This window comes from Centrocercus urophasianus, unplaced genomic scaffold (genome assembly GCF_019232065.1).
Source record: "Centrocercus urophasianus isolate 14NV4802_14NV808 unplaced genomic scaffold, USGS_Curo_1.0 seq_20, whole genome shotgun sequence".
NCBI classification, from domain to species: Eukaryota; Metazoa; Chordata; class Aves; order Galliformes; family Phasianidae; genus Centrocercus; species Centrocercus urophasianus.
Window position 1 is genome coordinate 12,996,939 of NW_024884756.1, and position 72,089 is coordinate 13,069,027.

The following is a 72,089-nucleotide window of genomic DNA, read 5'->3' on the forward strand; positions in this document are numbered from 1 at the left end:
CTGCAGTGAGTGCAACTGTTAGGTGTGCTGCTGCCAGGGTTCACTTGTTGCCTGCTAAGTCAAAGTGCCTGTTGTCCTCTTACCTTAGCTTTTCTCTCAGGCAGGCCAATACTACTATACTGTAATATAGTAAACTCGTGGAGTTTTATTCTATTTTTTTAGTGTGATTGGAATGAGAATACACCACACAATGCCTGAATCTTCTGGCCACCCAAAGAAGGAAGGGCCCCTATCCTGTGAGTGTTTCCCTATCAGGCTGACCCTAGGGAAGAGCAACTGCTGTCAATACAGACAGGATTACTCTCACTAAAAAAGCTTCTCACATCATGCCTCCCCCTTCCTTGTAGCAGTACCAGCACTTGTGCAGCTGTGCAAACTAAATCATTTCCTTGCTGAAGTTCATCCCACAGCCAAAGTAATGCCATTGCCAGCATGACAGAGAAGAAGGGTGGGCAGATGGAGCCCACAGTCAGGCTGCATGGCACTGCCTTTTCTTGGTGATAGTGACTGAGAGCAGGTAAAGTAGACTGTGGAAACATGGACTAAAAGACTATGTGGAAGAAAGGTCTCGTGACAGTCAAGGCAAAGTTAGAGTTTCCTCATGGCTTTCCCTTCAACAAAATACATTTCTTTTGTGTTTAAATCTTTCTGAGTCTTGACTCACCAGCACATGATATATAATATGTTTAATGTATACTGAAGGTAATTAAATCCTAAATATGTAATCTGAAGTACAGCTGGGCAGTGTGAGTGCTGACAGCTTAGGGAATAAATGAATAGAATGAATCTCTGAAATCAAAACTTATTTCTACACGGTTGCCTGGGGAGGAACTTTAGATTTACTCAACTTTGACCTCTAAGGCCTCAAGCAATTACTGCAGTAGTAAAGTCTAAGGAGATGCCACATTTACTGTAATAGAAAGGGGTGAGAATGGAATGATTGCTGTGGGAAATATCAGTTGTACTGAATTTGGACAGGGGGCTGTCTTCAATAGAGAATGGGCATGGCAAGTGAACATGATAGGAGCTTGGTCTTTTCACTGCAGCTCTCCGTGACTGTAAGGTATATCCTGCTGGACCATTTGCTATGGGAATGAGAGAGATGTGAGGAACCCTGCTATGTGCCTGTGTGAGCAGCAGACACTGCTTTGAGTGTTTTCCATAAGGTGCTTGTTCTGGAATGAATGGCTCTGGACTTCAGGAATACTCTGGCTGCATCCACACGTTGTCCAGCAGCTGTGCCTTACTGGTATGTATTTGAGTTAATAGTTCAAGTGTTAGCTATCAGCTTGATGTCTGTGGAAAGAGCAGCGAGGCTCAGCCAGAAATGATGGCAGAAAGGGGGCCATCTGTGAAACTCCAGGCATGGGCCATTGCTCCATTGGCAGGGTGAGGCAGCCAGCCCCATGCATTTGAGCAAAGACATTCCAGTAGTAGATTCATTTAGCTGTCTGGATGCAGCCACCCAGTTTTGGAGGCTGCAGGCTTTTTCCAGGTCTGTTCATGCACCTATTTCATTTACTAACAGACACTAGTCACGCAGTCCAAAATAAGATTTAGCCACAGGGAAATAGTGCAGAGGGGACTGCTTATGCAAGCTTTCTGAGCAGATGTTCCTGTAACACTGGGGTTTGGCACCCTGAGGCTTTATAAATAACTCACAAGATTCTCCTCTTCTGGGAAGAGCATATGTCTTACATTAAAGAGTGGGCCTCAGATCTTACAAGCATCACTAGCTTTTCCCCTCCCTCAACTTAAATTCACCCACACATCCATTCTTCACAGTCATAGCCTGGTCATCCTTACCATTGCCTTTGGGCCAGGTTTAGTAATCTCTGAATCTAGCATTTGTAAATAGGGCAGGGGTGCTGTTCCCGCATATGAAAAGGCAGTTGTGTGAATCTCAGTAGAATGTCTCCAAGTTCAACTTTCTCAAAATAAACAATAAATAGATCTGAGTATAGTCAATTAGGCAAAAACTCTGGTATAAATGAATGCCAAAGAAAAATTAACTTAAATGCAAATAAAGCTGAGTACCCACTGCTATTCTCATCAGGCTCAGCAGAGCAGGGCAATACAGTCCCTTACGCCTCTCCACTTTGGCGAGAGAGATATGTGTTGTCATGCAATGTATTCTTAGAAAAGCATCTGCCTTGCCTTCCTGAAGAGTTCATTTCTTGCAAGCCCTCCCCCTGTTCTGTGTGAGAGCTGCAGGTTTGCACGAAGCATTGCTGTAAAACAGCTCCACCACAGCTGAACGTCACTTGGTGTGCTGTATTCTCAGAACCAGCAGCACTGCACCCTTGCAGGGATGACGAAACACCCAGCATGACTGTGAAACACACATGAACCAAGTCTTTCCTTTCAAACCGCCCTCAGCACTGCTGGTTTTTATGAGGCTAATGAGTGGCACAGCTGAGTGCCCTGATCATATCCCCCCTGGAAGGAATGTGCCCCTTGTCTTCTCTCCTCCATACATCTTGCACCAAGCCAAGCACAGCTGAAAGTATGGTTTCCTCCTGCAGGTGACCATTGTCATTGTGGTCCAGTGCAGATACTCGCATGTCCCTGGGGTGGGGCACAGAAGGCACATTATGTCAGATGCTGCAGGAGATAGGGAGATGTGCTTCATTGTCACAGGGACCAGCCCAGAGCTGAACAGACCCAGTCTTCCATGTTTTTTCTCACTGCTCAGGCAGGGCAGCACTCTTCTCTTAATTCTGCTGCCAGGAAACGTTTTGTCATCACCATGCACTGCTTGATGCCACTGTCATTTTACCTCTGAGCTGTCAGTTATGGGGCTGAAGAAGCATCAGTACATGCAGATGTGAGAAGAGCACCCCACAGCTTCTCAGTAGTGTGGGAATTAGAGGGCAGTGTGAGAAGTATCTCCTTCCCTCCTGGGAAGGTGTCATGTTTGGCTTGCACATGTTGAAGTGAGGAAGCATGGCTTTAAACCAAGAACAGTTGAGTAGATCATGCAAAACTTGTTTCTGTGTTTTGTGCCCTTGGGCTTTGCTGTTGGCTGAGTGACTGCTATGGGGTAACTATGTTGGGGGAGCTGTGGAGAACTTCCTGGAGCCACCAGTTCCTTCATTTTGCATTCATAGAATGGACTGCTAAATAGGCTCCTGATCTTTTTCTTCTTCCTCACATCCTCTCGTGTGGGAACTGTCCTGGCAAGACCTCTGCTACTCAGCACATAAAGCTACTGCTTGCAAGAGCATTTGGTGCTTTCGGAAATGTGTCACATTCCTAGAGACCCTGGGGAGAGGACAGATGAGAGCTCAGCAGGAGCAGCATCTCCAAACTCTCTTTCCCACACAGTTCCCCTAGGCTGAGTTGCAGGCTGCCCATGTTGAACAAATAGGCACAGCCCAGTGCATGCAGCAGGAGGTTTGCCAGCAGGTTGCACAGCTTCCAGCTCCAGATCAGCCTTTCCTTGCAGTAGTGCAGCAAGGTGCTTGGCTCAAAGCTGCATTCCAAAATCTGTGGGGAGCTGCAGGTCCCTCCTGGTATGCTTTTAAGGGCAGTGGGAGCATTCTGAAACAGCTCACAGAGGGATGCCAGCAGCCGGCTATGGGTGTGTGGGTACTGGGGCAGCACATGCTGGCAGCCTCACCCACACTGAGGCCATGGAGGAGCGAAAGGATGTGGGAGTGAAATACATCATTCTGTGCAATTTTGGTGCTACTGTGAAGCCCTGAGCCTTGCCATCAGCACAGCCTGTAGAGTGAATAGGAGCACGCTGAATCTTCTGGCTGAAGAGAGAAGAAAAGCATGACCTCTCCAGCCACACATGAGCACTTCTTGCCTCGTATCCATGACTCAAAGACTTCTGTGCAAGCGTGAATCATTTTTTCTTTTTTTAATCTGGGAACAGTGATGAAGTGCTGTACAACCTCTACAAGTTCAAAGACAGGAAAACAGCTTGCAGGTTTTTTAAATGCAATTTCAGTCCTTTAAAAAAACTCTGCCTTGCACATTTCTGTCATAGTTATCAAAGCAAATAAACTTTGAGGCATAGCGTATGCATGGTGATCTATTTAAAAAGATGATGGTTCCCATTTTATTCCCAGAGCAAGAAGGGCATTGATGAGTATTATGTTTAGGATCATATTCTGTATTTCCTCTCTTATTAGATATTCCTTTTAATTCTTGTTTCATTTTGTTCCGTTTTATTTATCTCTTTATAGCTTAAGTGATACCCATGTTCAGATGCATAGTATGTTTTGTTATGCATGGAATCATAGAATCCTTAGAGTTGTAAGGGATATCTGAAGGACATCTACTCCACCTCCTCTGCAATGAACAGGGACACCAATAGTTAGATCATGTTGCCCAAGGCCTGATCCAGCCTTGTCTTCTATGTCTCCAGAGACAGGGCATCAACCACATCACTGGGCAAGCAGTTCTGGTGCCTCACCACCCTCACTGTAAAATATTTTTTCCTTATATCTAACCTAAATTTACCCTCCCTGATTTAGAAATCATTTCCCCTTGTTCTGTCACCACAGACCCTGCTAAAGAGGCTGTCCTCTTCTTTCCTGTAACTCCTCTTTAGATGCAGAAATGCTGATACCAGGTCACCTCACAGCCTTCTCTTCTCCAGGCTGAACATCCTCAGTTCTCTCAGTCCGTCCTCGTAGGAGAGGCATTCCGTTCTGTGGAACATTTTTCCAGTGGTTCTATGTCTCCTGTACTGAGGATTCCCCATCTAGAAGCAGTACTCCAAGTGAGGCCTCACCAGTACGTAGTAGAAGAGCAGGATCATCTCCCTCAGCCTGCTGATGCAGCCCAGTATACAGTTGGCTTTCTGTGGTAACTGTAAGGGCCCATTTCTGGCTCATGTCCAGCTTCAGACCCATCAGCAATCCCAGGTCTTTTGCAGCAGCACTCAATCCTTTCATCCCCCAGCATGTATTGGTAATGGGAGTTGCCTCCACCCAGGTGCAAGATCTTGCGTTTGGATTTGTTGAGGTTCACCTTGTCCCACTGCTCAAGCCTGCCTAGGTCCCTCTGGATGGCTTCTCATCCCTCTGGTTTGTTGACTGCATCCCACAGCTTGGTGTCATTCAGCAAACTTGCTGAGAGTGAGCTCAACTCTACTGTTGTCATTGATGAAGATATTAAAGAGTATTGGCCCCAACACTGACCCCTTGGGGACACCACTCATCACCAATCTCCATCCAGATGCTGAGCCATTGACCACCACTCTCTGGACTCAAGTTTTATTTTTAATTATGAGGGCTTGGGTTGAGGCTATGTATATATATTTTTTTATCCAAAAACATATCCACCTTACGTCAATTTCTATCTGTTACTTATCAAATACTCAGCCTTTACATCCAAAAGATCGCTGTTGTACAAAAGCCCACCGTCTGACGTCTAGCACTCATTCTTTCTACCATAGTTAGCAACATACTGAAGAAAAATCTCCTGTGTTATCATCCAACTATTCCAGTTTTCATCTGTTTTTCCAACATGGTCAAGCCAGACCATGAGTCCAAATGACTCCTTAATACTGGGGTGGATAACATTTCTACCTGAGATGATGAAATCTCTGAGGATTAGAATTCCCCTGTGTTCAAGGGAAAAGTTGAATGTCTGTAAAACCTAATAAAAACTGATAAACAGAGCTGAGCTGTCACTTTTGCCTTTCCTTCAGAGAGAAACTGCTACTTCAGTCAATAACTCAGATATCTAAGTGTTGTAGCTACTAGATGGCTGAGCATCCATGTACGTGAGCCCTGTACCCCTTCTACCCCGAATAATCATAGAATTGCTCAGGTTGGAAAGGACCTTAAAGATCATCAAGTCCAAACACAACCTGACCATACTACCCTAACTCTGACAACCCTTCACTAAATCATGTCCCTATGCACCACATCCAAATGGTTTTTAAATACATTCTGAGGTGGTGACTCAACCACCTCCATGCGAAATGGTCCCATGATCCTATGTGAGTTCTTGTACAACTGATACGGTTAGCTGAGCAGTCATCATAGAGAAACAGGGAGTTTTGTAAGGCTGGTTGAGCTACAAAGCACCTTGGCAGTTGTCTGCTTCTGTGAAGCTCTAGCTGAAGCCTTTTCATTCATTTTATGTTAGCAAGCACTCAAGCCAGCAAAGTTATTCTTCCCCAAGAGCTTGAATGTAGCCTCTGTAGCTTACGTTCATCTTCCTCTGTGAAGCCTTTGAAAGCTGTGAGCCCAACAGCACAAGCCTGTGAGAGGAGCTGGGTCAGGTTCCTCTTTCCAGGGGTTTGCCATGTGGGCAGAGTCCCATTGCTGGCAGTGCTGCCAATGGGGACACAGGGTCTGATCTTAGTAAGATGTGTAAGGACATCATTAACAGTCCAGCAAGGTCTGTCTAAAGTTCTTATTTGATAGAATGGCAATGAATGATTAAGACAGAAGCAGTTTCTCTGGAAGCATCATTCTAATGTCTCAAAAATTTAAAATACTTGCCTCTTTTATGTTATATAAATGCTCACAGAACTGGCTGCTGGCTGTTGTAAAGTGTGTGTTAAAAATACACACCCATTACAACAGAAGGGAATGGCTTCCCTGGTTAGACAATGAAGCATCCATTAGGAAATCTTAACTGAGGTACTGACTAGCTTTCCTGGTTTAAATTACATTTGTGTTAATGCCTTCTCTTTATGCTATAGTGATGTGTTGGTTTTTCTTTTTTGTATTTTGTTAGCATGGCAAATAGATAAACCAATGTCAGAGTAATTTAAACATCAAATTCCAAAAGGGAATGAGACACTTCTATTCTTAAAATAGCATTTTCTTTATGAAGCTGTTGATCAAGATGGATTTATCCAGAAGAGGGTGGAGGAGAGGCAAGGAACACTGCCTCCTTTGAAGATAGCTCCCTTAACCATGACAAAGAATAAAGTCTGTGCTGGAAACATTTCTCCTCTCATGTGAATTTTCTGCACCACCATGATCAGTCTGGCTTAGACAAGAGTCACTCAACACTTGAAGCAGGCCAGTTCTCGTTTTACAAGCACATGGCTGACATCCAAGTTCAGGTGAGGAAGTAAGGAAAACTCCAATAGAACCTTCTTGGTTGCATAGAAAATGTCCCACTACTTTCATCAGTGGGGTGTGGAGGTATCTCTTGGAGGAGCTGCAAGCAGTTTTCTACCCACCAATGAGAGAAGGCTGTTTCTTTTGCAACCAGCCTGGCCTTGAATATCTCCATGGATTGGAGAGCCAAAGATTCTCTGGTGTTCCAGCACCTCACCACCCACACTATAAAGATTTTCTTCCCTTTATTTAGTGTAAACCTATCCTCTTTTAGTTTAAAGTCATGACCCCTTGTCCTATCACTACACTTCCTATTAAAGAATCTAGATTTCTTGTAGATCCCCTTCAGGTACTGGAAGGACGCATGTATGACATTGTGATATCTTGCTGCTCCCTGTCCAGATCACTCTTCTTTTCCTACTGGTGATATGGTCTAGGCTGTTGATAGCCATGCAAGTGGGTAATTTATTTAGGATTTTTAGAAGAATAGCCAGCATAGAAGGTGAACCAAACAGAAAATACAGCTGAATACAAGAGATAGAAATATTTTTCCCTTGCAACTGCCTAAGGCAGGCCACTAGCTGAAGCAGATGTCTGCATCTAGGGTTATTTTCCAGAGCCTCTTTCAAATCACCAGAGAGAAATCATCTATTTACTAGACATATCTGAACTTAAATGAGATTAATCCCATTTCTTTAGGCTCTATTGTAAGCCATGACTGTTAACACACTACAGTAATTATCAATTGTAGATCTAGATAAAATGTCTGAAATGCAAGTATTATTAACCATACAACTGAAAACTTACAACAAAGTAAACAAAGTATTTAGGAAAATGCTGGAAAGAAATTCTGGTATAATTCTGGTACGCAAATAGAACCTGGGATCAATTTAGTAGGAGCAAAAGAACATAGTTAAGAGAAGATCCAGTCTCAGTGTTTAATAACAGCCAAAATTCACTCATCTTTCTTAGCTTAACCATTGAATCATAGAATCCTTAGAGTGGGAAGGGACCTTTAAAGGTCATCTGGTCCAACTCCTCTGCAATAAACAGGGACATGCACAGCTAAATCAGTTTAGAATGCAGATCCTATGAAAACAGTTATTTCAGAAAGTCATTACTTGTTATTTTGATCAAATGTTTCATGGCAACTGATTTAATACTCTATAGTAGTAAGACTAAGCATAGCAGTCTAGCTCCAAGTCCTAGCTCTGTTGCAGATTACATGGACAATAATGGGCCAGTCACAGGTTTGAAACTTGCCAATGAGAAAGAAATGCCAAATGTTTACAAGTTCATGCCATTAATTTCTGTCAAGTTACTTGAACATGTTTAATGAAAGATGGTAAGAGTGGACAACTCAGAATATAATTATCTAGCAGCCTCTTATGAATACCCTCTCCCATTCGTACCAGAAATCCACAGAAGGAATATACATACTCACAAGGAACATTGTTTGTACATTTTCAGTTTAATCAGTTCTTTGAATTTCTTTACTTTATGGGAGTACATATCAAGGTTTTACTAATTAAAATCAACAAGAGAAATCAGTCATGAACGTGCAGACAACCTGATGTGTACGTGCCTGTTGTCTGCATAATAACATTGTTAAGGCATTACATATACACACAAAAAACAAATGAACACACAGGAAAAGAGAGTAGGAACGTGCTTCTGGCACCCATGATTCCTAACAAGAATTGCTGCTCTAAACTGGGGTTTCTATGTGGAGATTAGGTACTTGCATAGATACAAAACTATGTGTATTAATCACAGATTAATAAGCCAACAGTGTGGCAGAACCAAGAAGAAAGAAATACCTTCCTAGCAGTTATAAAAATTAAAATCATGCAGGCATATGAGAGGTGCAATTCCAGTTTCTTTTGTGTCAGGGTGGGCAGAGCTATTTCTAGGGCAAAATGCTAATGGATACAAAGTGCCCAGGTGCAGAAGACAGCTGCAATAGTTATTGTTTATGATGGTAATAAAATGAAAAGGAGAAGCAAAGGGATTACTGTATTTCTCATGTAGATTTATTAAGTATTTGTGCTACTTCACTGAGGACTCTTTTCCAGTTTTTATTTTTTGCCACAACAAATCTGTTTCTTCCACCAGGGTGTTACTTTATTGTGCACCAGAGGAGGGAGATACACGCACACAAACCTTCTGAGAAACACATTTACAGGAAATAGAAAACACTAAGTGTTTCTCTGCTCCACTCTCTCTATGCGCAGAGTAAGTCCTTACTCTTTTCACACCCATCGAGTACTTTAGCTCGGAATTAAACTGATGTTAACTATTGAAAATGTTACATAATGATCATGGAATGGCCTTCACCAGGTGCTACAGTGGGTGAGTTTCCTGTGAGGAAATCATAGTGTCATGCAGTAATGACAATCACTGCTGTCTATGAAGTCCATCTTTTTAATTGCTTTGCTAGCAGATGGATTCTGCACAGGATCTCAATTTCTTACTTCACACATTCTAGTCACATAATTCAGTATGGTTTTCTGATAAATCACAGTATGGACACAGTGACACCACTGATCTCATGGCCTTTTTTTCCTGCAACGTTGGAGTTGCCCTATACTGGTAATGTAGTCCTTCAAAACCTAAAAGAACTCACTAGAACAGGAAACAGATTTTACACAGTTAAGAAGTGCCATTTTAGCTTTGACATAGTGGATAAACTTCTACTTCCCTCTAATTAAAATGAACATCCCTCCTTTCTTTCCATCCTCCTTATGTGAAAGAAAAAAAGGTTGACAGTCAGGCTCTCCATTTAAATGAAAGATTCAAGCTGTCTCCTAAAACAGCTCCTGAAAGTTTTCAAGTAAGAGCATCTGCAAACAGTTGGAAAAATGATTTCCTCTATGAAGTAAGGAAAAGATAAGATGATCCAACATTTTGGCCTCATATGGGGCTCTCTCAAAGTATATGGAAAATTCAAAGGCTTTTAAAAGAATTCAAGACCGGAAAACTTAATGTACTATTTATGTGGCATATGTAGTTCAGCCCTGATGTAATATAATTCAGCCTTATGGTTCAGGCTGAATTGGTCTTTGCTGGAATGACTTACTTAAATCACTTTCAGGTACCTGTCTCTGTGGGATAGGGATACCATATTGATTTGTGGTTTTGTTGCTTCAGTGTCTGATCCCTTGAAGATTTTCTTGTCCTTCTTTGCTTTGTAACAGAAGGTTGCTTTGAAGATGCAGATGTTCTTTGTGTGTTTCACTCTTCACAGTGAAATTTCCATGTTCTCAGCACCAAGGTTGTTGCCAAGCAGATGCCTGAGCTTCTTCTGAGGTTTCGAAGGAACTTTTCTTCACAGAGCTGTTCTATCCACATGCAGGACTCACCAAGCCACATCAAGAGGCCTCTGCTTTAGGAGCAAATTAACTTATGAGTTGCCGTATTATTTCTCTGGGGAATGAGATTTCTGCTGTAATACAGAGGCATCCCTTTCTACAGTTAGTGTTATCAGGGAGATTCAGCATTTGCTAAACAAAATCAGCACATGCTGATGCTGCAAGAAGGGTGCAGTACTTCAGCTTTTGTTCAGCATCACTACAACCAAGTATCCTCTCAGTCGATATATGCAAGCACAACTGTAACCTGGCCAATGGGCTGTAGATGACATTTGTTTTGATCCTTTGAAATATAAGGTTTTTTCTTAATAGAGTATAACTGTCGAAATCTAAATGAACCTGATCCAATCACTAAGACTTCTTCCTTGCAGAAAGGTTAATTAAGCAGCAATCCCTTCCCCTGAGCAGAGTCAGCTTTGAGAGAGTGAATAACAACATGAGTTGGAGACTACACTACATAATGCCATTGGGTTTATTACTGCTCTTTTACAGCTTGTAATAAAGAAGACTGTTGCAGTCAATGAATGAAGTGGTTACAATGCTGCAATTAAAGCCAGAGTGAGATATAAAATACAAGTTCTAGGCCTGAGTCACATACTGGCAGGAGAAGGCATTGTATCTTACAAGGAAAGGAAATGCTATCACCTCTCCCTGTGCCAAGAAATCTCTCCATCACATGAATCTGACAGTTTCCTACCAAAACTCTTCAAGAGTGTTACATGGGAACAGAGAGGAAGTTAATGAAAGTGAAAGTAGCCAGGAGGAGAGAGATTGTTTGACCACTTAGCCAGAAATCTGAGATGCTTCTCTGCAGATTGCTGGCTACAGTAAATTTAAGTTATATGTATTGTTATGAAAAAAGCCACAGATGGGTCCACTTCCAAATGTTATGCTATTTTATCCCATACAGTCACTACTGACACTTCAGTGTTGTGCCGCTAAGAGATGTGGAATGAAAATAAATTCAGCTAAGCACAGAAGGTGGTAACATTATATATGCCTCCTAGAGTAAAAGCAAAACAGGCACAGATTCCCATCACATTACAATTTTTTTATATTTTCTTGTATTCTATTTCTCGGTCAATCAGATCTCATCTGTTTTACTTTTGCCCTTTAAACTCATCAGGACACAGAAATATCAGTTTTCAGCTTGTACTGAAAAATACATCTTTGTGTGAAAAAATACATCTTTGGATATTCCTATAAGTGTATATTTGTGATCACAATGGTTGTAGTTACAGAAGAATGGAAATTATGATTTCTCAAAGCTCCTGTTAAAGGCTGTAAGATGATTGCTAACTAATGAGAGAAACGCATTTATTTCAGGACAAGTTAGTGCATCATGAAGGCTTTATATTTTCATTTGGAGTAGCTAGGTCTGTTGGAAACAAGATACCATTGCCAGATGGAGCATAAGTCTGCGTGCTTATGATCTGATGCAAAATGCATGTAGAAAGCCTCAAGAGTTCTGGGTCCCCCAGGATGAGACTAGAGAGTTAGTGGGATGAAGTTTGTAAGAAGGCAGATTTCAAATAACAAGTTTTCTCATGCATGTTTTCCCCATTAGAAAGGGCCGCACTTGCCAACCAGAGAACAGGGGTAGCTTTTAGAGAACCATAAAAGATCTTCTTGCCTTTGAGATACATTATTTTGTCTTCTGGCTTGTGTTGGTTGCCTGAAACTCGCTCTATTCTTGTTCCTTTTATCACCCTTAATACTGTGACTTTGCAGAAGCTGAATCAAACATCAGCAATCCTCTCTTTGTGCAAATGCTTCAGAGCAGCACAGTGCTTAATTGCAGCGTGAGGGATTTACTTGTGTTTTCCAGGTTGTGAAATAAGAGATATCCCTTATAGAGCAGTCTTGATACTGCCTTCTTGCCTTCTCTTTGACAATGACTTGCTTAGCCATGTAAGTAAGAGAAATGAAAAATAAACTATGATAAGACCAAATCTGTGATGGCCTGATATGCTCCAAGTAGTAAATACAAGGCCCATCAGAAAAGAAGTGTGGAAGGAAGAAAACAAGAACCTGTTCTTGTTTTGGTCCCAGTCCTTACAACTTCACTTTTGTTTTGTTAATACTTTCTCTTCCATGGCTTTCAGTGCTGAAGTTTGCTGAGGAACAGACTAAGGATGTAACACCTTCTAAACTTAACAGTCATTTTTATTACAATATATACAGACTTGTATGAATTTTTTAATTTGCTGGTCACACGTCTTTATTCTTGCTACATATTAACATGCTTCCAACTTGTGCAAGAATAAGTTGCAGATAAATGTAATCTTGGTATGCAAAGCAAGTTCCATGGTTTACAAAAGCCTGGGATGCTCCGACTATTCCCTGGCGATCTTCATAAGAAATAATACATGTGAATTAGTCTGAACCTGCTCTCAATCTGGATGCATCACCTTCATGTGCTTCCTCACTCTGAAATGAGGTATATTCCTGATCTTTCCTGAAGAGTGATGGGAACAGGTGATGGTCACAACAGTCCAGCCTTATGGACCTTTGGCTTTCTGCTGCGTTCAGTTTGCCTTGCTCCCTTACTACAGTATACTGCTGTGCTCCTTTACTTCTTCACTTCCACAGCAGCATTTTCAAATGAAACTCATTTTCATTTCCAACCTCATTTCCTGGTAATCAAATGTTGTGATTCTCTGCCCAAAAATGTAGGAGACAGCTTGGTTTATGGAAAGTCTGTGGAAGATGGACAACTCTGTGACCACAGAAAAGCTCACCATGAAAGAAAAGAAACAAAGCAACCTTATTGTTGATTAGATGGACTAGGACCTGAGAAGCAGGCAGTCCATGCAGGACACACAGACACACTCTGGCCACTGGCCATTTATGGTGGTGCAAGGCTGGGGAAGACAGGAGAAGGCCATGGGCTGTTAAAAGCATTGTTGTGCTCTGCAGCTGGTACCTGGGAAACCCAGCTGCGAAATCTGAGCTGTGGATGAAATGTAGAAGTGAAAAAGCAGCTGTAAGTAGGCTGGACATTTCCTGGCTCAAATCATTAGTTCTTCCTGTTTTTGTGGGGCCAAGACCCCCCAAGACGCACACACACATGTTGTGAGTTCCAGCTTGGTGTGGTGCAGTAGGCAGAGTTCACAAACGCTATGAAGAGTCCCAAATCTCCTTTCTGCTCTCACAGCTGCTGAGCTTCACACACAGGATGAAGACCTCCCTGTTTGTGCTTCCACCTAAATTTTCCTTTTTTAAAAAAAATTCATATTAAATATCCTCAATCAGGGATTGTGGCACATCTCTCCTTTGCTGTCATAAGGATGATTTGTGAACATCACATATACAGCTTGTAGCATGACATCGCATCAGCACAAGTGCTTTGCAGATGATGACCTAGCAGAGATGAAGATGAAGGGGCCGGACAGGCCAAGCCCCACTGACTTCAGCAGGGAGAGGAGGGACACCTGTATGCAAGCTGGCATTCACAATGAGGTTGAATCCCCAGGGATGCACAGTAACTACATTGGCAGCACTTCCAACACCTGCAACATCCATTCCACAATTTCTCAGTTTTCTGTTCCCAGTGTAAACACTGTTTGCCTTTAGCAAGTTAAACAATTTGCTCCCCTGTAGTATTCCCCCTGCTTTGGATTCTTCAGTAGTTTGCTGTGTTTTAGCAGTCTATGCATCTGAGATCCGAAGCCCAGAGGGATTACAGCATGAACTCACTCCTAAAAAATCTGAAAATGATACTCAGATGCTAGTGCTCATGCCATTCAACCAGAGGGAACACTGGGCAACTCAGTGCCTCAGATTTCATGGGTCTTTGGTTATAATATTTTTCTTGCGCTGTTATCTAGCTAGACATGTTAACTATCAGCTTGTTGACCCAGATTGCAAACCAGCATTTACATGAGGAAAGAAGACACTCCCACAGCAGGTTGCAAAGCTGTGCAACTTTCTCACCCAACTAATCACATTACCACCAGTTGGATTCCTCTCCTCAGTAAACGGACACAAGAACTTGTTTGCAAGAAGCATTCATTATGGCAGCTATCAAGAAAAAGTGAGTTTAATTTTTGCAAAGAGGTCTGTTTAGTGGGGAGAGTTAATGTCATATTTTGCACTTGGCTGAGAAGAATTAGCCAGGTCCTTGGTTTGACTGGGCTGTAGCTGGTGCAGAAAATATAAAATGCCCTTTTGCTTAATGAAAAGCTATAGCAGAACCACAGGGAAACCACTCCCTGATCTGCAGTTGAAACTGAATGTTTCAACTGAATGTCAGTATTTTCACCACTTAGTGCTAAGGAGTCTTTTCAGTAATACCTCAGGATCCCGGGGTAGAACAAATTATATAGCAAATATGGAGTCTGGAAAAAAAGAACCAAAACCTTTTTCTTTCAAATACAGTTACTCTGAATTTATTTTGATTCAGTTTCATGGTACTTCTTGTATCTCAGATTTGATCCCAGCAAGTCAGCACACAGCCAAATCAAACGTCGTAAATCTAGAGATATTTTACATCCAATGAGCGTACTGTGCTTGATGTCACTTTCACCTACTGTGGGTAATTATTATTTTTTAAATGTACGTACATACTGTTGGAGAGAAAAGACAGAAGCTTGATTGCCCTAAGAGGTTGTGGATTCCCCATCCCTGGAGGCATTCAAGTGGTACTGGGCAGCCTGGTCTAGTGATTGGTGACCCTGCACATAGCAGCGGGGTTGAAACTAGATGGTCACTGTGGCCCTTTTCAACCCAGGCCATTCTGTGATTCTATGATTCTGCTAGTATAATTGTTTGCATGTTCATACATAAAGTATTTCTCTGTAGTTCCAATCCAGGAGATGTCTTTTCTTTAAACCTTGCTTAAATAGTAATGTCTCATGCCATGCATGCAGCAAGCGGTTTTAACTGTGTGCAGAGGTTCACTCTGTCACAGACATAAACATGCAAGTACAGAAGAACCATATTTTCTACATTTTCTACACAGTTGCTCATATTTATGTCATGGGTGATGACCCAGGGCTTCCAGTTTCTGCTAGCAATCCTGAACACAATGTTCTTTTTTAAACCGATTGCACAGCAGATAGCTTTTCTTATTGCAAATCCCCACAGATCTGCAGAAAGGAAGTGAGGGGGGCAAAAATCAAATTCCATGCCGTGGGAGCCAGGCTATCTCAGTGATTTGTAAATGACCTCAATGATCTGTAGCTGCTGCGGACTCCTGGTGTTGCTCAAGTCACTCTGTCTACCACTCTCATGAACTCTCTCCCAATATAGTAAAGCTAGGGAAATCAAGGAGACTAAATTCAGTGCTGCAGATTAGTGACAGGAAGGAAACTGAATATGCATGAATTAAACAAGACCATTCGCCTTCTCTGATCTGCAGATGTTATTCTCTCAGAAATGCAACTTCTTTTTTTGCAGGTGACACCCACACATCTCCTTCACTTACTGGCGATGATAGTAAAGGAGATAAACAACTGGAGCTCATGCAGTTACACTTAATCTTTGTATGTCATCGTCACCAAGCAAAGCCACAGCAATAGGAAAACAGAGCTGTTTTGTGCTGCTCGTTTCTAACTGACATTTCCTCACAGATCAGATTGCTCATGTAACCTGTGGACTCTTTGAACTTCATTTTCTTTCACAGTATGTCAGTGCTGTCATGCAGCGCTGAGCTGCAGTACAGATATCCTCTGCTCATATCCTGGTTCTCGTTTTGCTTCTCTGCTTCAGTGGTTTGAAATCAGATTGCAGAACTTCAACAGAAATGCAGAAATTAAAAAACAAAACAAAACAAAACAAAACAAAAACAAAACACCTAATAGGGATACTGACGATAAAGCCTTCTACTGGATATGAAATATATGGGCTGTAAGCAACAGATTGTTTAGTTAAGAAAGGAAAAAAGGCAGAAATAGGGATGTTTTAAAAACCTTTTTTTGATCAAGCGTATATACATTGTTAGTTTAATTTGAATAATCTCAGGAAATAACCACAGAACCTCCATCCTTCCAAGGACTGCTTTTATTGGAAATTTATTGGAGCTTCAATCCAAACTAATGCATTTCTCTAGCTGCTGGAGACAAGCCCTGGAGTCACTTAGCTCCACTATTCCTGCGGTCTGCCATTGAGCTGTCCTGCCTTTCCAGCCTGCCGTGGTTTATTTGGCCACTGCCCTTTGAATATCATCTGCTGCTTTTGTCTCAAGATATTCCTGGGTCTCAACATTGTGCCTCAGACAGTTCATAGGACCCAGCATGGCTTTCCCCATCAGTGCTGCTAGTTCCTCATTGGTGCAGAGCAGCCCATGCTGTAGAAAGTGCTTATTAAGGCAAGAAAAACCTAGGTATTTTTAATGCTGTTATTTCCAGTATACAGCCAGGGAGAAGCAGAAGTCTTTTTTGTGCAGCACATACTGTGGCTGGTTTCTTCACTGCCGTTTCCCTGAGGGACTGTTCCAGAGTTCCACTAAAGAGGTTTTAGAGTGGTTTCTCCATTAACCCCTTTTTGCTTCTGCCATGTTTACTGCTAGGTTGCTCCATCATGGGACTGGACTTGAAATTAGCATCAACACTGTGTGCCTGCAGCAGGGAGCTGCCTATTCCCTTCCTGCCCAGTTCTGTATCTTCTTAGTTTCATGTGCTATTGTTACAAGAAAACACTGGCATTAGTTCGGCATGCTGCTAATGAGAAGAAGAGCTAGCTGGGGATACTGCTCCCAAAGTTAACATTCTGCCCCTATGCATAGGAGCTGTGCAAAGAGAGGAACAATTTCCATTCTGCAGCCAATTTTGAGTTGGCTGGGCCAAGAAGCTCAGAAAGAAATGCAAGCCTACTTCATCATTTTCACTAGCAAAGGAAAAAACAACAGCTCTCATCTTGACCACTGGTGTTTGAATATTAAAATAGCCTGAGGGCTGTCACAGGCAGCAAGCATAGCAGGAAAATGAGTTCATTCTGACTCACAACAGAATGATCTAATTTAATGGGGCACTGACCAGGCTGTCAGGCATTAACTGAGCTACTATTCACCCCCGCCTCGCCCATGCATGTTGCCTCTGTCTTTGCCCCCTTCCCTCCATGGCTGTGTACGGATGCAGTGCACAGCCACTTCCTGCATTCCCTCACCCTGCACAGATGCGTGTGCTGCTCAGCGTGGGTGCATCATGCTGCTGGGCTGTGGTGCAGTTAGGCTGCCAATGGCTGCTGCTTGTGCTCAGCCTGCAGCATCGGTGCTGAGAAGGTGCTGAGGCAGCACCATGGCCTCTTGCTGCTTGCTGGGCACAAGTTTGGGGGCCGCACCTTCCAGGTATGTGTGTCCAGGTGGGGGGGCACGGCTCCTGCAGGCAGTGCTAAGTGCCACTGTGCTGAGAGAGCTGGCTCCTTCTTAAGCAGGAGAAGAGGAGGCTGAGTGGGAGCTTCCTTATGGCCTTGGATATTTCATTTGGCAACTTTGTCTCTTCCTGTCAGGTGCCTCAGTACGTCATTTCTTAAATGTCTTTCTTTGAGAATTTTGTAAAAAGGACATTTGATCCTCCTACTAGGTTGAAACCAACCGTGATGTTTATTTCCATACAAACGTACTCTTAGAATTTGCTTGTTTTCCCCTTTGTTTCTGCTGGTTTTGCAGTGATCCTTCCTGACTGAAAAAGTAGAGTTGTTCCAGCCCATTAGAACCTTTCAAACTGATCCAGAATAGTTTCCTTGAAGGAACAAAAGAATAGTGAGGAGCAGGAATGGTGTGGCTACAAAATGTTATAATGGCTAGGAAAATGGTGACATTTGAAAATTCCTGGTCATTTATTTGGTCAAATAAATCAGACAGAGACAACTCCCAAAACCTGAGGTGACCCTGGAGAGTTTATGAGACCTGAAAAGAGAGCTGTGATTTGCTTTTATTAACATGCAGGGGAACAAAGATCCATTGCTCTGCTCCTGAAGATACAGTTAATAAGAAAAAGAAAGAATTTGAGACCATTCAACTTTATGTCTGTTTGCAAATAGGTTTGTATATAATTGGCAGCCTCCAAACGCTTTGTCTGCCAAATTGACCACACCAGGCTATCTGTGTGCCCCTGAGGCTGGAGTAGCAACATGCTGCAATGCTATGCTCTAACAAAAGCGCCTGATTTTGAACAATCCATTTGCATCAAGATAAGCAGCTAGTAATGTTTCCCTCTCACAGACCCTTACAGACTCTGACTTTGGCTACGGTTTACTGCATAATACCGTTTTTAGTGCTTTCCCACTCTTTATTGGACCGTAACAAAGCTGCCGTTATACTCATTAACCTAACCTGTTTTCTGGTTAGTGTGAGTGACTAACAAAATTGTCTTGGCCTGTGATTCATCTTGAATAAACTGTTTTCCAGTCACACAGAAAAAGCCTTGCTGAAAGTGGAAAGATTTGATCTTTAGCTCTGCAGATTGGCTTCTGTGCTCCTAGAGCTCAAATGTTTTGTCCCCAGTATCAAACATATCATCAAGAGTCAAAGTTGCTTCTGCTATTAGGGCAGGTATATAAGCACAGTGAACTCGGCAAAAGGCAAAAGGCTGCTATGCACAGGAAATGAAACGTACAGAAATTAAATGCCCTTTGGAAAGCACGTGGTGTGTGGGATTCCCATGTGGCTATTTGGCATGACTGAAAAACTGAAGATGTTGGGAAAATCAAAGAGATGGAAGACTCCAAATCCTTAAAACAGAAGATGAAAGCATATCAAATCTCTGCATGGCTCCAATCTCCTGTGGCAACTCCTTCCCCAACAGTGAAGAGGAGCATGGCATACAAGGCAGCCTTCAAAGCCAGTAAGTAGCCACGGCTGCATGTGGAAGGTTGGACAACAATGTCAGAGATTAACAAATTGGATGAGTTTCTGAAATGCTATGTCTGGCATAGAACTGAAAGTAGAAGAGATGATATGCAAAGCAGGAAGGTGATATTGTTTGACAGATGTACAGGGGTCACGTTTACAGCCGTAGAAGAAAGAAGAGGTATTTTGAAGCATCTGGTACAAGAGGAGAATATTGGAATTTGGGGGAGGATTCAAATCAGGAGGGATGCCCAAGATTTCTGGCTTCAGTAAACCTGACAATCCCTGCAGTGTAGGTTCAAAATACTTGTAACGATAGCACAGGCCTCCTCCTGGGGCTCCTAGGGGCTTGGCTGCTGGAAGTGAAGCACAGTCAGACCATTGGTTTGTGCTACACTGGAGACGTGCAGAACAGGAATCAGCGTGCAGGGGCTGGAGCTGCACAACCCGTGGTTGACCCCTTGCAGCATATGTTGATTGCTGTTCAGTTACAATGACTGCAATTCAGATGCTCATTTGACGCTGAGATCCAAACATGAAGGATAGGGGGATGAAAAATTAAATCACTGCTCAGCAGGATGATATTTGCATTTGTATTAAGCCCTGTCTGCAAGGCAGAAAACGCTATAGATCTCTCACTGCCCTCCAGGAGGGCCAGTTTCCAAGTTCAGAGCAGCAGCAGAGGGAGGATTCTCTTTACATCATCCTGTAAACAGCGGATAGACCCCAAAGACAGGGTCAGGGAGAGCCAGGACTGTCCTGGCACGTTATTCAGTGCCTGAGACCAGATGGAATAAATTAGGATGGCTCTGTTTGTCATATATGCTAATCCACGTATGCAGAGCCATTCTTAAGGCTTAACTGGCTTGATTCTCTGCAAACCATTTCTCTCAGTCCCTCACAATGGTGGATAAAAGGTATTTACTAGTATCTCATCTCCAACAAGCTGCAATCGTGTCACTGCAGTGCTTTAAAATAGTGATAGTGTTCACTTAGACATAGAGCTTAGGCTTTTCCTGTCCCAGTTCACTTCATTTTTTTTCAGTATTCATTTAGGATGTTTCCCTGTATCTCCCTTTCTTTTCAGTCAATCAATAGAACTGATATTTGTACCGCATATTCCATGTCTTACTTTCCAGTATCATGCCTTGGGAGCTATTGATACACTTTAAATATGGAGAGTACAAAAGTGTTAGAGGGAGGAAAACAAATTATACCACATTTGCTTTAGAAAGTAATAATTTCCACTGACAAGCCTCAGGCACACTGCATTTATTTAAGATTTAATTTACCATATTCACTTAATAATTTTAAAGGGAGACTGCAAAATATATAATAAAACTCTAAGGAATGTAGATCTGACACATCTGCATGTAAAAATATACATACCCAGATTAAATGAAGACCATTGACCCTCACTTATGTTTTCAGTGTACATGCGCAATCTCACCTTACATTTGCACTGGAAGATGTGATTTTTCACACTGCATCACAATCTGAGCACTTGTTAATGTTGCATTACACAACAGGGGTGCTGTGGATAGTGTTGAGCCAGGCAAGATAAAGCTGTGCCCCGGCAGAGGGCTGTGCCTGCCTGCAGCTCCCTGCAAAGAGCATGAAGGGATGTGGCGAGGCGCCGGCATCCTGCTGCCAGGGCTACTGAGGAGGGTCAATCCAGGACTGTGTAGGGTCTTGTGTGGGTTCTGCTTGGCTGCTTCCCCTCCACCCTTGCACGTGTTCCTTACTGACACGGCTGCAGTGCAAAGCCATAGGGAGGGGCAGTCTCAGAGTCTGCTGGGTCTGAGACAGCGGTCCTGTACCAAACACTCAGCACTGCTGCTGGCAGTGGGCATCTAAGCCTCTCTTACCAGTGCCACCATGAGCTTCATGGCTGGCCAAGCATGGCTCTTCTGGGAAGGCCTTTGGTGATGCCAAGGGCAGCCATACAGCCTGTGGTGTCACCCAGGGCCTCCTTGGCAGAGTTCACCCAGTTGGGGACAGCAAGCACCTGACCACAGCATCTGCTAGGAGCACAGTTTGTGGTAATGTGACTCTGCAGGAATGGCCCAGGGCCTGGTCAGCAAACTCAAAACTTCCAATTTGGAAGTGCCTAAAGCTTTACTTGGGTTAAGACATCAAAGCGAGTTGTTGCCACACTTCCACATCTCTATTTTTTTGTCATCTCCCCTCAAAGAGAGGAAGAATATTCTCATCTTGATTTGGAGGAATGTAAATGTTGAACAATCCCAATTTTATTTCTAAGTGGAAGTATGGATGTATTTTTCATTTAATTGTTTATTCAGTAATCCCTATAAAATACATCTCATCTTCTCTGTATGAAAAAGAATCTTATGCTAAAACAACCCCAGTTACAGTTTAGGATGCCTTGTTAATGTAAACATACTTAATTAATGGAATGATACAGGCCTTTGTTGAAGACTTTACCCTACTCCAGTAGGGAGCATCCCTGAAGAACGTATTTAGATAAAAAATAACCTTCAGTGAGCACGAAGTTCAAAGTGCCTAGAGCAGTCCCGGCAAGCAAATGAGCAGACGTGGGCACTGGTCACAGTGGTAGGACCTGAGGACACTCTCACACCGAAAACACTGCTTGCTTATGGGAAAAAAGGTTCAGGTGGTCTTTAGCTGCTCATAACTGAACTTTGATTCTCAAAGGAGCTCTGGTACAACATAGGTGCCAGAAGAAGTGGATGAATATTCAGGAGGACTCAACAAAGTGCCTTATTGATAGAAACAAAAATTCATCAATGAGGTAAAGCTCTGCTCCAAATATGACATTGGTGTCATCTAATGCTCACCATATGACTTCAATCATCTTGCTGTAGGCAAGCATAGGAACTGGGGTTTTTTGTGGTCACGGCAAATCTTTCTCACAGTCCAACTTGTCTTGATTTCTTCTTCAGGTGGATTGGTTTCTCACTCTGTAGAGTAGCTCAGTTATGACTTCAAATGCTCTTTACAAACCGAAAGTGAACAATCTAAGGACTTACATGCTGAATGCTTAAGTAGCTTTCTTTCAATCTTGCTTTGCCCTGACAGCCCACTTGTGCTATAGCCTAATTGCTCGGCTACGTTCTGACTGACTTTTCCAACTCTTTTGAACATTTGTCTCAAATCTCAAACTCTGCTCTGGGCTCAGAGGGAAGCGTTTTGTTCAGGTTTTTTTTTCATTTTTTCTTATTTCATAGCAACAATGTTTTCGGAGGATTAAACATGCAGGAAAAGAAATAACAGGCTAAGGCTAAGGCAGTGGTTGTTGGGAAAGGTCAGAAGTTGTGGTTCTGGTTCAGATTCCTCAAGCAGCTCAAAAAAACCCACACACGTTAGGAAGAGACCTGCTCTGAGGTCCAGTGCCATCCTTCTTTCTTACCCACTGACAAACCTCAAAACAAGTTACACCACGTTTTCAGCCATCATGGAAAACAATCCTTTTTTGTCTTTTTCCCCCCGTTTTATGTTTATCTTTTATCTTTGAATAGTGAAGTTTAGCCAATACTTGCTGTGGTGTAGGTATCCATGGTCAATTGTAACAAACACGATGAGGAAATGACAGGCTGTCCTTCCATTCCAAGAGCAGGTGACTGCCTAGAAGCACATGAGGATAGTGGTGTTATGCTGGTGGGTATCATGGCTGCCAGGAGCGATACGCAGTGTAGTCTCGTGTTGGTGCATAGGATGGGTAGCCCTTGTTCTTTTGGTGAGGTGGATGCCGGGGGGTCATATTCATGTAGTCACTCTGACGGTACCTGTTCCTCTTGGATTTTTGCTGTGGGAGAAGGGGTGAGAGAAGCATGAAACCATTTCTGCAATTAGTCTGTCCTATCTGTGGTGAACATCCTAAAAGGGGGAAAAAAAACAGGGAGGAGAGCAGAGAACTTTTGAGTGTTAATAAGACATAAGAAATGTTAATAATGCATTTGATTTTTTCTTCGAGTTAACAAGTCATCTTACCTAACCTTCAGATATTTCAGCTGCTGGCAGTCCTGGTCCTGGATTGGTTCAGGGAAGCAGACATATTTATAAGAAAGCCTCCAGTTTGAAAGCAGTTATAAAAGAACACACGTTCTCATAAAATAATCCATAGAATAAGCCCAACCTGAGTGTAAGTGTCCAGCTAATCTGCTGAGAGATGTAGTGTCAGTTTTCCAGGTGAAGAAATGCTGCAGACAAAGGATACAAACTGATCTCTCCCACCGCAAGTTCTCAGCTAAGGAATGACTCAGCAGAAACAATACAGCCTTGAGCAGTGAAGATTGCCCTAATTTATTAGGAAGGAAAAGAAATTGGCTTAACTGGAAGAGAACAAGAGCGAAAAAATCAGCCTGGGCTATGTATGTATGCTCTGAAAGCAATGCCTTCTGCTTATTTCCATGGAAGTTACAACACATACAAATAGCACAATAGCACTAATTGATAGAGCAAATTCTCAGCTACGAAACACAGTTTTTCAACACAGTCACCACTAGTTAGCACTAGTAGAGGTGACACACTGTTTCACAGCCACTACAATGGCATTGTTGTTAGGAAAATGTTGCCCACATAGTTCATCTTTTATTGGCCTGAGATGGAAGTCAGAAGGCATCAAAACTGGGCTACACAACTGGGTGTGATAGGACAGTCTTTCTAAGATGAGAAATGTGCTCTACAGTCTTCAAACTGGTAAGGGGCCTGGAATTACTGTGTTGCAAGAGAAAGGTTGTCGTCTTCTCTGTTCTCCTGACTCTGGAAGCTCCAGTCTACAGCTTAGTCAGTGTCATGATGTAGTGGTCAGAGTTGATGGTTTGTCTGGATTCCAGGAAATCCAGAGGATCACCTCTGCCCTACCCCAAAAGACAGTGCACATCACTTTTCCTGCAGAGAGTTGTACCTTGAACGTTTTATTCTATGGATAATTCACATCTCCACTCAATGGTCTACTATATTGACTTCAGCTCACAGCAGTGTCATCATGTCTCATCACTGGTAGTGAAGTGTCCAGGAAGCTGCCACTTCAGTCTCAAATTACTTCAATAGATCCTGGCAAACTTGCACACACTGTTATTTGTGGTCCTGTGTGAGCATTTGTAGGACCCACCTGGTGCAAACTTTGCAGTATTTCAACACAGCCACCATTGTTTTCAATGCACTGAGGCTGATATTCAGCTCTGTATGCAGTTCCCAGATTGTAATCCACCAAATTTGTGCTGATGAGCTGATCAAGATGACCTTAATTTTGTGATGTGACAGCTGCGTATTGCTGTCCAGAACGTGGCCTCTCTTCCATGTCACTGTTTCCTCTGTTGAAACTTACCACCTCCCCATGCTCACATCCATTGTTTGGTCTCCAGGGACATTCAGCAAACATCAATGAACGTGGATGGGTGCCATTTTTTCCCCGTAGAGGAATTCAGTGACACACCTTTGCTTCATACACACTTCCATGTCAGACACCATTTTGTTAGACTGTCCTTCTGCTGCCATCTGTCTCATGGCAACAAAATGAAACGACAGGAAGGTTCAACCTCTACTGCTGTACCACCACCATCTGCCTCTGGTGTTGTGGGCCAACATAATAAAATAGAGGCATTACTTTTGGATAATAATAACACTGGACAATAATAAAATTGGAGGCATTACTTTTGGAGCTACTCCTACGTATCATGGCTTGCCTACCACTTACAGTAGAAATGCATAATGTATATGTTGTTCTGGGCATCCCTTTGAGAGGAAAAAGAACCAGAGCTGCTGCTAATCTTTCATACGTCTCATTAACAGAGCCTTAAAAATCTCATTCCAATGTTGAATCCCTGCCTCGCAGTGCCCCTGTGAGACATGGGAAGCATCCCCTTCAGGAACGAGAGCAGCAGAAGGCAGATGAAATCATTTGCCTATCATGATAGAGGAAGTTTGTGGCTACAGCAGTGTATGAACCTGTGGTTCCTGCAGGCTGTGCATGAGGTTATTGTTCTTGCACAGATGAAGGCCTTCTTACAGGAACTAGGTAAAGTGCTTTCATTCTTTTTCCTTAATGCTGATTATACTTTTTCTTACAATGTTTTAACTGACACTTCCTGCATACACATACATACATAGTATATGAATATATTGCATATAGCACAATATGCATGTGATGCTGTAGAATTGGAGGAGGCTTGTATCAGAAACTTAACAGCTGTACATGCAGAGGGAGGCAGTTAATTTCTATGAGACACTTAGAGCTTTTTGATGTTAATGTTATATATATGCAAGGGGTTGAGTGGAAATTATGTGCTACTTAAGCCATGCACTGCAGTTGGTGCATTTAATCATTAGATAGAAAAGTTTTCTCTGTGTTTACCTCCATAAAAACATTTTTAATTCATCTATTAAAATCTAAGAGGTAATTTCACATGAGAGAAATACATTTTGCTAGCATGAGTGAGTTCTGGATTATTCCAGGATGAAATACAGCTGCTTCTCGAGAGGAAGTTTTCCTCCAGGGAAGACAGAACTGTAAGAATTAGCACATCTTTAGTTGCTTTCAGGAACTTAAGTGAAACAGACTTGCCTTGGCTGTCAAATACCGTTTTAAGGACCTCATTTTAGCATCTACAATGTCTTCCAGGCAGTTTTGTTTAGATTCAACGGCACTCCAAGTACATCCACACTTGGAGCACACGTTATCAGAATAGCACCAACAGTGATAACAGCAGGTAAAATTGATGCAGGAAGCAGCATGCATCACAGTGCAGCTTTGTCAGTCATGCTGGGAGCAGACATCTTAGTAGTGCAGTGCATAACCATTAGGTACCAAGTGAAAATAGCAGAGTGAAAATGGTTTCAGATCCTAAAGGATGGATTGGAAGCTATGGTATCTCATCCAGGCACAGCTACTGTAGCATAGCACGGTAACACCAGCAGCTGTTTGCTGTAATCCTTTCACAGCTCTCCTGTCTCCTGTCTCCTTTCTACAGCAAGGCACTAAGAGGGACCACTTAACCTGCCTTTGTATTTTCCTATGGCAATGTCCAATTTGATTGTTAACCATTAGAAATATGCACATATTGAACAAGTGTATTTTTGTGAAACAGTTAAGAAAGCTCAAGTTTCAGCTAGTAGTGTGAGTGGTTTTCTGTGTACGTGCAGCATGTGGCCTGTCAGAAAGACTGCACCCTTTATACAGACTACCTCATAATGTGTTGAATGACACTATTTAATGGCAGTGATACAAGGAGAGACAGAGTGCAAGGAACAGAACTCTCTGTGATCGTATTTCAAGTCTTCCCAACATGAAGCAGAAAGTGTGAAGTCATCTCTGGGAGATGGTGACCCTAAGACCTGTGCTAGAAGGTGGCATTCTCCTACCTCTGCACCACAATTCATGCTTTCCCTACTCCAGTAGGGCTGTGTATTGAACCAAGCTGGACTGGATGCAAACTGGGCCAGACAAATCTCCAGAGGGATTAGGCAAAAAAATAGAGAACTGCAAGACTCTCTCTGCTTTCTTAGGGTAAATTACTACCAATGCACTGGTGCCCCTGTTCTATTGAAATCAAGCTGTCAGAAAAAGTGTGTACGAGAGGGAATTGCTGCATAGGCACAAAACACTGGTGTGGATGTTTTGGGGCCAACTGAGGGTTCTCTGAAGATTGTTTCACTGTAGGCGAGCTCCTCCCATCTCAAAGGGGTTTGGCAGGAGTGACTGTAGAGAGATATTTCCCTGACAGGGAGAACTAGTTGGAATTGGAGATTGTGTCCCAGCTTTGCTGAGGTACTGACATTGCCATAGGACTCTACTGAAGAGGCTGGCTGCCTATCGGGAGTGCATCTGGCGTTTCAGCTTTCTTGGGGCATAGCACAGGTGTGAGTATGTATCTGGGCTGAAGAAGCACTGTGATCTTAATGTGAAAGATATCAGTGGATTTGTGGTAAGTATGGGAAGAATAACATGAGAGTTGAAGAGCATGTAGGGGCAAAGAGCACATAAAGCAAAGGATAATAGTTTCTTACCCGGTAGATTATAAAGACTGCAGTTATAAGCATACTGTAGAAACCAAGAAGTCCTGTCACTGCCACCATAACCCAGTACGAAGTTGCAGACTCGGGTTCTTGTGTCTGGATGGGTGTCTCTTTAAAAGAACAAAGAAAACTTTTAAGTACTTCAAAGCTTGTTTACTCCTCATTCCAGCACACCACCTGTATTAATCTTATCATACAGCTGCTTAAGATGCCTTTCTTAAGAAATCAGGAGCAGGAATTCTCATTTTGAGAGGCAACCCAGCTATTTTTTCTACCTCAATCCAAAACATAGGGAGTGTGTATAGGAAGGACACTGGTGTACAGGTTCTCAGCTTACCTCTCACATGAATGACAGTCCCGTTGCTCTTCTCATTATAGACATATGGAGGCGGATACATGGCCTCAATTTTGCAGAAGTAGATGTCAGTTTGGCTGGCAGTCATATTCCGAAGATTGAAGATTACTTTGTCCTTATCATGATTTCCCCAACAGTTGAATTCTTTATTTGAATTACTGTTACTTTTGGTCATGTTCCATGAAATAAAGCAGACTTCAACTGAACTGTCTGTTCCTTTGTGCAGTGAGGCTCGAAATTCTTTCCCTGTTCCGTTGTATGTGTAGTTGCAGACTAGAGTTGCCGTCCTATTGGCTACAATGAGCAAAGGACTCTGAGCCACTAGAATCTTGTTTTCTGAAAGGGAAGGAAGAAAAACACTTGTTTGCAAGATATATTAAGAGACTTCAGAACCACACAGCCTCCTGTTCAGCTTGTCTCCATGTCTCTTGTTCTCTGTTGGCGCTCCCTGCTAGGCAGTATGTAACACCATGCGGTAGAAGCAGTTACTCAAGGAAGCTCTGATTGCAACTATCCTCTCTCTATGCACAAGTAATTTCACTGTTACCAGGGCAGACTGTGAGGTTGAGGGTGTTCTTCCACAGAGTCAGAACGCTATGAGAGAAAGTGGCCTGTGTGAGGAAGATTTAAAGTCAAGGGTCACAAGGCTACTTTGTTTGTTAGTGTGTATACATGTGTAAGACCATCTTGGTCTATCTGTTCCTTAGCCTGCAGAATGCCAGGGAGCAGTATGGAGTGAAAATGCCATGAATTAAATGCTCAGTTAAGTAATCAGATAAGAGAATATTATTCATACCTTTGCTTTTTAGTTCAAGGACAGACTTGAAAAGTTTGCAAGTGGAATTTTGTGAAATTTTTCAAGTACTTGGCCCTTGGACAAGAAGCACAAAAGCAAGAACTGGTATAATTTCAATTTTAGAAAAGTAATTTCTCTAGCTATCAGCAGTAGCAGATTCTTAATCACTCAAAGGACTTAGGCTGACTAATCTGACACCGTATTGGCGCTTAGCACTTGAATGGCCTGTAAAAAAGCATGTCACATGAAGATACAATTCAATTTGGATTGACCAAACTGATATGTAAACAGAAAGTGTTTTCTGACATGCAGATCTCTGTGCTACTAACTGCCAAACAACCACTGCTCAAACTGTGCAGAAAGACAACTGTTTCCAGAAAATCCACCCTGTACAAATGAGGCTTTTCAAATGGTGACCTGTAAATAAGAGGAAGCAAGCTGTGGTTCTTAAGCTAGGAACTTGCCGGAAGCAGGGACAGTGCTTTTGTGTATGCATGCCATTGCATATGTCTCCGTGCAAGTCCAAGTTGCAGGAGTTCTTAGCAGCCTTTGATGATCACAGAGAATTGCTGTGGTTGAGACAATGGCAACTGTATGTCTCTCCAAAATCTGCTGTAAAACCTGCATTCATTCTACTTAATCCATGTGAGGATACTTTAAGAGGATAGAAAGGAAAACAGAGCAGGAAGGAGGGCAGATTTACAGTGCCCAGGAAACAAGTGTTTCAATATACTTAATATTTAGGACTACATGGATGCACTTAGTGTGCTCCTAGATGTACAGGAAGAGGGACCACCCTGGCCTCTTGGGAGGACACTCCTTCGGGGTGAATGGTACACAGGTTTATTTCCATGCTCAGTTTCAGGTCAAGAATTTCAGCATGCCTCCCTTAAGGCTGTTGGGAGCCTAGGCTTCTAGAGGGCAGCAGGAACATTAGCTTGAAAAAGGCCACTGAAGTCATGTGGTCTAGTCATATGCTCTGCTTTCAGAGAGACACACACACCAAAAGACATATAAAACAAATGCATTCATAAGATTGACATGTTATTTACATACATCCAGAAAATATCCACACCAGATACTACCAAGTATATCCACAAGTGTTGTGAAGCCACATTTTCCATTTTAAACCATTTCTTTTTGCACAGCTTTCATTATGAGAGCTGTGAGTGAAGATGGTGAACTTACATGGTGGTCACAGCATTCACAGGGACATGGGAGATTCGGGTGTAATCCTTGCTCTGAATCAAAATAAAAGACGGACTTGAGTGTAGGTCTAACAAATTTGAAGTGAAAACCTTGGCTCCATCCACTTGTTGGCCTATTGGGAGGTTGAGCCAGAAGCCCTCTGCTAAGGTATGCCCTGGCACAGCAATAATTGTAAGGCATGAAACGCACAAGACTGGAACAGGGAGTGAACACAGAGATGTGTGAGTTGGTCAGAACTAGTTGCAGGGTGTGGGCAGTAAAAACAAACCATGCCCAACAGGTTCTCCAAGAACCAGCCCAGCCCATGAAACTGCTGAAGTTGTTCATTTTCTCACCAAAATTCATGTTTACCAGCCCTTTCTTCTCATGAAAGCAGGAAGATATGAGACAGGGGATCTTTAGCAAAGAAGGAGTTTGCAGCCCAACCTCCTTGTGTCCCTCTGTTCAGTGTAGCTAACTTGAGGATTGCAGCAAAGCTTATCACAGCTCAGAAATCTCATGTTTGCAGGGAATCCAAACAGTAAAACTTTTTGTTTTGGGGAAGAGTGAGCATTTCCATTCTTTCCAGTACAAAGGCCCCAGGATCTTGGAATCCCAGAGCAGGCTGGCAGTAACAGCAGACAAGGCTGGTTCCTACTGAAGGTGCTGCCTGTGGTGGATTCTCAGTGCAGTGAAGACATTTCAGCAAAATATTTCAGTTTCATTGAATCAGCATTTTCCAATAAAAGCTCTCCCCTAGGCCTATAAGGCATTCTAGTGAAGAGTGAGGTTCACGTTCTACTTCTTTAGACAGGCTATTTGATCATATCATTTTTTTCTAGAAAATCAAACTTTAGCCTAAGTGGGAAGGTACAAGTCTGCAGTGGAATTTTTCTTTGGTTAAAAAAGCAGAACTCAAAGCATCTCACTTGGGACAGAATTATTTTGAATTTTACCCCACCAGTGCCCACCACTACAGCTCTGGCTATTGCAGCTGAATACACCTTCGGAAGGGTTTTTTCTGTTTCATAGTTTATATCTGAAACAGGCAGCCTTGAAGAGATAGTTGCAGAAGTACTATGGCTCAGAAAAAAATACTTGCTTGTTTTTTGCTGTAGGTACTTACAAATAAGTACCTTTTTGTCACTGCAAGTTCTTACAGAAAAACAGATGGACGTTTATCACATAGCCTGATCAGATCACTAAGGCCAGAAGAAAGACAACACTGAAAATAGTGTCAGTGAGGGACCACCTCCAGATGCTTTTTAGACTGTTCTGCAGAACCCAGAGACTTACTTTGAACTTTTGCTAGTCTGGATTCCTGGTGTATAGTAGTACATAGCTTCACATCATGAGCTCTGTTATTTAATTACAGCTCTGGACTATTTATGTCCCTGCTGTGATATTTTGTTTGTTGGCAAACAACCTTTTTGATGCATCCACCAAAAAAATAGTTTCCATCACCTTACATCCTGGCTTTCTGGCCCAGCCTGTTTGCCTCACCATGGCAGCTGAGTGTTGATGACCCAGCCCCATACTGTTGGTGCTGAGATAGCTAAACAATGGGAAGAAGTTTATTTGTGGATTGTTAAATAAGGGCTGCTCCTAAGTGATTTGTTTAAGCCAAACTTAAACCAAATCTGCTTTTGCAAAGTGGCGCTACCATGTAAAATCTGAATGGATTGAAGGTGTTTTGTTTTCCATTTATAGGAACTAATTAGCACCATGTGAACAGGGCAGGGCTGAGGCAAGGCAAGCTCGCCCCACAGGCATGTCAGGCCCTGCTGTTATCCTGCGTCTCCAAGCTCTCAGTTTTTCAAATTGAAGAAAGTCAGTCATTTCCCCATTCTGTGGGGAAAACAAAGTAAGGCCGAACAACCCTTACTTGATTTCTGATCTGAATAGAATTTGAGCGTATTCTTAGTAGAATCTGAATCATTCTGAACAAACTTGAGCTGAAGCTGCTTTTCCCTTCACAAAGACAGTTTTTCTTTTGTCTTTGGGTTTATGAAAATAGTGAAACTCTGAAACATCCAGTATATGTTTCTAATAGTGCACATTTTCCCCTAAATAGGTTTATAACTGCTGTTTCCAGAGTGGTCTTCAGTCATGCTATATAGTAATAAATATCTGTCTTGGCCTCAGGCAGCAAATGGCAGTTATGAAAATCATTGTCCAGTTTCAGAAGTTTGTAATGTCTAGAAATGTAAGAACATTTTGATGTGTCTCAAGGCTGTAGGTTTTATAAGCAATGGTGTGCAAGATCTCTGTTAAGCTTTTCTGTATGTTGTCATGCTAATCATATCTTATAACCACAAGTGGGGTTTTTTTTGCCTCATGAAAGAGGTCCAATTCATATATATTTTCTGAAAAACACTACCTCCTCAATCACAGACCCTTCATGCAAGCAAAGCTCCATTGAAGGTTTTTCTTTTCTTTTCTTTTTTTTTTTTTTTTTTTACTCAAGAAAGTGAAATAAAGATGACAGAGTATGGAAACTAACTATTTTGAAGGTTGGTTGTATTTTTTTTTTTCCAGAACTTTCCATGAATCATGATCAGTTATTGGAAAAAAATATTATGTTAAAAATATTTTGTACTCTCTTTCTTTTTCATGCCAGTTGGCTTCAGGGAGCTATTTGCCAGAGCAAGGAATCTGGGATAAGTTGGGATTTCTCTAAGCACAGTAAAGAAATGGCCCACTTAAGTCCCTGCTGGAGAGGGTGGAGAGGGAAACCTGCAAAGAGCTTATTTAGTCCACAAGTGGAAAGACACACAGCTACGTTATAAACAAAGCTGTTTGTTTCTTCAGCTGCTGGTTTGTTGTTCAGTTGCCTTTACTCTTTCCCAGGTGAAAGTCTTCCTCTGTTACTTCAGTTTTAGGTGTCTACGCTGTGTCTATGTGTAGTGCTGGAGGGATCTACCCTTTCTAATGTGATAGACTGGCTTTGTACTAACTTTTACTCCGTTCATGCAAATACTGCACCAAGCAAAGTGTTCTTGCTGAAATTAAACTTAGTTTGAACGCAAGGGTTTCTTTTGTCTGTTTGTGATGTTTTTGAGCCAGAATTTGTTGATGTCATCCTAATCTCAGCTAGCCTTGCATTTTGCATTCTGGTAACCTTGGTGGGTTTGAGGCTGATTTTAGCACTCAGAGATTGATTTTAACACCAGCCAGGATGTTATGCAAGCACTGAAAAGATGAGGTCATTTGGGGTCCTCTGCAGTGGGAACATTCTTACATTACTTTATTTCACAAAATAAACAGATAGCCAAGTATTTAGCAGCCTCTCTGTTTTCTGTTACTTAGCTGACAGAAAGCGGATGATGAGGGTGGAGAGGGACAGGCTTTGTAAACACCGATACTACTGAAAAGAAGGAATAAGCAATCCAATCCTGTAAGTTTCTTCCCAGCTTTACGGTTCCACAATTCAAACTCAACTTGCCGTTGAGTTTGACTCAGTGGTGCAGCCTAATAAAAGCATGACAGGACAGATTCAGTTGTCTTCACCAGAACAAAGTACATTTTGTGGTTTGAGGAAGTTCTGCAGGGCTTTTACTTGTCCTAACGTTGTCTATGTAGCAAGGATCATTCATCTCAGCATCAAAATGAAAAGAAGAGACAAGGAAATAGGTGAAAGCCCTGAAAAGTAAGCTAACTCATGGTTCTGTTCAAGCAATTGAATGGTTTCAATGAAGCTGCTGTAGAAATTCTTAACCCAAAGCAAGTAAACGGATGTCTAGAGAATCATGGCATAACCCTGGTGTCTGATAAACACACGTTGTATTTTCTTGCAATTCAAGAGTTGTTTAAAAGATGTTCACTTCTCATGAAAATGGTTTTAAAACTATTGATTTATCACTGCTTTCTATCCCCTCCTAGAATTATTGTCTTCTCAGACAACCCAATGGCCTTCTGTGAAAGTAATTACCATATTGCAAGCAGAGAATTATGAAAACTCAAAAAGGACAAGGAAAAAAGAGCCTATCAGCTCTTAAAGAAATATAGATCAAGGCTTCATGCAAATCACATTGCCTTTCATGAGGACTAGAACTACAGAAAAGCAACATGCAATTTAGGAAAAATATAATGAGTTTTATCTCTTGTATTAGAAAAGCAACTCTTTAAAGATATTCTGTGTGTGAAAGATTTGTACTGGAAAACAGATTTTTGTTCCTACCTGTAAATTCCTCATAAAATACAACACACTGATATTTGGAGGAGACCAAATAAAAGTTCACAAGCTAGAGATTTGAAAAATTGTCAAGATTATCCTAGCAAAACCCATCACCCTTTGCTTTGCTTTGCATTTTGATGTACTACTTGGAGAGACGTGGTAGCTCTTAACGCGCTAACACTGCATCAGCGAAAGACAGCAGCCAGGTAACTGAAGATTCAGAAGGATTTACTAAGACGCTGTATTCCTAAATCACAACTAGGCATTTGTGTTACCAAAAATATTTTCAGAAAGAAGCAACATATCTAGTTATTATCAATAAACTACTAAATAATGCAAAAATCAATTAGTCGGCAATTCCGATCCTCCTAACTTTGAGTTCAGTAAGCAGCTCTACTGTTGTTCCTTTCACTTGCTGATGCTATGAGAGTTCGGGTGGGCTCAGCTCTGCAGCCGGTCACACCAAGCTAGCACACAATGGGACATAGGGCTGACCACAGCAGGCTTGGAAGTGGCCCCAGAGGGCGCAGCACCAGCTCTGCTCAGATCCCCCCAGCAGATGTTGAAAGCCACAAAGCACAATCTGTGCAGGCTAGGGAAAGGTGAAATAAACTCTCTCTAAATAAGCAGTTTCCAAATGCATCTGAAGAGGTTGCAGATTAAATAGATATCTCTTGAGTCTTGTCTAGAAGGGATACTCATGGAAGAAAAAAATCAACCTCCTGGTTATACTGAGTCGATCCATAAGCAGTCTCAGCAGCATGCTTTGTCTCTTCTCTCATGTTCAAATGCAACATAATTTCTGCAAAACTAATCCAGATCTGTACAAGACTGTCTACTGTCTCCCCTCTCCTATGATACAAATGTTGAAAAATCATGGAAACAATCATATTTTTTCTGTTACCTGTTACATCTGCAGCAGGGATGAGGCAGAGCACCACGAGGATCCCCAGCATGGTGACGATGGTGGGCCTGTGGCCTTGTCCCCACCCTCCAGGCACTGCCAAGTTCCCCAGGGCTTCACGCCACGGGCGTCCACACAGGGCAATCTGCACCATCACCAGCTCACACAGCTTCTCTCCTCCTCCCTGTGTGGCACGTGATGTACAGCCGAGTGAAACCACAACGGCAATGTTCAAACAGGAAACTCAGTTGTTTGATGGCTTCAACCTTGGGAAGCCTCCTCTGTGCCTCTGCAGCATTCAGGAACACCTATGAGACAGTGCAAGCCCACCCTCCGAAACATGGAGCCTTCTTATGCTTGGGGTTTTGCAGGGCCACTCCCATCAGAGGGAGAAATGGACTTCCTTTGAGGTGAAATGCTCCTTTACCAAGAGCACATATAGGAATAGCCATCTTCCTATACCATCACCATGGAAAGTGCAAACAGCAGTTTCTGAGTTCCTGCTGGCCAAGCTTGGTCCCTAAGGAAACTTAGTGAGCTTCATCTCTTCTCACTCTTAGGAGCAGCACTCTTCCTCTCTTGGCTTGCTGTTTTGCTCCTACCTGCTCCTAGGCCCAGGAATGCCACTGTATTGTGAGAGAAGTGATTTTGGATTGTGCATTTTCAGTTTTCTGTGTCAGCTTGTCACCTAAATGCAGACTAACCAGTGCAAGAAGTAGTTGATCTACCATATCTTTTCTTTTTGGAAAAAAAATCCTGAGTTATAAATGAGTGTTTCTGTAATCCAGTTAGCATCTCAATAAATACAGCATGCAGCAAGCACACTTCTCAGTCAGTGCTTTCATTAGAGTCCTATTATTTCAAGTTTATCTCTTGGCCTCACTGATACTTACTCTTCTTTGCTCTGGAAGCTGCTCTTCCTAGCCTCTGAGGTCTTTAAGCTGTGTCTTATTGGAAATCATTTGGATAATCTAAGAGCAGCTGTAGCTGGTGTACTCATTTGTAGTCTAGGAATTTTAACAAGATTCTTAAGGATTGCAATCAATGTAAATTTTCTGCAATATTGAAAGTTTGGGAATTCCCTTGTTCTTTAGAGAGAGAAAAAAAAATTACATCCTCTCTTTCCAAGGATAAATATCCTTAAATCATATTTGAATGTGTGACTCTGTCACTTCACAAGTATGATCATTTCCTATTACTAAAGATATCATGAGGCTAGGGGAAGAAATTATTAAACTTTCAACAAGCAATCTTGCACTCAATGCAAACCACAAGAAAGCTTATCTCGGAAAAGAAACTGAAAATGCCCCCCAGTATACCCTCATCCTTAATTTTTCATTATCCTCACAAACACTCTGAGCCTGTCCTTCTACACTCTAAGCATTACCTGAGGGTGTTCTGCTGCAGAATTAATTCAGCCACCACTCAGTCCTATCCTTACCCCATTTTTCAATCAAACTTTGAGCTCTTGAGTCTGCTGTCACAGGAATGGAAATCCAAACTATTACAATTTCAGTGGAGATAGAACTCTGAGAGTACTGAAAGGTCTAAAAACGCAATTGAGCCATGATCAGGAAGCAGTTTTCCATTTCATCACAAAACAGATGACATTTCAATCCAAAGTAAGTGGGTAAGAGATTTGTAAAAGGGAATCTGAACTGTGGGCTTGGGATTTTTACCCATGTCTTACTTTCGTCTGTAATGGAATTGTTTTCTTTGAAGTGTTTGGTATGCTGCTATGTTTTTAGTTCTGGGAGAAAAATAATGTTAATTACACACCAGTGTTTATAGCTGCTGCTAAGGATTACTAAATAGAACCAGTTCTCAAAGAAGGACCCAAGGAGCTGGGGGGGAACAGAATTAGGACAGCTGACTCAAACTGACTGAAGGGATATTTCATACCATATACAGAAGGAGTTCTGAAGGAGGTGGGAGTTCATCTGGTTCTCTCCAACTGCTCAGGGGGCTGTCTCGGCATCGATCAGGGAGGGTGAGCAATTGCCTGTGCGTCACTTGTTATATACACTCACACATAGATATATAACAATAACTATAATCCTTTTCCTTTTCTCTATCTTAGTAAATAGTTTTATCTCAACTGACAAGTTGTTTGTTTTTTTTTTTCCCTCAGTTCTCTCCCCTGTCCCACTGGGAAGGAGGAGAATGAGCAAGTGAGGGTGTGGTGCTGAGCCACCTGCTAGGTTAAGCCACAACAACCCATCACAAAATGTAGATAAAATAACAGACCAAATATTTGATTGTAGCTTTTTGTCCTACTGTTAGAAAACCAAGCACACACAGATAGGAGCTACGATCTGAATTTTAGAGAAATGGGGGTGAGTTTCTTAGAGCATTATCTGATTTTATTTAAAATAGACCCAAGAAATCCCAAGCAGGCTGTCAGTTTGCTTTTATCCTTTATTGCCCTCAGTAATTTCACATTCAACACCAAATTTGATGGGAGTGTTTGGTCTACTTGAAGGCAGGAGGCTCTGCAGAGCGATCTGATACGGCAGATCCATGGGTCAAGAAGAGGTGGCTGAGGGGGAGGCCTCATCACACTCTACAATTGCCTGAAAGGAGATCACAGCAAGGAGTGTGTTGACCGCTTTTCTCAGATGACAATTGACAGGATAGAAGAAAACTGTCAGAAGTTGTGCTAGGGGAGCTTTAAATTGGACATTAGAAAGAATTGCTTCACAAAAAGAGTGATAAAGCATTGGATTGGGCTGCTCAGGAAAGTTGTAGCATCCCCTACCATCGAGATATTTAAGAAGCGTGTGGACGTGCCACTAAGGGGTGTGATTTAGTGAGAGAACTCAGCAAGCTAGGTTGATAGTTTGGAATCTATGATCTTGAGGGTTTTTTCCAATCTAGGTGATTTTATGATTCCAAAGATTTAGGAAGTACTGACCTGAGCTACGTTTACAAAATTGTCACGATTAAATGAGTGGATAGTTTTGAATCACAGAATCATGAACTTGTAGCGGTTGGATGTGACCTCTGGAGATTATCTAGTCTAACCCTCTGCTGAAGCAGATTCCATAGGATAGGTTGCAGAGGAAAGTATCCAGTGGATTTTTAATGCCTCCAGAGGAGACTCTACAGCTTTTCTGGGCTGCCTGTTCCAGTGCCTTGTCACCCTCAAAGTAAATAAGTTTTTTTCTCATGTTGATATGGAACTCCCTGTGTTCCAGTTTGTGCCCTTGCCCCTTGTTTGATTGCTGAGCACCACTAAGAAGCACCTGGCCCCATCCACTTGTCACCTGCCCTTTAGATATTTACAAGCATTGGTAAGATCCCCTCTTAGCCTTCTCCAGGCTAAACAGTCTCAGATCTCTCAGCTTTTTCTCATAAGGGGTTTCTCTAAGCCCCCAATCATCTTTGTAGCCTTCTTCTGGACTCTCTCTATAAAGTTCCTGTCTTTCCTGAATTGAGCAGCCCAGAACTGGACACAGAACTGGCCAAATGTGGCTTCACAAGGGAGGAGGATCAAGTTTTTCGACCTGCTGACCATGCTCTTTTTAATATACTGCTGGAAAACATTGACCTTCTTGGGCATCAGAGCACACTGCTAGCTCATGGCCAAACTGTCATTTACCAGGACCCCTAGGTCCTTCTCTGCAGAGAAGCTTATTTTAAAAGACATTGAATCTCCTTTCTGTCGCTGGAAGTATCACAGTTGTTCCCAGTATGTACTCCTACCCTTGGGCAAATGAAAATGTATTTGCATGCTCAAAGAGTAATTGCAACAATGTACTATTATTTACTTATTAATATAGTTTACTTATTCCTGAGGACTTCAGTCTAATAGGAGAACAGTAAGTACCTAAAATTCCCATCTAATTACTGCTGACAATAAAGTTCTCTGTCACTGGGCTATTCCTATAACTCCATAGAAAGACAATATTTAACAGCTGCCTCTCTTCCCCACCATGAATAATCGTTAACACAGATCTTGAGCAAGCAGTCTAGGTAGGCTTATTCTGCATGTTGCCAGCTACTAGAATAAATGCTTTCATTTGCACAACTGTGAGTCTTAAAACATATTTATTCTTCCATTGCTGCTTCAAGTAATGATTTGTTGCTAATAACTTGGTGAAGATGGAAGGTTGATACCTTCAAATCTTTATTACAGGAAGAATGTGCTCTTCTCTAGCCGCCATAGGGTTGCAGAAGTGAGTTGACAGAAAGCACTTAATAGTCATTACCCCTAACTACAGAGATAATGCATGATCTGTATTATTCTCTCCCTACTGTGACCTGTAAGCTAAACTTAGGGAGTAAACAATCCTAGGAATCCTGCAAGATTTGTCATCTGAAGTTCTTCATAGTTACCTGTTGTTATTTTCTCTTTACAGATGGGAATTGGAATCACAAAAAGGTGAAAAGACGTGCCCAAGGACATACCTCAGGTTAGTGCCAGAACTGTGCATCTCAGTGAGGAGCACAGTGCTCTCTAGTTTCCAAGCCCAAATCAGTTTTTTGATGACCTCCATTCTGTATTGTTGATACTCTTTTTCACACACAAATTTTCACTATGTTGTGAGTCCTTTCCACTTTTTTCATGATTCCAGAGATCTTCATATAATGAACACAAATCAATACACTCCTTTAGAGGAATTTAAAGTTGGTTTTCTGTATTTTAAATTGTTACAACTAATGTCTGATACAAAGGAGCCTTTCAGGGCCAGACCATACTATTGCATGTCGTGAAAGAAGGGAGCTTTCTTTTTCAGAAAGATGTGAATTTTTTGTTTCCTGCCCTAGAGACATAAGTGTGTCACTAATTTAGGACAAAGAGCTACCATCAAACATGTATAATTTTGAGATACAGCTTCAGGGAATCCTTCCCTGTTTGGGGAAAGAAACATTTCCTTGGCAGGATGATTATTTTTTAATGTCAATAGCTGGAAGCTGTTCATTAGTGTTTGTTGGGGAAAAAATGGAAAGGGGCAGGAGTTCACACATGTACATTCCTGACCCTTTTTAAGTTAAAAATCTCATCCAAGTTTCAATTTTTTCTTCTGGTTGTACCTATTAATGGCTTGGACTGTTAGAACAAGTCTCAAAGGCAGTATATTAACGGGTGGAAAGGGAATGGCTCAAAGCTACATGATTAACTGCAACTATTACCTGCTGTAAGATGACATGTGTCTGCTGCTCCATTAGAGGTCATATGTTTAGGTTGGAACACCTGAAATAAGGCACACAGGTAAGTACACATGTGCTTAATGTTCCCAGACAAAAGGTTTTCAGATTAAGGTTAGGAGTATAATCATTTTTGCTCTACCAAGTGACAGAACATTTATGTTAACTGCCCTGCCTGGTCCTTGTTTCTGGACTTTCTGGGGTTTTGCTGAGAGGCTGTCACAGTAAGAAAGCCAAGCCTAGGGTACATATCTAATATGATCTGTATGGAGTTGGCTGACTTGCCAACTGTGCCAGCATTTCATTTTGGTGAGAAATAAATTACAAAAATTATTGGTACCAAAAGCAGAATGGATAACCAGGAAACCAGACTTGTGGGGTGAAATAAGAAGGAAATCAAACTGGCTGTGTAGACACTTGAGTCACTTGGCAAATGTTATATGTAGTAAGGGAATGCTGTAGGTAGCCTTTCAAGGGAATTTTCTGCACTGCATTTATTTGCAGAGAACAATCCACATAGCCTATATTTATGGGTAAAACCTCCCCGAGTGAAAACACATCCACTGTGTTCAGCAGAATCAGGACAGTGCAGACTCTGCTCAGAATATCATCTTTTAAGGCTCCCATAACAAGATAAATTTCTAAAAGCTTTGACTTTTTCACTTCCTGTTCGCTGTATTACATTTTTCACCAGAACACTATATTTTTTAAAGACAGCAGTAGTGCTATCAGCATATTACATGTATGGTGAAGCACCATCCATTTACAGTTCTTCCCATTTACACAAGCGTTAGGAAGCATTACTCATGTTTATGAACAATTGAAACTGGAATAGAGCACTCCATACAATGAGAGCCCCTTTACAGAAGCATTTCAGGGTCTGCCCAGGAACCTCACTTGTGCAGTGGAATATAGTCTTTGGGGTTACTTCATTCTGAATAGCCCTCACAGGAAACAATCATTTTGGTAGACTCTAATGCACTCTAACTTGTAGGGCAGGCATTTCCAAATTACTCCTTTCCCTGAAGACAATGACTTCTCTACATCTAGACAAACCTTATGTCCAAATTCAACAACTTTCTGCCTGAAAAGTGCCCTATTCTTAGACTGCGGTGTTGCCAACACCAGCTCACAGAGTTGTTTTCTGCCAAAACACTATGAGAAACAGGCTTTTCATTGTGTTTCTGCATCAAAAAAAGTACTGAGTCACAGCACATTGGAAATATTTGTTCTGGGCTGCATGCAAAAATACTCTAAATATGTTAGAAAGAGTATTAAATATTTCCACAGAGAAGCTAGGAACAAAAATTCCTGATTTTTAACTGTGAAAAGAACTTAAAGCAGGAGAAAGCATCTGCTTATCATTTGGGTATACATGTGAATCACGACAAGTACTTATAATACATTTTATAATGGATTTCTCTTAGAAAAGAAATCCTGCTTCTGTTCAACATTTCAGCATTACTTTTAACTATTCCTTTGAATAGGAACTTAAAAATAACCATTTTGCTCTTTACAGAAATCTAGAAGTTCAAAAGTTTAAAGGAGGTTAGAGAAGAAAAAAAATCATATGACAGTTTAAAAATCACATCCATACAAGAACAAACTTCCCTGCTTTATTTCAGGAACACCTACCATGTCTACTGGTACAAGTGATACGTCTATAGGAGCCACCTGTGCTGGATATTTAGGTGTCTCCCTTGCCATATGTATGGCCACGGAGCAACAAGTATTGGTACTCCAGGTGTGGCACACGAAGGCATAAGCTTATCCCTCAGCACATGAACAGATGGGCATGTTGCATTGCAGATTAATGTGGCAGGCCTGCATAACCACTGCTAAAGGACTCCTGGGGAAGAGAGAGCAGACCACAGATTGAGTACATTGTTTTGACGTGCTAAATCTGGCCATAAATCAGAGATTATCCTAAAACTAAACTCCGTGCTAGAACTACCTAGGAAACATTTCTGTGAGCCAGTGAGCGATTATTAGCTTCAGAAAGACATGTATCCAGGCTTCCATTTCATGTGGCTGCTGTCTCACATATGGGTGGGCTCCTTTGCAACAAAACCACAATAATCCCATCTTTTCTTATTGACACAGTAGTGACCTTGAAGAGGTCCTGCTACATATTGCTTATTACAGCTGTCTGAATAATTCTTCAGATGATACTAAAGTAAACTGAACTTTTAATATCTCGCTAGGTTTGAAGGTTATTAAAAGCAATATCAGAAGTCTGGTTTTGATTTCTGATTTCAGGACAGGCTTAGAGTTTATAAAAACTGAAATACATTTTTGTAGTCATAATCTATTAAGATTTTATGATAAAACTGGAATTTATGACTGAATTTTTTGGCTTTGGTAAAATTGGAAGTTGTTAAATTTATGAGCTTCAATGCCTCAGATACATAATGTTTTCCCAGATACATCGAGTTTTCAGATACATAAAGTGTTATTTTTTTCTCAGCTTCAGCAGATTATTGTTGATGACTACATCAGCCCTATTTCTCCCTCTTAAGATAGAAGATTGCACGTACTTTTTATTAAGAAATATCCTCATGGGTCTCCAAGACATCCATGTGATATGTCAAAAGGCAATCATGAATTATAATCATCTCTAATAATTGGAAGCAATTTTGTAAATGTTTTTACAGAACAAAGTATTCTGTATAGCATTTTGCCTTTTAGTCAAATTTCCACAATAAATTGCACGTGAGTTTTGTATTGTATATGATGTCCAAACATGGGAGGTCTTCACAGAGCAGCTCTGTAAGATAAGAGACAAATTAGTAAGTAGAAGAGCTGGTAGAATTAGAAGGAAGTGATTTGTGACTATTCTCATGAATAGATCTCTCTCCTGGGGTCCAGGGGTCATGTTTGTTCAAGCTGTTAGTTTATCAGTATATTTGTGAGTCCTAAACATTTTGTAAACAACTTTAAACAGAGAGTAGTATTAGTCTGGAAGCTCTTCATAGCGGAGCATTGATATCTGTTCAGTAACTGATATGCTTTCATCATTATTCCTCTGTTTTGAAAGTTCAGTTTTGCTGCCAGAAATGATGACGTGAATCGGGCAACCAGCCACATATCCTTGGGTGAAAAAAATAAATTGGGTATTTTCAAAGACATTCATCTGCAAACAACTCATCAATTGAAATGCATGTGTATAATCTATTTGGTGACTGTTTGCAATTAGTTCTACAAACATTTAAGTCAAGCTTATGGTCAGATCAAGGCACAGATAAGAAGAGCGGGCTGAATTTAACGGATCACTTACTGTCATAAACAAACCCTGGGTGTAAGAAAATTGCAGAAGTGCAAGAAAATAGTAGAAATAGACTCCTCTTTGCATGAATGCCTGGAGAGGATTAACAGTGTGGAGGAAGTAAATGTATAAGGAAGCTAAGTATATTTGCTTATATCAGAAAAACTGTTTGAAATAAACACTTGCAGTGATGGAATGTTTAGCTCTTATGTTGACTTCCGTCAGAGGAAAAGGGCAAGCCTCCTTTCCATTCTTTCCACTTGGCTGTTTTATAAAAAGTTTGAACTGACATTACTTTAACATTTCAGCATCTACTCTTGACTCTTTTTTCATTGCTATGAGAAGTTATACTGCTTTCTTTCATTAGTTTCAAAAAGTGTTCTACTTAAACTAGTAGCAAAGGTTCTGCAGCCATCCTCAGCTCTGGACAGGCAGAAACCTCCAATTGTATCAAGAGCAAGAGACAGTGAAGGAGCACTTCAGTTATTGCTGCAACCTGGCTGTAAACAGCAGCAGGAAATGCAAAGAGCAAACAATGAATGCAAGTCTGGCTTAAGTGGGCAGCCTAAGGCTGTCATCAGCTGAAGAGATAATGCATTGGTTTAAGACAGTAGGGTAGGTTTCAAAGCAGAAGGAGTAGCAGTCATGGCTAAGCAGCTGGGAAAGAGCAAACCATGCAGGGCTTCAGTGCTGCAGCCAGGTGCCTGTGAGCTCCAGAAAAGCCAGTTCTCACTCATCCCCTGCCAACAGAACAAGCCTCTGTTACTGCACACACCAAGGAAACCTCTTCCATCACTGACCAGTGTCTGAGCTCACTGCACCTTACTCAGGGCTGCAGAGCAGTCCCTTGTCCACCCTTTTAGCTGCAGTGGGGACAGTGTCTTACAAAACTCATTTCAGTCTGTCACCCCATGGAATTCACTTCATATATATTTCCTGGCCTAAAACTTCATATCCTGTTTGTCTGGATATGAATATATTCCTGTACAAAATATTGCATGACACTTGCCATTTTTTAAAAGGGTCAGCATTTGGACAGAGTTTGGCCAGACTGAAATCCTGGCCTCAGCAAAATCGATGGGTGTTTTGCCATGAAGCACACTGGGCTAGGATTTCATGCCAGTTTGTTATTTGGCCTGTTGAATTGCATTAAGCTGGCAAGCCTGGACTGGGAGGGCCATGTGAGAGGACTGTCTACTAGTATTTTGACTTCTGCTACGTGCTATGCCGGTCAGAAACATTAAGAAGACTTTTTGTTGTTTTTTAATTGGCACATTTGGGATTTTTTACTTTGACTTTTTTTATTTTGATTTTTCCTCTTTTAAAACTTTCTAGCTAATTCTACATCTAACTAATCCCGCTTCTAGTCCTACACAGAAAGCAAGAGAATAGATGTTTGTGTTCTTCAGTTATTATAGAGCTGCAACATCTACCCTTCCATCTACACTCCCTGAACTTTGCAGATGCTTAGGTTTAGTATGAAAGCTGCAGGCTGTGGTATGCTTATGTGGTTACATCACATTTTAGTAGTAATACTTGAAAAATGTAGATTAGGTTGTTGATTTGTTATTTCATTTGTGGTTGTTCCATCAGCATCACTATTGTTCAAGTAAGATGGAGAACGAATTTTGATGACTTCCAGGCATACTCTCTTGCATGTCATCGATATAGTAACCAGCTGAAAGGCCTCAGATCAGTTTCAAATCCAAACATTTCAGAAACTGAAAAATACGCTAGGTTTGGTTCCTAAAACCAGTGAGGCCTAGGGCCTTCTAAGTGTGTTATCTCACTACAGAAGCAGATGAACAAGTCTTCTCTATTTTGTCATCTTCATTTTCAAAGCTGTCTGTGCTACTGGTAGCAGATGCATTCAAATGGAATACAATTTCAGAAAGATGTAGTTGTGCTACACAGTGGGCAGTTGGTATTTGTGATTTATACTTGGGTAAATGCACTTTAGTGGGTGTAGCTAAAAACACATGGAGACAGTTATATCTTACCCAGAAAGTCTGAACGTATCTGGATCTGGCATAACCAGTTCTCTCTGCAGCATTTCTGATAACGTGAGACAATATTCTTTAAAGGGTACTAGAAATGCAGGAGACTTGAGCGGATGTTGCCAATTTTTGAAATCTTTCACAAAGCAGACAGTGCACCTTGTGTCAGATTCCATGCACAGATAAGACAGTTTGAGATGCACTCACACTCTAATGCAGTGTGGTGGAAAATGTCTCTACAGTACTGCTGAAGAAACAGGAGGCCTAGGGCTCTTCTTGCTGTGCAGTTAGAATGCGGGTCTTGTGATTAACACCATAAAAACCCAGTGGAAGTCCAGTTTTTTTCTAACTGCTTCCAGCTTCCATGGACTTCTCTGGAAATATAATGCTCAGCAGCATCGGGTGTGAATATCTCCTATTTCCTGCTTTTCTTCTCTCATCTTCTGATCACAGAGTGAAGGGCTGGTCTCTTGGTTTTAGGACAAGGAAAAAATAGGAGCATGACTATTCCTCAGATGAGCTGGATAAGAAGAGATAATGGGATGGAAAGGGCATTTGTTTTTTAATGAATTGGTCTTGATGAATGATACCAGAATACTTGAAGAATTACCTGACGTGATAGCGTGAAACTGTTTGTGTTTGCCTCAAGGAGAAGGGTGAGATGCCAAAGATGGAAAGAGGGCAAATACACTTTTCTTTTTAAAAGGGAGAAAGAAGAGTCAGAGAGGTCAGCTGAATTGGAAAAACTACTCAAGACATTATTCATACGTAGAGAAAAACAACATGGCTTTTTGAAGAACAGATCATGTCAAACCACCTAATTTCATCATTTGATGAGGTAATCCTTACCATGCTGACAGGAAGAAGTAGTGAATGCTGGATATCTTTATTTTCATAAGTCTTTTGGCAGAGTTTTATGCAAGCAGGGAAGAGAAAAACAGCCAGATGAAACTACTGAAATGTGGTTATCAAACTGATTGGAAACCATGCTCAGTAGTTACAGGCAGTTTGCTGTCAAAACAGAAAGATAAGCTGAGCTCCCAGGAGCCTGGTCTAGCCTGGTGCTCTTCATTACTTACATTAATAGTAATGAACAGAGCCTGCTTTTTAAATCTCCACACAGCCCCGGCTGGAAGAGACTGCAGGCATGTTGGAAGATAGGGTTAGGGTTGTAAAAATTCTGAACAACTATAGAGCTGATCTTAGACAAAAGCCATGAATGAAATGGTTGAATACTCACATGGGAACAGTCTGCAACACAACTGTGCAGACTGGGTGACTTGGCTGAAAGTTTTGTAACATCATCCTTATGCTTGGTTCAGCATCAGCAGCGCCTTAGCTAGAGTAGCAGGTAGTGGCTAGGGCCCTATGTAGCCAAAAAGCTGTGTCCAGCTGTAAGAAGGAGAGAGCAGAGCAATGAGATCAGCCAGAAAGGACTGAAGGGTGTGTGATCACTCAGAGGAGGGATCAAGTAGAGAGCAGAAGTTATGGAACACAGTATACCACTGCAGAGGGGAAGGAAATCACATGTCCTCCACATCTCTGCTAAGCAAAGCAAGTCATGGTGGGATTGCATGGCAGCAAGCGAAACTTTGGAACTAAGAAAAGCTTTCTAATAGCAAAAGTACAAGAGCAGAGCAGCAAATTGACCCAGGCTCCCAGCTCCTTTTCTGGAGGCTTTAAAGATCTCATCAGACATCCACCTAGAGCTGTTTAGTTGTTACACAAATTCTGTTAGGATTAAGTTGCCTTTTCATAGCCATTGGAAAGTGTGTAAGCTATCACAGTGAGCAGACAGTGTATTGTAAAGCTTTGTGAAGCTTCCGTAGGTGAAGTCTCAACGTCTTACTGTAAGATGACAAATGTGGGGTGAATATTTGCGCACAGCATCCTGCTGCCTGTGGAAAAAATGATCTGGTTTTCTTTGAAATGCCTCATGTAGAAATATGCTTCTTCACCGCCTGGTAAAAATGACATGCTACATATCAGAGGCAGCTTTGAGCATTGTAGTCCTTGCAGTGACTTGTCAAAGCCATGAAAATTTTTACTAGGGACTGCTCTCAATTTTGGAGTTTTTTATTCAAAGACAACCTATTGAGTAAAGGAAAGCCTGCTAAAATATGTGGAGTCAGTTGATGGTGGCCCTCCAATGAAATTTCACTGCCAAATAATGCATTAATGTTCTCCGGAGTTACTGCAGTATTTAACAAGTTATTACACATTTATTATAAATGAAATGACAAGGGGAAGACATAAAAAATGCAAGCTTACTACACAGACATGAGCTGTTCACAAACACTCAGGCTCATGCATCTGGAAGTTTCTTTTATGGGAAAAAGCTTTATTTGAAGATTTCCAGGACTCCTGGGTTTCAGCTCCATAAAATCCAACAAAACAGCTGTTGTTGTGGTATTTGGGGCTATTCCTACTTGAAGCCTCAGCTGAGACTGGAGTGGAATTGTTGCACAATACAGCAGGAATGAGAGCACACAGATGCAAGGCATCTGACAGCACGTTCATGTTGTTCTGCTGCAGTCGGCTGCATCACCCAGGAGAGCAGGCTGGCTGGTGGCCCCATGGCCACTGCAGTCACCAGGTGTCCCTTCCAAATAGCTCTTCTCCCTGGATAGGGAACAATTTATGTCTTCTTGTATGAGTGCTTAGTCAGAAAAAAGAAAAAAGAAGCCCATCCCAACCCAAGAGGCTTCCTTAAATTCTCACAAAACCCACATCAGGAAGCTTTAGTAACAGAGGTAAGAATAGCCTTGGGAAAATCAGATAACTCCAGCTATTTGTGATGTAATATTCTAGCAGAATCTGTGCAGCTTCTTTCTGCCCCCAGTGGTCTTCTAAATGAACTCCTAGATTTTGCCTAGACTGCAGATTGTCACTACTTTCAAATTGCAGCTCCGTTTTCTGATCACTTGTAGCCTTCTGCACAGTATAGATTCTCCCATGAGAAACTTCTCTCAGCCACACTCTCACCTCTCTTTTTCTGAGTATAGACATTACAAGTTTCACACTCTTTCCTTTAGACTCAGCACAAGCCCTAAGAAGAGTGGTGCATCTCGAGCAATTTCTGTGGTTTCTTTTGCAAAGGACAGCCTGTCCCCAAGTCCAGCCAGATCCCTGCAGATGTTTATTCAAACTGCCAAGCTTTCAGAGGTTTGCCCATTTAATTTCTAGTTAGTGAGCTGAAGTCGTTTGCAGAACACCATGGTAACAGGAGAAAACACTGCTGTGTCATTTTATGGTAAGGAGAAGGCTGAGAAGATGGGCTTGAAAGTCTCAGTGTCTCAGTAGTCTTCTTCCCCCTGTCTTCTTCTGTTTCTCATGACCCTTCAGGCAGTGATGTTTCTGTGCCAATTTCTAGCCAGCCCGAAGGAAGACAGTCTGTGCTACAACACCTAGGCATGATTGCAACACAACAAATAGGACTCAACAGGTAATCACAAGTAGCAGATAAATTTTAGCTGTTCTACAACTTCTGGAAGCAATAAGCAAATAAACTCCCTACTGGCAATACCGAGGGAGTTTTTTTCTGAATGACTAACACAATGAAAATAATTGTTAAATTTGCAATGCATAAATTAACCACTTGTTTATTGTTCACTGGCTTTTACCTAAAAAAATTAATCAATCAGATGTCTTTAAAGTGAATATGCTTGTGTAACTAAAGGTCAAAATGAAAATCCCACAGGAAACAATCCCTGCTCTAACTCTCTTTTTGGTACTGGATCAAACAAGAGAAATAACTTTAGCTGGGGAATTAATTCTTGTCAGAGCTCTGTTGTGTTCCATGAACTACTCAGCTCTCTTCTGCTGGGTTCAGTGGGGATCTTCAAGGTGCTATTTTTACCAGTTTTGAATCATAGACAAGGTGACCTTTTCTCACTAGTTGATGCTGCCTCTGAGTACACTGATGTGTCATACACCAGTACCATCATTCTCCTGGTGCAAGTGCAGACCCATGCAACAAGAGAATCCTGCCGGGTTTTCAGCACCTTAGTGATTTGAGTCACAGCCTCAGAACAGCAAAGAACATTTCCTCTCCTGATGTGAACATAGACCATTCTCTGAATGTCTTTAGTCTCCTTATTTTCAGTTCAGCTTTGTGAAATTCTAGTCTGTTTTGGAACCACAGTACTTAATCTATAAGACAGAAAAACGCATGCTGTTTAGAAAAGCTTGCCTATCCTGTATTTTCTCTGATTCAAAGCAGATAACGTAGGACAAAACGCCTGTTTCAGGTTTGCAATGAGTTTTGTACAAAGATCAAACTCCATGTTTATTTTATCTAAGCAGATTATTTTTTGTGCACATTACCAATTGCCTCTGTCGGTTTCTAGACCCTAGCTTACAGGTTCACCTGCTTGCAGGACTATAGTATGCATTAAGCTTGAAGGTACGAATGATGCTGAGCAGCAAAAGGGCACCATTTGCTATCACACAGCTCATAGCACAAGCCCAGCTCACGTCTTATGTCACTTACAGTGCCGTTTCAAGCTACAGAGGCTTTGGAAAAAGCTCAAAATTTCCTATGTCAGTGATGGCTGGGTCTCATTTTCTTGGGTGCTATCTGGATGCATATGACTATGCATTTTTTCCTTCAATTATACATTACACACAACAGCCAGTTTGCTCAGCACAGATTAGTTCTGATTTGAAAATGAGCCTAACCCAGCCACAATCAAATCCTCAGGCACTGTGTTCCTGTCCAGCTGGAAAACCCTAATGGAGAAATATAAACTCAGTAATAATAACAAGTAATGGCCATGGCTTAATGAAAGGTAGCAATTCTGCTCTAGGGAGAAGACTAATGGATGTGGCCATTCTGGTAGCTTGCTCTCATACTGATTGTCTTCTCTTCATGTTTTTTTGGTCTGTGTTTTGTCACAAATATGTCCAGACAAAAGCAGGAACTGCTGTGGTCTGGGGAAGAAGGCTGGCATCCAGCACTTCTGCTCAGACTGCAGTCTCACGCCAGCACACAGAGCTCTCCTTTAATTTAGAATGAGGCAAAACCCAAGTCTGTTTTCACTCCTGTCTGAGGAGCACTTCTTCCAGGTCCAAGAGCCTGTGCAGAAATTACCTTCTTTCTGTATGTCTTATAGCTGGAGCACTGCTTGTAAAATGTTGTTGTCTTGTTTAATTTGGTATTTCAATTAGTGAGCGCAATAGGCTGCTCACTATGGGAGCCAGGCAATTAAAAGGAATCTATTATGTGTTTGTTCAAAGTACCACTGTAAAGCAGTGAAACTAGAAATCAGGACTCAGAACACACACATTCAGACAAATAGGCCACCATAGCTAGAATACAAAACAACAATGGTAAGAAACAGAAGAATAACTAGAGGTCTCTGCTTTTTCATCTCCTTTTAATTTGCTACTATAACCCCTCAGTGTTTTTTTCTCTCTGGTTTTGATACGAATGCCTTCTGACCTTGTTAACATTACTGGAGATACATCTGGCTATTGGGACTCAAAGATACCTCAGGAAAGAGCACACACCCGTCTGTGGAGGGCTGAAAGGAAATAGGCAGTGTCACACAAACCTGTGCAGTGACCAGACACTGGAAAACAGGGCTGGATTTTTCAAAACTTATTTATGAGAGAAAGTGAACTTGTCTGAGATTTCCTTCTTTCTGTGATGCTATAAGTTGGGAAATAGAACACAGATTTGAAACTAGATTTTAGGCAGTAAGTGAAAAGAAAGGAAACCCTGTAAAAGCTTTTACTACAGATAAAAAAATCATTCTCAGCTACTGCATTCCTTGAAGCCTCATCTTTATCAGACAGCAAAGCACTCGTGCATGTTTATTTATTTTTCTTGTAAATATCTTATTGATTGAAGTAAGAAATATCCTGGTCAGCAAACATACACTAACAGCGTCCTCCCCAACTCCACATTCTGAAATCCTTTCCCAGCTGGGAACAAGAATGAACTCAGAGCCCCATTCCAGCAGCAGCGAGGAGGAAAACAAATTTGCTATTTATGCTTTGCTATAACTATGTAATGCCCCAAGTAATTATCTCTTCCTGCGTATGCATATGCTATTTTAGGTATATACTTACAAATGTAAGACAAGCATCGCTCAGATGTTTGACTTGATGCTGCTTGGCTTTCAACTTCTTGATTGTTTAAAGGAAGAAGCATGAGTTGTGGTTGAAGTACAAGTCTAGGAGTCAAGAGGTCTGGATTCTATTTCTGTGCTGTGCCACAGACTTCCTGTACGCCCTCAAACAACTCACGTGACCTCTTTGCATTTGTGTACCCCTTCTACTAAATGGAGAATAATCACTGCTTCATGCACACTGCTGCTGTGAGGCTTAATTCATGCTTCTCTGAAAGTGTCCCAGGTTCCTCAGAAGAAAAGAACTTCAGAAAAAAGCCTCATCTCAGTTTTAATATTGTCTGAGCCATCTGGCTCAAATGTAACTTCACCCAAAGGGGATGGTATTTGTAAATGTCAACTTTCTAATAAGAAATGTGTTCTCTTTTTTGGTTTCCTATGCCTTCCCCACTTCCTCTCCTTCCTTCTCCTCCAGCAAGCTACCACACTGTTAAAATACCTTCCCACCCCCTGGGTTACCCGGCTGGTCACTGTCCTGGCAGTGGGGTTTAATTTATCCGGAGATGTGTATGCGCTTTATGTGGCAGCGTTCTTTTCTTTGCCTTTAAGCAGCCAGATGGGTCTGCAGAAAGAATAGAGCATATCTGTATTTGATTTAAACAGGCACTGAGAATATGCTGGGTGTGTCAAGGAAGGGACCAGTGCCTCGTTTCGTTTAAAACAAAGGGATTCCCAGATTGACATTTCTGAGGAGCTGGGGATTTTTAATAACCTCTTGAAGGTTTATGGGAATGCAGAGCTGAGATGCTATGCTGCTTGCTGTCAGATGTTAGTGTTTCAGCTAATTAGTGATTACCGAGTATTCTAACACTGCATTAGCAACTGTACTAGAATTGCAGTGTTTGCTGTGTGGATGAGAAGAGAGTGCTGTGTGGGAGCTGGATATGTTATCTAGGCTGATTAACTAGCCTAAAGTGGTTATTATTCACATAACTGTTTAATGTGTGCCATCTTTGTGCTAAGGCCAGCTCAGACAAAGTGTGACCCTGCCCAGAAATTCCTTCAGTTTCAAGGCTAGGCAAAGACTGCAGAGACTCATGTGAGCTGTGAAATTTGGAGCTGGCCCTGAGCGCAGTGTCCTGTGTGGGCTGCACATCCCAAGGACAAGTCTGCCATACTCACAGAGCTGCCTGGGTTAATGTCATTGAGGTTGAGGCTGATGGTGAAGGGGATGATGTCTCCAGGCTGCTGCTCAGCCCCCAGGGCAAGGGTATGTGTGAGGGAGGCCTTTGTACCAGAGCACCATGCACCCTAATTACTGGACTACCCATGCTGTCCAGAGCGTATGTAACAGCTAAAGATATGCTGGAGTAGTCATGGTTTCATCACTGCCTGTTCTCCTCAAGCACTGGTACATGGCTCAGAAAGTGGATCCCAAGTTTAATCTTCATGTACACAGAGGTCAGTGTTTTAAGAAGCCAGCCAGTTTCCTGAGCTGACTTTTCAGATTTGCAGCAGCCTCCTACAAAATAACAGAGTGCATGCTGAAGCATGGAGTGTTTTTTGGGAGAGTAGCATTTCTCTAAATGCTTTGGGAAAGAGAAGTTGTCAGGCAGAGTGCGCAGAAAGAAGAGGCAGAAGTTTGCCACGAGAGGAGGAGAGGAGAAGCAAGTTGCTACCAGATGTAAACACCTCCTGGTGCCTGGCTGAACAGAAGTCACTGTTTGAATGACCTAGAGGAGATCTCACCAGGAATGAGAAAGGGAAAAAAGGGAAACAACGTAAGAAAGCATGGTTCAGAGCACTGCACACAAGGAGAGGAAGCTGGAGATGGATGCAGAAGGGAGAGGGAGCCAAGATTAAGAGAGGACAAAAGCTCACTGGGGGATGCCAAGCCTTGACGAGGTCAGCATCCTGTGGTGCCCTCTTCAGTGGCAAGGATCTGTGGTTTTCATGGTTTAAGCTAGTAACCAAGAGAGAAACCTTTACTTAATGCTATCTCCTCCTTGTCTCTGTTAATTAACAGCCGGAGGGGTGAGGCACTTGTGTGATGCCTGCAGTGGAACTGGTTGTCAGACCTGCCACCCCCAACTGCAGGGCTCCTTTATCAGACCCTTCAGGAAGCCGCATTAATCAGTGGGGGATTTATTGTAAGGCCAAATAGATACATTCATGGTATTTGGCCTGCCATAAATTGTCTCACACAAAACCTTTTCAGTTCCCAGTCGGTACTCTCCTGAGGGTTAAAACATGGAGCTCACAAAGTGACAGACTCAGGAGAGCCTGGGAAAGCAGCAGTACTGCAAAAACTATGTGCCTCTCCTACATCATCAGAGCATTCTCTTCATTACCATGAACTGGCTCCAGGAACATTTGATCTGAATTAACTACAAGCTCTGCAATATTTTAAAGATCTCTTTAGTCCATTTCCTGCCTTCCCCGTGCTCCCTCACATGGGCAGATATCCCAGTGAAGGTCCATGGGAGTTTCGCTTGAGATATCCGTTCTGATTTCCATTTCTATTTGCTTATTTTCATGCAATGTTTTCTCCTTGTCATTCTTCCTTTGCTGCTTAGTGCGGAGTGGAAATGAGTAGATGATACAAAAGGGAGGAGAAGAAAAAGAAACTAGGCAAAAAGGAGCAGTAGGGGCCAGGAGTAATGGGAAAAACTGGAAATCTGATCAAAATTTGTTTCCCAATGCCTCCCAGCAACCCTGGACACAGTTGTGGCTGTGCTAAGACTTGAGTTCAGCTGTCCAATTTTCATTTCACAAAACACATTCATTTTGCTTGAAGATGTAATTACTAGTTCAAAGCTAACTTCGTTAAATCCAAATGGAAACAGTAATCTTCAGATTGCCTTTGGCAGCTGCCGCTTGTATTATTCCAGGTCTGAGAAGGGTTGGTATTAAAACAACACTTGTTAGGGATTAGATATTTGTAGGTCCGAGCTACCTCTTTATTTTATCCTCAGAAGGCACATCTGCCTTTGCACATCACTGGCTGACTGCATCAGCTCAGTAAGTTGCCACACAAAAAGAAACGGCAGGCAAAATGGAAGTGTTAATCTTTCCTTTTCATGGTTTGAACTGCCCAGAAAAAATCCACTTTCCTGATCATAAAAAAGCATCATCTATTTCAGACTCAGGAATCAGGTGAAAGTCACAGATGTAGCTATGCTTATTTCTTATTCTGTGATGAGTTTTGTCCTCATGTAGACACTAAAGTAGCTGTGCACAATTTTTGTTATTTAAACACACTTTATTCCCCAAAGTGGATTTTGGTTTCTTTCTCAATTTCAACGTGAGAAGTTCCATCCTATCTTCCTGTCACATATATCCTACTTACTGTTTGTCCTGAAGAGTGAGTGTTGCTTAAATATTTTAGGAATTTGATCGCTTCTCTTATGAATATCTGTCTCCATGACAACCCTCCTGTGCCTTGTAATACCTTTGGTGAACATGATAGAACTGACAGTTATTTATTTCAAACTATATAACACATAGCAATGGAGATGCAAATGAAAATGGACTCAAAAGGAAAAAAAATACCAAAGGAGCTAATCTAGTTTGTACCATTTTCTTTACAGACAATTTTCAAAATGACCACTTCCTTCATTATGTGGGAAGTTTGTTCATCTTGAAAATGCCTCATTTTTCTCAAAATCCATATTCTTTCCCTCAATGCTGTGTCTTAATCAGACAGGCTGCAGAGTTTAGTCTTCAGTGCTGACTCCATGACCATTCCTGTTCCGTGAAAGAAAGGTAATTTCACACTAAAGCTGCTTCCCCAAGCATTATATATCTATATCTTTTTGGGGGGAAGTTCCAGCAAACATGCATGCATATATATATATATATAAACATATATATATGTATATATAACAGTATATACATATATATATGTGTGTATATATATGTATATACATTTATTCCCTCAGGCATCTGGATCAACTGGTTTCTGATTTCCAAATCACCAGAACTCAAAAACAGAGGTTCTTGCCCAGGCTGATGCATGTTCATCTGCCACATGACAGTAAGTGTGTCAGAGTCATACAATACTATAAAATTTTAAAAAGATCCCTTATTTCTGGCACTCAGAAGCTTTGATTATGCAAACTATTCATGTAAATGGAATTTCAGTTCTCTGCTCTATAGATGTGTTTGCTTTTTAATCAAAAAATACCAGTTAAAATAATCTGGCTAGGTGTTTTCTACTCCATTCTCAGACACAGTCCTACATTCACACCTTTCCCTTTCTTCCAGACACTGTTGTGTGTCTGCCTCAATTCTCTACTTTCTATGTTCTTCATATATTAGGGGCTAGACTGCACATCTGTTTGCTGCCACTGTGCTCTTCCAGACATCAGATGTGTGATGGCTGTGCTTTGCATGAGCCCTTTGTGGATAAAGCTCCTGGTGAGGATGGTTTGAATAGCACCTTGATTTCTCAGTGCCCAAGTAGATGCATCAAAACCAGGCCTTATTTTCACAGAATGTTAAGTGCTAGGGTCTGTTTAAATCATACATGCAAAAGTGTTTAAAGTTGGTTGTGCTGTATCACCAGTCAGTCCTTACTGAGGGAGTTGCTGTGTAATAACTTCATGCTTCTGTAGGTACTAAAGAGCAGCAATAGCAGTCAGGCTCTCTCTTTTCTGCTCCTGTGTCATACTGGAACTTTCCCAAAGAAACAAGGAACCAGGAACAACATGTGACCCAGGCATTTTGATAAGATATCTGTAGAGCAGTGTTGTTTAGTATTAACAATATTGTGTATCCTGGAAACCTTTCCAGTTCCTTCCTCTCTGTTTTGAAAATGAATGCGCATTTACAGCCTAAGAAAATTATACGGAATCCATAAAGAATCCATGTCAGCCCATGCTGACACTTTCTATTGTCTAATCCATCCTCTTATTCTTAATACATGATGATGCTGCATAAAATCTACTGAGATGCAGCCCCAGCAGTCTGCCCTAGTCTCCTGATTCCTTCTGTCTTGATTTCTAAAGCCACTCAGCTCTGACTGCTCCTATTCATCAACATTGTAGTGCTCTGTCATGAGAGAGCTCCTGTAATTCATAGTGTTAATGACTCCAGGTGGTATTACCTTGAATGTAAAAGCAATCTAATTAGGCCACCTTCTGGCTGATTCTGATTTAAACTCTGATTCAGGAGAGACAAAGATGAGTGACTGCTGCAAAGAGCAGATGTTGCTGTACACAGTTTTTAAAGTTCTGCTGCCTCCTTTCTCCTTTGCTTTTGTTGTTTCCTTGTTGAGTTTGGAGCCTCTCTGAAAACTGTGGCGTAATATAATATAGCTCTTTGGACAAGCAGAATGATTATAAATGGCTCGTGTCTCACTTCAGGATCCTACAGATGTTGATACATGAGATTTGGTTCTTCCTGATTCTATAATTTGATTTGAATGGCTAGATATCATTGGAGCATGCAAGTTCATCAGACAATAGTGTCCTTTCACATTTGGAAACATCTGTTAGCTAAGGGCTATTGTGCAGCCTGAGCTCTAAATGGGTAAATCTGTGAACGTCAGCATTTTATACCAATGTAGTAGAAAGCATTCTCAGGAGAAGAAAAATCGAATGTCTTTTCTCATTTGGTAGAGCTCTTTCCATTCCTTTTTCCTTCATGTTTCTCCTTATTTCATCTACTATTTTTATGGATATGGAGTCTGAGAGCCTTTTTCAAGGGTTTAATGCAGCCTGGGGACCACACGTGTAATTCAAATAATGATGCTTTGCTGTTCTCTGAAGCACAGGGTAAAACTGGCACCGCTCAGAGTAATATTATGCACTATCACTGTTTGATCAAAGGACTTGGACTGGGTCTGATGGTGTTAATGCTTTTTAAATGGATGATTCCTCTGCTTTAGAAGAGGTTTCCAGTAACCGAGGGCAACAGTTAACATCTCTGAAATTTCTATGCTTGCAGAGCAGTGAACTCTCCATGGTATTACAGCTCAGATACCCTCCAGGAAAGAAGCAGGTTAGAGCGCACTGGCGTATCCGTCGTTTTCCTCTTCTAATTTGTGCTTCTTCCAGTTTGTCTTGTTTCCATAGATTTCCATAGATTTCCAAAGCAAGCAAGAGAAACAACAAGCCTGAGAACAAGCCTGAACTCAAACTCAACTAACAAAGGCAGTGTACTTCTAGCCATGGCTGTAATGAATAAGTTTTATGGATAGGCATCTGAGATCCTTGAAGGTACTCAAATCTTCACTAGTATATACCTTAAGTGCTGTGCAATAAGCAGCCTTTATAACACAGCATATCACAGGCACTATTAATACATGCAGATTAAAACAGCTGCTTGGTGGCAAAACTATTGCTTGTGGACAAATCAGGGGGACATTCACCTTTGGAGCATTTATTAATTATCTATTAAGGAGCTGCACATCTTTAGGCAACTTCAAACAAAGAATCTCATAGAAGTTTGAAAACTGAATTCACATCAATTCTTCTCAGCCTCTCTTTAGGTGAATAACTGCTTTTATTTCAGACTGAAGGAAACATACTTGGTTTTCTGATTATATTGGTCTAATAAAAGTCATTACTGCTTCTTAAAAATGCTGCCTTGCAGTTGAGGTAGTTAGGCCATAACAAAGCCTTTACCATGTGTGCTTGGAGCACAGCCATTTTAACATTTTATTCTTTGTGTTCAAGGTATCTGGCTGCAAAACAGCAATAGTTACAGAGCTTTCGGAGGCAGTTAGCAAGCGCTGGAAAAAGGATCATTTGTTTCTGATAAACTCAGTCAGCTGCCTATTTAATTTTCAAGTTCACCGCAACCATCAGTTTACAGATTTCAGGCCTGTTTAGAATAGTCATAAAAGAATAATTAGGCCTAACTTCTTTTTTCTCTCTGTAATTCTTAGTTATTGTCAATTGAACCAACTGGAATTCAGGTTCCAAACAGAAATATGTGTTCACTGGAGCTAATTTGAAAGCCATATGTGAAAGATGGTACAGAGAGACTCAACAAATGTTGCTCCTTGCCAGCATGCTCAGAATCCTTTCTTAATATTGCCTGCTGTCTGTGCTCAGAAAAAAATTTCTTCTCAATGGACAATAAATAACCAGGCACGCTCAGCAAATAAAGCACTATGAGCTCTAGTGATGATAACACACAGAAAAAAAGTGTGAGATTCTTCAGATTCTTCAGAAGATCTTTGTGTAGCTTCATTTCCATTTCCAAGAACTTTTAGACTGTTGTGTGTGTTCCACAAATTGCTATCCCTTTGACTCTCACTGTCACTGCACAGACAGTTTCCTCAGTATCAGTATTTGGTGTTTCTTGACAGATGAAATCAATCTGCTTCCACCTGCTTTCCAGAGACAAAAGTTATTTCATCCATGGCTGTCATACATTTCACAGATAATGTTTTAATGCAGTCCCACCAGTCATGACTTTCATAAACATGATTTATCGTCTGGTTTATTGACCTCACTTTGCAAGGCTGTGCCTCCTTTCATAACAGCTGTGAACATGTTGCCAGAACAGGAGTTTGCATTCTGAACATCAGTAATCTGCCCTTTGATGTTCTGAAGTCTCCAGGGAAAATCTGGTGGTGTCAGTCTTTAATTCCTGGGAACCTACACCATACTCAAGACACTCTGGGCATCTTAATAAAAATTAAGGAATTGATTTAGGGTAACTGAGCAATGATCACAAAACCACTAACCCTACAAAAGATATTTTCCAAGCAAGTTGCTTACTAATAGAAATATTCTTGGTCTCTAAATGGAGCAAGAATTAAAAATTGACATGAGAGTTTACCTGGGAGCAGACAGGGCATGCACAGAATCACCTTTAGTTTGCCCACGCAAACTAATTAAACTTCATATTCTCCCAAGTCCATGGGTGTATGTTCCCACTGCCCATCGGAACAATGAGAGGTTGAGATCTCTGCAGCTTTACAGCCACAAACAAGCCAATCAGATCGATAAATACTTTTTGTAGGCTCTGCCTGTATATGTGAAAATGGCAGTGGGAGCCTCCTGCATATGTAAGGCTACAGAGAGCTGGCAACTGGGGAATGAAGGGAAACAGGATTGCAAGGGGCAGGAGGAAATGACTAAGAGCTATAGCAGAGGTGAGATCACACTTGTATGCAAGCAGAGTGGTAGAAAAACAGAAAGGCAAATACAAGGGTGTAGAGGATGTGGGAAGAGAAGTTAATGGGATGTACTGAAGCAGCAGGCAAAGCAAATATTTGCGTCTTAAATAACTCCTCATAGTGAAAAACTCTTCTGCTTATTGAAAGTTTTGGGCAAAGAAAGTTGAGGAAAAGATGTACGGGTACAGAGTCAAAGACAAAAATGGAATGGAAATAGTTTCTTGTGCCCTTAGTGCAACTAAGTAACTTCTGCATAAAGAAAAGAAGATCAGAACTGGAGATCGAGGCCGAAATTCTGCTTCCAGTAGTGTTCCTGGCAAATACCTCTCTTCCTGAAGGAAGGACTCGATCCTGGCTGACCAGAAAGAATGAAAACAGGGAAAAAGACAGATGCTAATATTCTGTGGGAATTAACAAGAAGAGGCTCGCAAACAGATAAAGGTGTAGGGCCAGACACAGTAGAAGAGGGGTCAAATGTTTCAGGGCTGAGCACAAGGCAGATGCGACCTAGGAGCAGTTCCCTGCTTTGTGCTCACTGCTGTCACCAGTGCTCTGACCAGCCTCTCAGCAGGAGTTCCCAAACTTCTCATCTGTTGCTTCTCTATCAGTGTTTTGATAAGCCAGCTTGTTGGCACTCCTGGGCTGAGGGCTGTCGCGGTGAAGTGCCTCTTTCTGCCTACTAATGTTGAAGCCTTTCTCTACTGCGGGCTTAGCACATGAGCTTTCACAGGTCATCTGTAAGAAATACCTTGGAGTCTCTTCTTATCCAGGCTCTTAAGCCCAGCCCTGATGTACTATCTCTTGCATGTGCAGAGCACGATGTCTCCAGATTTGGTTTGCAGGATAATGCATTTCAGGATGAAAAGATTTGACTGGGTCATGCTTAGAGGCTTGCAGTTGAAAAAAATATCTTGAATTATTCATATTCTGTCAGGAAAAAAAAAGCTATATAATATCAGATTATGCATATTTTATCATCAGGTTCTATAAGTAAGCTATTAAACTGCCTACAGTTCTTGCAAGACCTTGTTTTATAGATTAGTTTTACAAAGGAGGTTGTGTTCCTGCTGAACATAAACAGTTTCTCATATCTCCACCTACTGCACCAAGTATTCTTCTGATTAATTCATGAAGTTTGCAATATTCAAGAGGAACCCGGGAGAAGAAACACGTGTTTAAGCCCCCTACTAGCCTTAGTTAGTCTGCAGAGCAGTCTATCTGAGCTGAAGTCAGGAAAGCAGATTTCTTGACAGTTTTCCTCCAACACAAAGCCCATTGTCCTTGCATTAACATCATGCCTGCTTGCCAGTGGCGCACAGCAGTTCTGTAACTACAAGTGGGCATGGCACTGGCTCTCAGATGTTATCAGCTCCAAGCCTAATATTAGAAGTGGAAGAACCATTGGGACAAAATCAGCCATACTCAAAGCACCATCCACAAGAGACACTGCTGATCTCTCAAGCTGGGGGATGCTGGATACCAATTCCCAGGAGGCAGGGCACTGCACAGAGGTAGCTCTGCAGGCTGTCCTGGTCTACTGCAGCTACCCACAGCTGCACCATGCCTGCGGGCAAGAACAGCACTCAGAGAGGAGATGAGTTGGCCTCCCCTGGGCTGGAAGGCAGAGAAACACAGCAGGCTGGTCTGCCTGGTTGCTCGTCACTCTGGCCTCTGTTGGGCTTTTGCCTCTTAGTCTTCAAGGGTGCAATGGTGAAAGAAGAAACCTTCCCCAGACCCAAGGCCAGTTGTTTCTCAGACACTTTATGACTGAATACAACATAATCTCAAACGGGTACTCTTATCCACGAATGCTTCCCAGAGCCCAGAGCAAGGGGTGCTCGCTGCATAGCACATTGTTCTTGCTGTCACAAAACAGATTCACAGTCTGCGCCTGGCTGCCTGCAGGCCAGAACAGTAATCTCAGTATTTCTGAGCAACCCACTGAAGGGAGGTACCAGCAGAAGCAAGGGAAAGCCCAGTCTCCTGAGACTCTGCAGTCTCCAAATTGCTGGCTGGCTCACAAAAGTCTGAGTATTGAGCTCAGCCAAACTCTCATTGGGATTTCTGTGCTTGTTAGCTCTCAGGTCTCAGTGGAGCTCTATATTTTTCTGATGGGCTGCATGTGCATTACTGCAGAATGGCGTTAGGGTGACCAGTCTTGTTTGGGAAGCATCTGGGAACAAGGTTTTGATACACTATCTATAGCCTGGCATGCATGAGGGGGAGATGAGGGAAGGCTGGTTTGAGTGCTGCTCATTGTTGTCCCATTTCCTACAAGCTGCTTTCCGTAATGACTGAAATGTCTATTCTCTTGGATTGCTGATGCACTAGGCATTCTGAATGCTTTCAGAGCTCAGTTGAAAGCAGATGTCATTCTGCTAAATTAAGGAGGCATTAAAAAAGAAATCACAGGATGGTGTTATTATTGGTGCTGTTTTTCTTTCTCCCCAAGGCTCCCTGACGCTCCAGGTGCTCATAATTCTCACTGGAGTTCTAAATTATCAATTCCTTCAGAAAAAAGTATGCTAAATAAAGGTGAAGTATGTTCAACCCATCATTTTTGGCAATGTTCCTTTAACTCAGGTGTCAGCTGGAGGGGCTCTTGCCACTGTTTCTGCTGTTGTTTTCTTAAAATCCCACTAGATACCATAGCAACAGCTGGATCACATGCTCCTCTGGTGTGCTACCTATAAGCAGATGTGAACAATGCTGGCTAATAAAGTCTCAGCAAGCACTGGACAGGAAAAGCACTGAATTCAGCCTCTGTGTTTTTTTGGAAAAACTCCCAGCCAAGGCTTTCCGTCATTTCTTATGATGGAGGTAAATCCAGATCTGCAGGCAAAACAGATGCTGCTTACTTCCTTACTTCATAAAAAGACTGTCTAGGTAGCTGACACTTTGCAGTCATTTTCTTCCCATCTTATGTCAGCATTTCTTAGAAGTCTGAGGCTGAAATGCATTTCCATATTCAAGTGTGTTTGCACTACCTGAACCAGTACCATCTCCGCTGCATTTGAGAGTTAGTTCTTCTGTTACTCTGATTACAGACTCCAGTATCTTTTTCAACTCTAACCCAAATAATGAATCCCAAACCCTTCATACTTAAATTGCATGCTCTGTGTTAAATTGTATTTTAATTATTTCTTGAGTATGTGGCAAACATTTATGATATAAATAACCATCTCATTTTCTTTAAATCAGAGAACAAAGTTTTTCACATGTCAAGTGAACATTTAATAATGCCATCCTTTAGTAGAAGTATAATCCTTTGCCTCGGCTCATGCAGAACACCTCCATACAGCCTTATTTGTATTCATATTTAGGCAAAATAATAATAATTCTATTAATCTGATTTCTGCTTCCAAATATCTCCCGTAAGTTCCTCCCATACAACACTAAAGCATGTGCAGTCTCAGCTGTGTCATACGCCTTAGCTTCAAAGACAAGTTGCCGTGTTAAACACGATGTGATCAATATGGACACTGAGTTCTTACAATGGCACATAAATTTTGCCACCACATAGCATGGCGGAAGGGCTAAAAACCAAAAGAGGGAGAGAGAATATGAACGTTATGTGAATCTCTTCTGCAACCGGATGCAGGGTTAGTAAGAAATCAATGCTGATGCTTCTGATGAAAATCCAGAGTAGACTCTGTGATTTGTAAGGTCTGAAGTGGCTCTGAAATTGCTGGTACCTGTGGAGTTTTGAGACAGTTATTGATAGCCTCTGCATCAGTTTAGATGCAATAATTTAAGGCACCTATTTTCTTCTTGTTCACAATTGTGCACTGTTTTTTTGTTGTGTACTATCAAATTAGAAGTCCAGGGAGGAAACTTTGAATACTAATGTCTGCTGCTGATTTCAGGTCTCATTTCTTTTTGAAGGCGAAGGAAAGTGTGTGTGTGTGCGTGTGTGTGTGTGTGTGTGTGTGTTCCTCACAAGGGGTCTGCTGGTTCTGCTGCCCCCTCTGCTGTGCTACAAGAGATACTTGGTAGTCACTGGAAATGCTACTGGTAAGGTCAGCGTCTGGGAAACAGATGAACAAAACAACAGCTCCTGGTCCAAAGCCTGAGCAAGCAGCCTGACAGACACTTGCATACATGGCTTCTGCAGGTCTGCAGCAGGCTCTGGTCGCTACGAAAAGGTATTGGTGCTTGAGCAGGGACATGCAGGGCAAAAGGAACACAGGGTATTGATTGCACCATAACCTTGTGCTTGGTGGGGCTGGCACAGCTCTGAATGGGACAGTGTCTGGCATTCGAAGGGGCTGTGCACAAACAGAAGATGAGGCTGGAACAAGGACACTGGACTGTGAAAAGCTAGAGCTGTTCATGCAAGAAGGATGAGGTGTCCTGTGCAAGCTGGAACAGCTGCTTACCCCTGCCCTGCCACTGGGGACACACCTCCCACTGCCAAGATATCCAGCTGCTAGAAATGTGGAGGTACGGGCCTGAAAATTGATATTGCACTTCAGTGATTGTGCTCTTGTCACCTTCCACCTGATTGCATCTGACATGAGGGAAAGCAGATCCAGAAATCTAGTTCTGTCTAACTTAGGGTTGCAGCATAACTGGGATAGTGGAACCAGGCTAAGTTAGAAATTAATGGGTGTTGCCCTGGGGAAGATTTTATGAGCCATGAGTGAAGGAAATAGGCAACTAATCATCATCAGCTCCTAGGAGGATGACTTGCCTATAGTAAGACAGATTTAAAGCCATAAGTAACAATTATGCTTGACAGTGGAAACAATTTTCTTTGTTATTTTATTTGCAGTCATTGTGCACGACCATTTTTGCTCAAAACTCCCATGCAGACCACACGTTATGTTTGCAGAAAGACAAAATCATTCTTAAAGCATCACCATAATCACAAAGAGATTTTTACATTTCAGTTTTTTTACTGACATTTCACCACCAGACAATGCTTTTTTATTGCAATTTGTGGCAAGAGAAGTTCCAGAGAGTTGTAACATCCACAGTTAACAGCAAGTCAGCATCATAACCAGTATAAATCAGGATTCTGCAATTCAGAGGTATGCTTATTTAGATCAGGACTGCACAATTAGATCTGTTCTGCAGAATGACGCTGCTGTTCCCAGGTCCCATGACTAGCCTTCGTGGTGAGAAAATGCAGTTAATAGGATTTTGTTATTAGTAGATTTGGTCCAATACTGAACTTTATTCCAGAGTGGGCCAGCAGATGCTCAGCATTTACAAAGTCTGTAGGAGCATGTTTTACTCCTTGCCAGGGGTTCCTGGGTGTGCTGCGCTGCTGTGCCAGCCAGTGAGCTCCCAGCTGCCCCCCAGGGGCTGCCCAGGAAGGGAGCTATAGTGCCTGCTCTGCACCATGCTGGGCCCCTCTGGTGCTTGGCAGGAACTTAAAATAGAAATACTCTGACCTATTTTTTTAAGCTGCTCCTGTCTCAATACTCCCAGACAGAACAAAGCCATGTGCCACTCTTCACAGCAGTCCCATTCCAAAAGATTTGAGGCTGGATTCAGCCCAGCAGCACTGAGCTAGGGAATACCCGTCCAGCCCCACTGACAGCAGGGGTCATTTGAGAATGGCTCGAGGCAACCTTTTTCCAGTCCTGAACAGCGCAACTACTCAAATAATTGTCACTGCCTGCTTTGTCCTTTTCATGCTCTCCCTCTAGCTTGGCACTACAATAATAGAAAGCCTCTTTAGAAGATAATGTACACTGTGTCGCTCACCCTGCCTGCAATTTATATGAGCTAAAGACACTGCTATGTCCAAGAATAACAGATATTTCTTCTGCACTGGAAGATACCTTGGCAAAGTCTTCTGATTAGAGGAGAAAGTAAACAGTGTAAGGCCATTCCCAGACGCATCACCCACACCTGGCTTTGAATGCAGATGAGGCCAATCTTGTAGTCAGCTTCACTGTACAGTGGCTAGTGCCCTGTGCCTTGGGCAGCTGAGCTGGGAAATCCTGTGCAAGCAGAGTGCTGAGCCCAGTCTCGCTGCAGGTAGGTTACTGCTTGGCTGGCAGGAGCCCGTCTGTACTGCCGGGCATAGCCATTGCTCTCCCTGAGCACCTGCTGCAGGCTAGGGGCAGCACCCAGCCAGACAGAGCATCTCCTTCCTTCAGCAGAGCCTCTCTACTTGCTCCCAGCAGCTGCTGCATTCCCTCACATACAGTCCTTCTGCCTCCAAGACAAGGGCTCCCCACCTAATGGTGGAAAATCCACTCACCAACACTGCTGCATGTTATGACAAATGGCAGTGTTTCTCCTAACCAAATCTCTTTGCCTCTGCACTCTGGTATTTAGAAATTCATGGGAGGAAAGCTGCCTTTTTTGGATGCCCAGTCTGATGATGTGACAACCTGGACTGTCATCACAGGGCAGACGTTCTTCTGCAGCAGCTCAGCAAGAATAATTAGTACAAAAGAGGTTTGAGCAATTCTGCAGTGTCTGCTCCTAGCAAAAAAAAAAAAGCCTTGTACTTTGGCTACCTGAGCAGCAATATGAAGGAGTGGCATACTCCAAGGGACCAATAACACTAACCTGAATTTAGCCTGCAGCAAAGTTTGATAGTTCAGCTCATTCATAACACTGGTCCTTGACCTCACTTGCTTCTCATTTAGTGCCTCCTGCTCCTCAGCACCAGTATGCATGAAACAGAGCCCTTCTGGAGAGGGAAACAGGTTACCAGCCTGCTGTGTGGGCTGAAGTATCTGGACTTAGAGGCAGCTTCTTGCCAGAGTGAGTTTTGTTTTACTTCTCATAGGTTACAGCTGCTCCTGAGCAGCCTTTTCCCTCTGTATGCATAGCTGACTGCAAGCCTTTTAGGCTACCTCCCGTGGCAGTATGGTGGGACACAAAATCATTCCCACCAAGAGGTCTGTCACTTGGCAGATAGCATCACTGCTGAAGTATTAAAAGAAATAATAAATCTTCCATCCTTTGTGTCTTATGGGCATCCTGGGCCTGTGGAGCTCACAGCTGTTTTTTAGGAAGCAGAGAGATTTATGCTGAGAACTAAAGTGCATGTAAATCTCTTCCTCATAGATTCTGCCACCTCTTGTGTTGAATCTTGGCCTTGGTAAGAGCTGTCATAATATCCAGAGCTTCTTAACATTGAGTGAAGAGACTATCTGCTGTGAAGCCACTCCTCCACTGGGTCTCTGAACTGGGGAAGGAGTAAAATCAAATCAGAGACAGCATTACATTCAGCAATAGATTCACACTGGTCAGATTCAGAAACATTCATACTGAAAGCCTGCAGACTGTTTCTTTCTCTGTGAAATTCCTGTTAGATACACTGGCAGAAGAGAAGCATTTCTGTATGTGTGGGGGAATTTTCCAAACAAGGAGCCTTAAATTCTGCCAGATTCCCATCTTGTACTCTTGAATATTGCCCCATCTTAGGAAGTGTAAATCTGAAGTTGCTCTAAGAGCTTATCTCTACCCCACAGAAAATGTTCCTTACACATGATACAGATGATGCTCCAAGTGTATGCTGAGAGTCTCAGGTTTCAGAACATATTGTAAGAGGAGCACATTCATGACAGAACACAGATCAGGCAAGAAAATGTGAATAATACTGAGCCACATAGGGGTACACATGAAGGCAGTACCAGGCAATCTGTCTTCATCTGCATAGGCAAAGCTGAAGTGGTGACCTTCAGCCTGGCTGGTTTTACCCTGACCACCAGAACTGTCCCCAAAGGGCTGCCCCTTCTGGCACCTGTAAAGAATGAGAGGAGAAGCCTGTGTCTGTCTCCTCCTGTCTCCATGCAGAACCCAGCTTCTCAAACCAGAGGCTGCTGCTGCTGCAACAGTGTTCAGAAGCAGAAGCCCAGTGTATGCTGGCCGTGAAAGAGGATCTCCAGATGAAGATCTTAGAAATCTAGGACTGCTCACTGACTCTTGTTCTGGGTGCACAGGGGGGATGACAAGAAGCGAGAGATGCATTGCAATGTGGCTTTTCTTTAATTCCAATCATGCAGAAGTTGTGCACTCATAGAAGGGCACCATTCTTCCCTTATGATTCAGGAGATAAAAACTTATTTTAGTTCAACAGGACCTGTTGTCTAACTATCTTTGCCAGAGGGTTTCATTCTGTGCTGAATGAATCCAAACACAGTGCTCACTCAAAGACCTTGAAAGCGAGCTTGGTTTCAAGAAGGGGTCAAGTACCTGATCTTGTAAGCCAACGCCATAGGCAGACTATTTTCCAGCATCAGCACATTACAGGAATGGCAAAAGCCTGCAGCTGGCTCACCAGCTTCTTGCATTGCCAAATGAGAAACCATGCCCAGCTTGCATCCATCACAAATTAGATCAGAGACCAAGCAGTATCCATTGTCTCAAATACCAAAGCAGGAGAGCGGCTCTGCCCCCCAGAAGCAATTCAGTGTGATATGACCAGCATGCTGAAAAACAGCCATGAGCATCAGCATGCTGATTTAAACATGCCAAGGCAAAGAAGATGGCAACTAAAATGAAGAATCAAAGGGTGCAGAAAAGTCCTGTTCAGCTTCCCACTCATATTGCACCAAACAAAGAGAGGGAAAAGAGATGCCTTTTGTCTTTTTTTTTTTTTTTCCCCTAGCACAGCATTATAAAGAAAATGCTAATCCCTTTCATTTAGCAAATCCATTTTGTTTCTTGGAGGGTTAAATCCTGCTTGCTTCAAACAAATGAGTAATCCAATTGGCTTCAATGTGACAACTCCCAAAAGGCAAACAGGATTCAACTCTCTGCAGAATGTAGTACACAGATTTTGTGAATGAGCCATTTGAAACGCTGGATACTTGGTGTGCTAGCTTTGGTGCTGCCCTATAAACCCATGATGACTGTGTCAGCCAGTGTTTCTTTTTTTTTTTTTCTGAAGGATTAGATGTCTTTCTATGGCTGTAAATTTAATGTAGGGCCTCTCACTACTAATCATAAATTTGGCCATATTGGCTTTGTAAGATGGAGAGAAAAGGGAGGAGAGGGAAAAACTCTTTCTGAAAGTAGTAGTTAGGGCCAATTTACTTTTACTGAATGCTATTATTTCTTGAGAACAGCGTAATCTCCTTGAACATTTGCAAAACTGTAAGCTCAGTATCTGTAATGCAAGTTAGCGAGTGTGATTGAGCCCATTGTATAAGCTACCCCAGTTTCCTGGCACCAGGGGTGTTCTCATCTCCTGCCTGGCTAAATCTTTATGTTCTTACTAAGCCCTCTTACAAGAAAGCAGATATTTAAGCTTGCAGTTTGTCTAAGATTTGCTACTGACAGTGCAGGCTGCTTTCAGAGTAGCCTGAATTTCTTTCCTTGACACCTCTGATTACTTCATAGAAGATGCTTAATTAGACACCACTCAGCACCCACCTACAACACTTACACCACAACAGGAGGGAGCTCCCTCGACAAAAATGTTTGTGCTGGCAGGAAACCAGATCAAGAAGGTAGTCAAACGTACATACAGATGAAACCTATTCAAGGAAAATAGCTTCAGTGATCTAACTTTGAGAACTGAAGGAATGTGGAAAATCACCCACCGGCTGTTTCAAAACAATCAGATGCGTAGAATCAAATGGCAAGTAAGAGAGAAAAGAAAATGACAACAAAAAATGTGAGAAACACATTGTATATTGCTTTAACTATGCCCAAGTCAAAATCAGTGCCATCAAGCAGAATCCAGATGTCTTTAGATTCTCTATACTTGCCACAATTGCTCAGAATGCAGTCCCACACTACCCATATCCCCTAAATAGGTATCAAGGCACAAGTAACTTGCATCCTCTAGTCTACAGATGGAGAGGAGGAGTGGAGAGAGTTGTTATATAAGGAACAAGGATAGATAATTCTGATGAAAGCTCCTACTCTGGACTGCAGAATAAATAATGAAAGAAAATGAAGATGAAAGCACTTACACCAGGACTGAATATGGCTCAGCCTTTTGTTGCCTGGGCCTTTCCTAATAATACGGATAATGTCACAGAACTCATCTGTGCTACAGTAATCAAGCTATTTAACACCACCACATAAAGTATATCTCACCATGGGGGAGTGCAGTGGAAACTGACCTAGTCATTTTTAACATCTGCTGCTCGTTACTGAATGCAAGCAACGTATTTTTTAAAAAGTCTTACTATTCAGAAAAGGCCCCAGAGAAGTGCTGGAGGTGAGCACCTCCTGTCTGCTCCAGCTTGTGTTTATGGTCAGCCTAGAGTAAGGGCCTCTGCTTTGCCAAAGGGCCAAGAACGATGGCAGCTCTCTGGTTGGAGTGAGATTGTGGTCAGATTCGTGCCCTACCCTTGGCAGAATCAAATGCTGGAAATTTTGGACAAGTTTGCAGGACATGCCGTTCTCTCTAGAGAAATGTAACAGGCAGGACCATATCATTCATGACTATTTTAAGGAAAAAGAAAACGGTGGTACACCTTCTTAAATGATTTATAAGAACTTTGATTTCACTAATAGCATAGCTTTTATTTTGTTAAACACAAAATGAATTCCCAAGCCTTGAGAGAGCAAATATCACTGTAAAAGGAGACAGAAGTCACCCATGAGGTAATCTGTTCTTTTGCCCAACTAAGATGAGGTAGCTCCCCGGAGTCTATTTTCTAGGAAAATGACTTTTTTCTCCAGTCTAGTCTATTAGTCTAATTAATAAATCTCAGTAGAAAAAAAAAAAAAAAAGACAAAATTAGAATAATCCCAAGATCATGGTATGATTTTAAGTGCCTTCCAGTTCTACTTTGAGAAGCATGCCTCCTAGCAGCCTGCAGGAAGCCTGGAGAGTCAGGCTGTAGGGAAACATGTGGTGTCAAGGCGTGCTGGGGGGACCCTGTGCTCCACCTCACAGCCTCCTTTCTCCTCATCAACACTCCCACCAGACACTGCCAAGTCACCTCCTGGGAAAATGCTGCCTCATATCCAACTGGAAGGTTGTTGGAACTGGGTATTCCAAATCCCCTAGTTAGCTCCACAAATCTTTTTCTTTAATCTTATGAAAACATTCAAAATCTTTGTCTTAAAGGTCATAAAAGAGAAAATGGTGCTCAGCCTCCCTCAGCTGAAATCCTGTTGACGTAAATCTGAATGAAGTGCCCTGTTGAAGGTGATTTAAAGGGACAGGAAATGAGGTGGAATTTCTATAGTTACAGCCAAGACTGACTAAGGTTAAAACCCCTTGCTGTCAGAATATGCAGTGCCATGTAGGGAAAGTGGCATAGGGACGTAGCCTTGAATACAGCCAGCTGGGTCCTCTTGAAGAGGGTTTTAGTCTAGTAGAAAACTGCTGAAAAACAGAAGCAAATATTTCAGTAAAAGCGTTTCTCTTTTCAACAAGTACAAATCTAGAGGCGTGTTTTTTTCCAATGTCAACTGCCAGTAAGCGCCATAAACACCTACAAGAACAAATACATCCAGAGGAACAAAAAACAAGCCTTTTGCTGGAAGATACCATGAGTTCAGCTGAGATGTCTGAGCACATTTGGTGGCCGGTGCTGCTGCTGGATTCATAATCCTTTCCAGATAGCTCTTTGGAGACAAATAGCTTAACCTCATTTGACTTGTGCTTACTGAGGGTGGCTCTTCCACTTCAGCAGCCTGAACCACAGGCAGAACCCCTGTCTTTTACAGTGGCTCTGCTGGGTTTTCCAGGAAACAAATGTGCCTGATTTGGAGGGGAGATTGATGCAATTTATTTCTCGGCAAGTTGACTTGCAGTCCGTTAACCCCAGTTGCAGTTGTTGAAACATGTTGTGCCAAAGTAATGAACTGCAGCCCTGATTTTCTTTCTCCTGGGTCAAGCCTTGAGAGAGAGTGACGTTTGCAGCTCTGGGAGCAGCTGGGGTCACTGGCTCTCAGAGAACCAGGCTCTCTGTCTCCTATGGAAAGTCTTTGGTCTGTTGTGACTGTTGCTTTGATTTTCTAGTGATGCGTATTTTTATACATGACTGCAAAAACAAATATGGTTTACCCGACTGCCTTACAGACCCGTCACTATCCCTTGTCAACAATGTAAAGTCAGTAATGTTATACTCGTGGCCAGGAGTGACTCATTTTTTACAACTGTGGTCTTCTGAGAACATTTTGATGGCTACAGTGGAAAGGGTTTAATTCAGAAGTATTTCCTGCATCACAATCAGTGGCTTATTTTTCCTAGGTCTCCATTTCCTCTCCTTCTCCAGTGGTTTGGGTGTTCTATATTTGGCCGGTTCACCGCAGTACACAAGGAGGATTGAACTAAGGGTTCACACAAAGCTTTCCCCCCAACTTTCTGCCCTCATAGTTGAGCTCCCATAATTTGGCTGCCGAGCTACTCTCTCTCATCCCTGCTGAATGTAAGGCTGTGTAAGGCTGCAGCAGTGCACGCTGCATTTTTAATTCCCCCCGTGCCTCTCCCTCAATCAAGAAGCAGATGACATCTGCTGCCAGGGTGACTCAGCACATGAAGAGCTGCGATCGCAGCCTGTGCTAACTAACCTGACCCATTTACTTCGAACGGCAGTCACATCTAACTGGCAGATTTTAGATCAAGGTGTGGGTAGGGATTAGAATGAGCCTAGGAGAGGCGAGGGAAGGGACCACCAGTGTCCCTGTGCTAAACAAGAAAGCACCAGAATAGGGAGGGACACAGCTGTGGTGCTAAGACCCAGCCCTGGGCTGGATGTGTGATGATTTGTACCCACCCAAACAGAAATACCAGACTCAGGTATTGCTACACTCAGAGAGGGGAGAGTGATATGCAGGGGCAGACTGGGGGTGCCTGTATCAGCATGCCTTCTGCTGCAGGAAGTAGAAGAAAAGGTAAAATGACTGGTTTCACAGGTGGCTCCAGCAGCGGATGGCCTGCAGGCAGGAGAAGCACTCAGAAAGCA

General features: G+C 42.1%; 1 protein-coding gene across 2 annotated transcripts; it reads right to left on the bottom strand.

Moving 5' to 3' along the window:
- Positions 1-21,479: 21,479 nt before the first annotated feature.
- On the bottom strand, positions 21,480-51,218 carry CD28 (CD28 molecule). 2 transcript variants are annotated; one of them, XM_042822177.1, is made up of 6 exons: positions 51,109-51,218; positions 39,757-39,817; positions 34,621-34,804; positions 27,538-27,891; positions 27,192-27,310; positions 21,480-22,989 (listed from the first exon to the last, which is right to left on the bottom strand). In XM_042822177.1, the coding sequence occupies exons 2-6, from the start codon at positions 39,787-39,789 to the stop codon at positions 22,849-22,851; spliced, it is 831 nt and encodes a 276-aa protein (XP_042678111.1). In that variant the 5' UTR covers positions 39,790-39,817; positions 51,109-51,218; the 3' UTR covers positions 21,480-22,848. The 2 variants fall into 2 exon arrangements, with proteins under 2 accessions (XP_042678111.1, XP_042678110.1); XM_042822176.1 differs by lacking the exon at positions 51,109-51,218 and adding an exon at positions 46,274-46,430.
- Positions 51,219-72,089: the final 20,871 nt, after the last annotated feature.

What these genes read in the sequence shown, in the direction of transcription:
- CD28 (XM_042822177.1), bottom strand. Translation starts at nt 39,789, where the DNA reads ATGGAGCAGCAGACACATGTCATCTTACAGCAG. An exon ending in GACTGTCATTCATGTGAGAG is followed by an intron (nt 27,311 to 27,537) that starts GTAAGCTGAGAA and finishes GTTCTTTTAAAG; the next exon opens with AGACACCCATCCAGACACAA. An exon ending in CAGTCTTTATAATCTACCGG is followed by an intron (nt 22,990 to 27,191) that starts GTAAGAAACTAT and finishes CTTCTCCCACAG; the next exon opens with CAAAAATCCAAGAGGAACAG.